Below are 57,491 nucleotides of genomic sequence, written 5' to 3'. Positions count from 1 at the left end.
AAACGTCTGAGCAATACTCCATTATTCATTCTGGAGCCCTGGCCGACACCACCCGGAGCTGAGGCTGTAGATTGCTCCACATTGTCGGCCGCAGAGTGGCATGTGGGTCGGTCTGGGTCTGCGTTTGTGTGCTTCATAAGGAAATGAAGTGACACTGTAGAGACAGTTTAATGGTCTTCTTTTCTTATGGTTGACATTTTTATTTTATTTCTTAGAAACACTTTTCAATGCTTTGAAATGGCGCACACACACACACACACACACACACACACACACAATCTTGTGTACTACACACACATGCACACACACACACACACACTGCCCCACATCCCGGTCCCGGTCCATTGACACACACACACACACACACACACACACACACACACACACACACACACACACAGTGAAACACAGTGTTTGGCCCATCAACGGTGATCCCCTGAAGTGAGACATAATCCTATTACTGTATTATCTGCTCCTGCAATAACCCAATTTACCCAGCCGCGGGGGCACTCAGTGAGCCATCCCGCGCTGCAGAATGTAATACCAGGTATGCATTCGGTAACCAGATTCCTTCAAGAGGGTATATTCAATTAAGGGGAAGATAATCTTACTCGCGCTGATTTGTGCGTTCATTTATTTCAATGTATGGAAGGAACCATTAATATACGGAAAGATCCAGTCTTTGATTTGAAGACTGTATCTGGAATATGGGCCAAGTTAATCTCTCTTGCGACCGCGGCTGATCTTACTGCACCGGTTGCCTAGCAGCCCGTCTCCGTATATCTGCTGTAGAATCGGCCATGCGGCATGAGCTCTGATAGCTGCTCCTCCTCGCTAGCTCCACTGCTTGCCGCTTGGCCCCGTTTCCTCCAGGTTTAGGGAGTTATCTTGCAGCCTGCCACCGCGGTGGACCTGTGCTGCGTCTCGGGCCGTGTTCACTGTCTGGAGGCTTCCTAATCCACTGGTGTGGATGAGCAGGGAGGGCTCAGACTGTACTGATGTCCCCGAGCAGACCTCGGTACATTTAGACGCCTCCCGACTCGCCCTGTGTTGCGTTCAACTTGTGTCCACAGGATTTGTCTTGTTTGTCGTTTCACTCATTTGATATAGGCTACTTTCAATTTATTTCAAGTTCCCTTTATATTTTCCATTTCCAAAATGTCCATATGTTAAGATTTTGTTTCCGTATAATAGACAACTAGTAGATCTCTATTGGTCCCTTGTTTTTGTTTCTCGTAGTCCTCCCACTCGGTTTTGCTGGGTTACCATGTCTTCGTTTGAAGGGTTAAGTGATTTCCTCAAACTTTAGGATATTGCCTGGCAAGTACTTGGAGGCTGTAGCTGTTGATACGCTACACGGATTACACCTGACTTGGTCTAAATTACGTTTCTGCCATTGTTAGCGTGTGGGTTAGTTTCAACCGAGTTTGTTTCCGAGCACAATTTAGGCATCCAGACTTGTTCGACCGAAACAGTTTTGAATTGATTTTCGACGTGCTGAGCAGTGCTGTTTGGGCTCCCACTGTGCTTACTGTACTGGGATCCAGAGTGCAGTAAAACAAATCAAACTCAATGAAGAGAAGAAAAGCAGGGCTTGCTTTTTTGTTCCATGTTGAGATGGTACACTTTTAAGAGAAATGCTGTTTTATTACTCACTGCTAAATAATTTCTTTCAGGCAAAATAAATCAAAAAGCAATTCCGGAGGGTTTAATTGATTATTAATATATTCTGTATTTCAAATAAATACTTAAGGTTATTATGAGTCTGTTTCAAACATTGTGAAATGATAATGTATCTGAATAAAGCTATTGAAAGAAATTTAACACTTTACAACAAGGTTACATTAATTAACCTTCAATTAACGTCAGTTAAGCATTAACTAACAGTGATCACTGTTAACTAATGTTTCTAGTAATCATTTACTAATGTTTGTTTGTTAACTGTGTTCATATTATAGTTTTTATTCATACATTATTTAATGTGGTTAGGGTTAACCCTAACCCCTAACACTATGCTCATGCTAATGCTATATAATAATGCTAATTACTGCATTAACTAATGTTAATTCATGGCTGATTAATGTACACGTATTGTTGTGTTTGTGTTACCAAAAAAGTATTCAACAAAAGTAAAGTATTTCCTTCAATTTTATATATATTGTTTACTTGGCAGCTGGGTAAAGCTGAGAGAAATGAAAGAGGTGAGTTGTGACTATACCGCATTTTCAGAATACTTTCATACACAAGTTCAAACATATGTTGGTGGGAGTGGGGCCATGAAAGGTTATTTTGGAAGCGGTAAACATTGCATTTGAATCTCTGCCGAAACACTTGTCTATCTCCGGAAAATAAACACAGACATTTCAGAAATGCAAAAATTCTTTGGCCATTTCACCCAAATGGAAATGGATTCTAAAGTTATTCTTAGTATTTTTTAGGACTTTTTCTCTGCATAATCTTTTGAGGTGCTCTGAATTACATTATAAAAAGCGGTCTGAGTAAACAATAAGATGTGGATAATCATTTTCAATCCTGTCATAACAGTACAGAGTCATGGCGACTTGTTTGACTCTCCCCCCTCCCCCATCTCCCCACATGGTCAGGGATCGAAATAGTTTTCTAAAGGCTGTGGTGGGCGTTTAAGCGGCAGATCCTCTTAACCCCCTTTCCCAGAAATGTTATTTGGGTCAGGTTCGTCTAGGTGTGACCGTCCGATTGGTCCCTCAGAGAGCAATTAGACCTCACTAAACGATGGGGAACGTCAGGAGCAGCCAGATGTCAAACAACGTCTTCTCCGTTCGTCAGCTAAACGCTCATTACCGTGGCTCCCGAGAGAGGGAGACAGAGAGGGAGAGGGAGAGGGAGAGAGAGGGAGGGAGAGAGAGAGAGAGACAGAGAGACAGAGAGGGAGAGGGAGAGAGGTAATGTGGAGAGAGAGAGAGTGTGGAGAGAGAGAGAGAGAGAGGGGGGGGGTGGGAAGGGAGAGTTGATGTGTGTATGTGTGTGTTTGGGGGGTTCTGTGTGACTGACTCTGACTCTGAATACTGGAGACTGCCTAATAACAATGCACTGTGCTGCTGTGTACCTTGTCAGGTGATGTGATGGGAAGAAGGTGGTGTATGTGTGTGTGTGCTCCTGTGTGTGTGTGTGTGTGTGTGTGTGTGTGTGTGTGTGTGTGTGTGTGTGTGTGTGTGTGTGTGTTCTCTTGTGTGGATGTGTGGATGTGCTCCTGTGTGTGTGTGTGCTCCTGTGTGTGTGTGTGTGTGTGTGTGTGTGCTCCTGTGTGTGTGTGTGTGTGTGTGTGTGTGTGTGTGTGTGTGTGTGTGTGTGTGTGTGTGTGTGTGTGTGCTCCCATGTGTGTGTGTGTGGTATGGAGATCTGTCTTGATGTGCTTGTCAGGTTCACGGTGTCTGGGCCTCATACATCCCATCTGTTTGTTTCATGTTAGCCGGGTGGCAGAGCTAGTTGGTCTGCAGTAAGGGTGTGAGTGTGAGTGTGAGTGTGTGTGTGTGTGTGTGTGTGTGTAATTGTGAGTAAGTTTGTTTGTGTGTGTGTGTGTGTGTATGCATGTGTGTGCGTTTGTGTGTTTACAAGCAAAGTTTCCTTATATATTTTAACAACATGGGAGAATGTGTTGTGATGAATCACAGACGATATGAACCACCTACAGTACATCCCATAGCTTGAATTCAAACAATAAACAAGTTGTTTCATTAGACGCAACATTTAAAAAAAATGTAAGTTAAGGAGACAGAGCCCCATCTATTTCCAAAACTAATTTTGAAAATCGGACGAAATAGAAGGAACCAACCAAAGTTGTTTATGATTTATTTTTTGTTTAATTTAAATAAAAAATATTGGTAAACAGCCAATAACTCGCTAGAAGAGATCAAGGAGCTCTTCGTTAGCCAGTGTGAAGACATTTCAGAACATCTTGTCCACCGTGGTTGTTCAACGTGGTATCAACAGCGTGCAGATGGACCACCTCAGACACAGATTTGTTAGGATGTTCCCACTAGGAAAGTGTGTACAGTCTATCGGAAATACGCTTCTCGCCTTTCAATATGTTCCCGTCTCTAGTCTCCGTTTCTCTGGTGTGAGAAAAACATAGTACTTCCGGGATCCGAGATTAATTAACAAGCAGATCAACAACTTCAACTAAATCAACAACTGTGTGATGCTGCAAACTGTGAAGAGACTCACGCTCTCTCTGAGGTTACCAGAGAGAGAAGGCTTTCTGTTTACGGTGTGTTCCAGTTCTGTGTGTGTGTGTGTGTGTGTGTGTGTGTGTGTGTTGTCTCTCTAAGAGACTCACTGTCTCTCTGTGGTTACCAGAGAGAGAAGGCTTTCTGTTTACGGCATGTTCCAGTTCTCTGTGTGTGTGTGTGTGTGTGTGTGTGTGTGTGTGTGTTGTCTTTCTAAGAGACTCACTGTCTCTCTGTGGTTACCAGAGAGAGAAGGCTTCCTGGTTAGGGCGTGTTCCAGTTCTCTCTGTGTGTTGTCTCTCTGTGGTTACCAGAGAGAGAAGGCTTCCTGGTTAGGGCGTGTTCCAGTTCTCTGTGTGTGTTGTCTCTCTGTGGTTACCAGAGAGAGAAGGCTTCCTGGTTAGGGCGTGTTCCAGTTCTCTCTGAGTGTTGTCTCTCTGTGGTTACCAGAGAGAGAAGGCTTCCTGGTTAGGGCGTGTTCCAGTTCTCTCTGTGTGTTGTCTCTCTGTGGTTACCAGAGAGAGAAGGCTTCCTGGTTAGGGCGTGTTCCAGTTCTCTCTGTGTGTTGTCTCTCTGTGGTTACCAGAGAGAGAAGGCTTCCTGGTTAGGGCGTGTTCCAGTTCTCTCTGTGTGTTGTCTCTCTGTGGTTACCAGAGAGAGAAGGCTTCCTGGTTAGGGCGTGTTCCAGTTCTCTCTGTGTGTTGTCTCTCTGTGGTTACCAGAGAGAGAAGGCTTCCTGGTTAGGGCGTGTTCCAGTTCTCTCTGTGTGTTGTCTCTCTGTGGTTACCAGAGAGAGAAGGCTTCCTGGTTAGGGCGTGTTCCAGTTCTCTGTGTGTGTTGTCTCTCTGTGGTTACCAGAGAGAGAAGGCTTCCTGGTTAGGGCGTGTTCCAGTTCTCTCTGTGTGTTGTCTCTCTGTGGTTACCAGAGAGAGAAGGCTTCCTGGTTAGGGCGTGTTCCAGTTCTCTCTGTGTGTTGTCTCTCTGTGGTTACCAGAGAGAGAAGGCTTCCTGGTTAGGGCGTGTTCCAGTTCTCTCTGTGTTAACACTCCAGAACATCTATGGCTATCAGCCATGGAGAGTTGGTGAGTGAACCACCTGACTCGGAGCGTGACATCCACCCACCCCTGAGCGGCACAGAAAGCCGGTGACATGAACGTTCTCACGTCATCGGAGGAAGGTAGAGGGGTTGTTATGGTTACAAGTCAAATTTAGCGCCGCTCGGAGCTCACGGGACAAAGACACGAGGAGTTTACTGTGTGAGGGGCATCGACTGAAGCGCACTGCAGCTCTTTGGTGTACTGACGCGACCGTTCAAGGGCAGAGCCAGCAGGTGTACACACACACAACGGTTCAGAACCAGAGCCAGAAGGTGTACATACACAACCAGTGTGTGTTCAGAATCACAGGGAAAGTCTGGGTTCACGTCGAGTCTTCGAGGCTCCAGTATTAAATATTTGATTGCAGGAGTGCCCAGGCGCATGTTGGGAATAAACATGCATAAACAGACAACCCACCAAATGTAGGAGTTGCAGCAATATATATGTACCATATAATAATATAAGAATTTAATAATGATCATAAATAATAAACTAAATGATAAACTTCATAAGCAACTGATTTTTTATTGATATGCAATGAATTATACACTTCATGTATTTGCAACAGCCACACACACGTTCGCGCCCCTACACACACACATGTCGAGTATGTGTGTGTGTGTGTGTGTGTGTGTGTGTGTTTGCGTGTGTGTGTATGCCTGTGTGTGTCTGTGTGTTCGTGTGTGTGTGTGTGTGTGTGTGTGTGTGTGTGTGTGTGTGTCTACGTGTTTGTCTCCAGCAGTGAGGCAGAGTTCTACTTCCTGTCTGCCTGTGCATTTTTCGTCCGTCCTTCCTTGTCCCTCCTCTGTGGGGGCGATGGCCTTGGTGTCCCCCAAAGGGGGGGAGGTCCGGTCCCCCAGGCTCTGGGCCCGGTACAGAGACTGTAACGCCACGTTTTTCACGACTTTGCATGGAGCGCTCTCGAAATGCATTGTGGGTCTGTCCGTTCTGTCGGCTCCGTTGCCTGCGTCAAAAAGTTGAGAAATGTTCAACTTTTCAGGCAGCGACGGATCCGCCGGCCAATCACGTTATGCAAATATACGCAAATGCACTGTCCAATGAAATTGTAATACAACCCGGGAAAACACATGGATATGTCAAAAAGCCCCCATCCGTCAACGGACGGAGGTAGTGTGAAGGCAGCGTAACCAGGAGCAGCTCCATGGTTCAACGAAAAGCTGCTCCCACTTCCACAGGGTTCCTGTTGCTCCTGCGCACATCGGAAGCAACTGGGTCTGTATCGTTTTTTTGGGGCGTATAGCCAGTGGCGGATTTAGCAAATTGGGGGCCCAAGGCGAAGATATGTATGGGGCCCACCTCATCCGATCTTTAAAAGAGAACGTAGAAAAAAAAATGTACAGACTGAATGGTGGATAGCAGGGGCGGAGTGGCCGTCGGGACGATCTGGAGTTTTCCCGGTCGGCCGGTCGGCCACTGAGGTCAGGTGGACCAGCCCACATTTAATGTGAGCTGCCGCGAGACGTGTGTAAGCCGGGCCTATGGTGGTGGCCCGGTGGTGGGCTGGGCTGGGCTGGTCAGAATTCTCCCGGTGGCTTTTAGTGCCCCACTCCGCCCCTGGTGGATAGGCAGGTAAAGCTAATCCACGCGGAAGTAAAGGTTGGAGATGAGGAAAAAAATCTTCCCCTTTAAACCCTGCATACACTTCATTTTTTACACATAAAATGAAGATGGAAAGCAGAGAACACACAAAGTGTAGCAGTACACAAACTAATAGTCACGATGGAACCCAACAGAGAATAAGGTTTCAGATAACACCTGTCTTTGCCAAAATGCCAGCACTGTTTATTCTTTTTTTTTTTAAAGATAAAATCAATATCAGTATAACAGTCATATAGGCCTACTTAGCAAAACATCACAAACAGCCATATACTTAGCAAACATTGCCAAGAGGAATAATTTACTTATGTGTGAGGTTGCAATTGGCATTGCACTTGAGATTGAACATTTCAAACAAACCTATATATATATATATATATATATATATATATATATATATATATACATATATATATAAAGAGAGAAAGAGAGAGAGAGAGAGAGAGAGAGAGAGAAAAAAAAAAAAGATAGATTGTTCTCCACATCACACGCTTCTGACACAGAGTCTTACTTATTGACGTCTTCTCACAGGTCTTCACCTAGCGCCACTTCACAGCTAGCTTCTGCTGCTGTAGCGGCATGTTCAACGCTTTGGACATTGTTGTTCCTGTCTGTATCCCCCACAATAGCCGTAAAAAAGTGTGTCATCTTTGGCAGTGTTGCCAAATACTTATCGACGTCTTTTCGCTCTTTTCTTTTATTTCCTAACCCTTTTCCTAACCCTTTATTTTATTTTTTCGCGTTTAGACTTGTCTTGCTTCGTCTCTGTTTGTGTACTTAAAAAAAAATATATATATATTTTTTTGTGGTTGGTTGGGGGCCCACCTACTGGTTGGGGGCCTAAGGCAAACGCCTACAATCGCCTAATCGCCTACTACCTAATGGTAGGTCCGCCACTGCGTATAGCCTACGACGACACTCTCAAAGTGTGGCTCAGCGCAGCGTGTTCAGTCACTGGGAGTCGGCTCTGCAGCGGGAGGCTGTGACAACCCGAGTGAAGTGAGGGGAAAGGAAGGAGAGAGACGGGGAGAGAAGGGAGGCAACCTGGATCCCCTTCTTCTGCTGCAGTCAGAAACCCTGAGCGTCTCTCCCCCCCCCGGATGTCTCAGTCGCGACGCGTCTGCCGCTGCCGCCCCTCGCAGGTGGGGCCTCTGAGCAGGGCTGACGGTCTGTCATCTACTGAGGAGGAGCCTCAGACACTTCAGTTTCAGGAGCTTTAAAAGAGAGAGAAGGAAAAACATACCAGCTCTGGGAAAGTAATAGGGCGGGTATAATGTATTCAGGCATTCGGCTGACTTTGCCAGTGCCGTGCATACATTCTCTCTGGGTTGGAGAGAACGTGTGCAGATTGTGGGTGCAGTACAGTCTTCAAACGGGGTTCCATGCTGGTCTTCTGCGATTAATGAAATAGATGAATGTTTGCTTCTGTGTGGCTGAAGGGACACTGCCTACATGCTTGTTTCGCTATATGGTCTAATCCACTTCGACTTCACCACACAGATAAGAAGTTCTCTTATTCAGTTTACATTCTTTCATTTTTCCAAGCTCTGTGTGTGTGTGTGTGTGTGTGTGTGTGTGTGTGTGTGTGTGTGTGTGTGTGTGTGTGCGTGTATGTGTGTGTGTGTGTGTGTGTGTGTGTGTGTGTGTGTGTGTGTGCGTGTATGTGTGCGTGTGCGTGCGGGTGTACGTATGCGTGCGTGTGTGTGTAGGATTGTGTGTGTGTGTTGCGTAACTCTAAAACCAGCGAGTTAACACAAGGAGTAATGCGGCGGAGACAGTGCGCTTATCTCACAGTATTAGAGAGAGGGAGTCTAGAAATGATTTGCTCTTTTTTAGAAAATAGATGGCTTGGTATGATTGCGAATCTGGCTTACTAATCCGTCATTTAAAAAAAAGCTACGTGTAGGGTTGTGTTTCATCATTCCCCCGACCCTGGAGATGTTCCGACTTTGTGATGCAAATCGCTTTGCGCCGAACCCTCCCGTCGATGGCGACGCTCTAATGACCGTGGTGTGCGCGTCTTACCGCACACTCTCATCTCCGTCTCCATCACGCGCTACATCTTCAAGCACCCAATGCACGCAGTCTGTTTATAGCTGGCTGATAAAAACAGTGGAGAGAGTTTATCCACCCCTCCCTATCTGGGTCTCCTTACTCCCATCTGCAAAGCGCTCGGTTCTTACTGAGGATTTAACCATAAAAAGTCTTGTTTCACCAGTGTCATCATTTTTGGACTACGACTTTTACCCATTTTTGCGTGGTGACTCACTTGCTTAACTTTTCTGAAGTAATAATTGGTACAATGCGTGATTGTAAAATGTGTCTCTTTGTACTGCATTACCATAACCTTTTGAGCCTTTGAGCAGTGCCAATTCTAGCGTGCACACACACACACACACACACACACACACACACACACACAACTCACACTCATGCTGACACTCACACACACACTCATGCTGACACTAGCACACACACTCTCCCACTCACACACACACTAACACACACACAAACACTCACACACACTCATGCTGATACACACACACACACACACACACACATACACACACACCCACTCACACAATCAATGCTGAACAATTGGAGGCCTATTCAGTTTCCTATATATTTTCATTAGAGTTGATATACTTTGTGTAAGTGGCAGTAATTATCCTGCCATGACACGGCCCCACCGAAATGCCATGTTTATTGAAGAGCCATTAGTCACGCTACGCTGCACGGTTTGGCACGCAGAGCACTGCTGTATAATCACAGGCTGAATAGCAGTACATCTGTGACACCCCCCCCCCCCCCCCGCCCACCACCACCTCCACCACCACTGTCCTCGCCTTCTCAATATGATCAATAGCAGTTAGGTTCCCCGTTGCATTTACCAATTCAGCTCCTAGCGCGGGGGTCAGGCCTTATTATAAGCTCCACAACACTCCTTTATTCTCATTAATCTGCCCGTAATCTCACAGACCCTCAGCAACGCGGCCTAATGAGTGAGCCTGACCCGGCGGCGCCTCGCTCGCTGCTCGTGAAGTGGTGATGGACCGAACCGTGTGACATTCTGGGTCGAACGCGGCGGCCTTATCGAGGGGGATTTAAGTGGGTTTAGAATTATGATAATTAACGTGGATGCTCACATTATTTACACCACCACAACAAGCTATACCTGAGGCAGTGACCCGCCTCTGTGCGTATTAACGACAGCCCGAGCTGTTTGTAAATAACTTTCTAGAGAAAAGGATGGGAGGTGAAAACCTGTTGGTTTTACAAGTTCACTTTGGGCAGGTTTTTCTTTTTTTTGTCTCCCCGTTGTCTCCCCCATCACTCTGTCTCCCCCATCACTCTGTCTCCCCCATCATGCTGTCTCACCCATCACTCTGTCTCCCCCATCATGCTGTCTCACTCATCACGCTGTCTCCCCCATCACGCTGTCTCCCCCATCACGCTGTCTCGCCCATCACGCTGTCTCGCCCATCACGCTGTCTCCCCCATCACGCTGTCTCCCCCATCACGCTGTCTCCCCCATCAGGCTGTCTCACCTCCCCCTGTAAGCCAGGGACCCCTCCTGTTAACTTTGGTCAGTGACCATCAGTGATTGATTACGTTTGCTTCACCTCCAGGATTTGGGTCAGCTGCCAATCGCAGCATTGACTGCCCAGCGACCAGGCCCAAATATAGCCTCCTCTTGAAGGGGTACTGTCCATGGTGCTGACCCATATATGGATGACATATGGACTCTCCCCATACCATGGGGATCATTACACACACACACACACATCTTCTAATCAAACAAGATGGACACTGATGGAATGCGCCCAATCAGGATGGAAGCTTTAGAACAAACGACGTAAGGTGTATAAATCTGACGTGATATACCGTGCCAATGGTTTCACTTCATTCGCACAGAGTATTTATAGCACAGAGTCACAGGTAAGATACAGTTACAGATACTGTATCTGCATCACAGTGAGCTTGTAACCATCTTTCATCACGTTTGATGAGGTGTAAATTGGCTCCCCACACACACACACACACACACACCCGCCCCCACCCCCCCCGCCAAGCTGCTATTGAATCACGTATTTATAGTAGCGCCCGCTTCTCCCTTGACGTCACTTTAGTTTTTTCTGTCTTTCCAAGCATAAAAATGTCCAAACTATTCAGCACCATCCACCGTACACAATTAATCTTCTCACATCAGTCCTGGTTAATTATGTAGCTGTCCTCGGCGGTAAATAAAGCAACACAAAACGAAACACAAAAACACAAAACAAATCAGCACATAAAAGTGAAGCTCTCCTCGGGAGAGAGGAGCTCCTGGCCCGTCCCACGCCCTCATTAGACTAACAAGCGCCGCTTCCTTCTCCTACTATTCTTTCTTCTCAGTTTAATTGTGGTTTGTTTTAACATGGAAGGAAGTGACCTTCAATGCAGAGCCGACATATTTGTGTGTAATTAGACTATGGAGAAGGTCTCTGAAGTGCAGATTAATGCGCGGGTGCCTGGGCACTAATTGGAGAAATCACTGTGTGTTTTATTTTGGTACTCCCCAGCTAAAGGAATGAAAGCCCTGAGACAGAATCAACAGTGGACTGGGAGTATGTCTGCACGAATTGTCTGCAAACTTGTGTATGACATTTGCTTGTCAGTGAGTGTGTGGTTGTGTGTGTGTGTGTGTGTGTGTGTGTGTGTGTGTGTGTGTGTGTGTGTGTGTGTGTGTGTGTGTGTGTGTGTGTGTGTTTGTTTGTTGTTTGTGTGTTGCATCAGATGTTTTGAGTTAACATTTTCTATTGCAAACCTTTTTCAATTGAGAAAGCCATCGTCTCTGCCAATATACATACCAGGTTTAAAGTATGCACAAATCACGAATCACAAACCTGCACCTCTAAACATTTCTGGGGAAAGTTACTTCAAAAGACACACCATGATGCAAAATAATTTAATGAATGAAGGTAATTTCTTTGCATTATTATTGCTCAAATGCAAGCCACAAATGTTAATTAAAATCCAATCAAATAAACATAACTTCCACTCCCACCTCCCAGTAAACATATATTTTTATGCAGTGACTTAAACAGCTCTGTGGCTTTGAACCAATAATGACATAAAATGTTTCCCTCTCCTCCTACAGCAACATTCATTGCACAGCGTTCAGAAAAACTTCTCCCAGTTACTCATTCCTACCACTTGATGAGTGGAGGACCATGCATCAAGTGACATCCTAGGGAAGGGCCTAGGATGTCCCACACAAAATGGAACGCAGCCCAAAAACACTCCCACATATCGAACTCCGGAAAACCTTCCTCTTCAGTTACTCCATCACCAGGAGAAGACACAAGCGAGCCCATGTGGGACTGACTCTGATGAGGTTATGAATTTGTCAAGGATGGCACAGAATTGTTTGTTGTTACAAAAATCCATAAGAGAGAAGGTCACGACTGGCAGCAGAAACAGAACGAGGATGTTTAGGGGGGGTGTTTGGCTCAACGACAGATCCGTCCAGAGCGACGGACATGGTCTGTGGGGCAAGGGACAGCTCCCTGCTGGGGAACACGCAGCCAAGTAATTGAAATGATTTACAAGTAAAACTGGATGGCTTAACATCTTTTTTTTTTTTTTTTTTTCATATAGTCGTTGATAAATCCAGATGAAATATGTGCTGTCCGGTAAGCCAAATCCACTCCAATCATCAACATCTGCCCTGGGTTAAGGCTGCATGTACGTACCGCCGTGAACCGGCCCAGAGTGGCGGCTTTGATCAGGATTTGGCGGTGCCCTTGCCGTCCTGATCCCGTTTCCCCTCTACCATCTGCTTTACTTTCATTACACACTCTGGATGTTTTTAAAGTACATTTGGGAAATTCCCCGCTACTGTGAAACGTGGATCTCACCTCAACACAAAACACAGGCAGGACTGTTGAACTTGTTTGAAATGCATGCAGCCAGAGACGTTAACCTTTCAATGACTTCTCTATGCAATCTGCTTTGAAGCCCTACGGAAATGATCAGGCGAGCTCTTGCGCCGGGGAACTTATTCCTCAGTCAAACAACCGTAATCCGCCGCCGACGTAAACACAGTGTTAGCATGTCCGAAGGTCATGGTTCGCATTGGGAGCGGCAGTAGCTCAGGAGGTAGAGCGGGTTGGCTGGTAACCGCAAGGTTGCTGGTTCGATCCAGGGCTCTTCCTAGCTGAGTGTCGAGGTGTCCCTGAGCAAGACGCCTCACCCTAACTGCTCCTGACAAGCTGGCTGTCGCCGTGCGTGGTTGACTCCGCCGTCGGTGTGTGAATGTGTGCATGAATGGGTGAATGTCAGTCAACACTGTAAAGCTCTTTGGATAAGAGCGCTATATAAATGAGGACCATTTCCCATTGGAAGCTCCTTGGCGATTTGTTGTGAGCATGGTGTTTTTGTGCGGTCGCTCGCCCTCCACTGCACTCGTTTCATGTTCAAGCCTCCAAGTCTTGTCATGCATTTCGATTGAGTTAGTGTATTCATTATGCAGGATTGTTTGATTAAAGCTGAGCTCCCTCGCTGGAACAAGAACAATAAACACTTGTCCTTATCCTCTTATGGAACTCAGCCCGCAAATTGAAAATGTTCAATTTAGTTGTTGGGTTGCTCAAACCTCAAACAACTGTATGCAACTGGTATAACCATGATAGGCACTTGGTGAGGATTTATTTATAGACTGTTCTATTTACGGACAAATTATTGATAACAGAAAGTCCACAGAGAAATGGGTTTTCTCTGCACATATTTTCTGCAAACACATTTTCAGACAAATTGGGCAGACATACTTTGCTGGTGTGCTTGTGTGTGTCTGTGCTTGCGTGCATGGATGCTTGTGTGTGTGTGTGTGTGTGTGTGTGTGTGTGTGTGTGTGTGTGTGTGTGTGAGTGCCAGATATTTTTTATCTTGTCGAAAGGCTTTAACAGAAAAACACCCTGAAATAGTTAAGGTTTTACTTTAACCTTTCCATCGGGGCAAAGGTTAAGACAAAGGTTAAGTTAAATTTGGGCCACGTGACACAACTAAAATGTACAACAACAACGACTAGCAACGAATGCTCTACATATTACTGTTACTAGCTTCCTAAATGCTTTTGTTAAAATCCATGTATCAATTCTATAAATACGTAGCATGTGTGAACTTAACGTTTAACATTCATTTCTGCGCTACAGTTTCCTGGTATATTTTCCGACCTCCAGTTCTCTGATATTGATATGTCTTTTTTTGTGTAGCCTATTTTGTATTAACTTCAACACACACTCATCCATCACATACACTTGAAGTTATTGGGAAAATGAAGCCATTGTGAACAGCTGTCGGGTTGAGTTGTGGAGCCCACGGCGTCCAACGGGCTCTAACTGGCCTAATAGGTAGAGGGAGCAGGTTTGCAACCAGAAGACCTGTGCTTTCCCTTAGAACAAATCACAGACGGAACGGTGGCAGCATTGCCCTTCGATACTGCAGCACTGTTAAACCTAAGTTCGAGTTAACCTTGTGCCTGCATTGGGCCAAGCGAGCCCGTATTTTTAGTCAGCCTGCCTGGCTAAAGGAAGGTTATCCGATGAGTTCTCTCTTTGCTCTACGCGGTGACACTAATTCAATAGAGATGAGAGCGGCGCTGGGGCCGCGCATTAATCAGTCGCCTGGCGCCCGTTGCCTAGGTAGCAGCGCTAGCAGAGACAAGCCCCGCCTGTCCACTGCCTCCCTGGCGCAAGGTTATTCACGTCGCAGCGCGGGTCTCCATTGCCTTCTAAAGTCCATGTTTATCTTGTCTCCGGTCTCCCGAGCTCCTGGGCTGGCGGGCCGGGTGGCTGTGGCGGCGCGCCTCTCCCAGGGATATTAACAAGATGGAAACAAGCAGAGTCAACCCCCGGTGACACATCCGTCCCGCGCGCCGGCACCGCGGCAGATGGATGGGAATCGGCGCGTCATATTTGTGCCACCAGTGTGGCACCCATGGGGCGAGCCAGAGGACGGGCCGACTCCGTGTGAAGGATGGCCGTGACCGTCTCGTGGTGGAACAAGGACAATCAGCCCGCCTGCGCCAAACCTCAGAGGCCCTGTGGAGCTTTCTGTGTTTGCTGCATTACTGATGCATCGTGTGAATGGGTGGTTTACTATGAGGGGCCGTGTGGGACATTATTCAGAATGAGCATGCGCATACACATATGAAACCAAACTCATTCACATACTATACTGAAAACCTCGCACACATACAAGTGAAAAGCTTTTACATACACAACTGAAACACTCTCACATAAACAACTGAAAAATTATACGCTCACATACACAACTGAAAAGCTTGCGTAAAAACTAGTGGAACCTTTCACATAGACTACTGAAATGCTTTCACACATACTAGTAAAATGTGCTCATATACACAGCTGAAAAATTGCCTCTCACACACACATATAAAACCATTCACATACTATACTGAAAACCTCACACACATACAAGTGAAAAGCTTTTACATACACAACTGAAACACTCTCGCACAAACAACTGAAAAGCTCTCGTAACAACTAGTGGAACCTTTCACATAGACTACTGAAATGCTTTCACACGTACTAGTAAAATGTGCTCATATACACAACTGAAAAATTCTCTCTCTCATACACATATGAAACCATTCACAGACTATACTGAAAATCTCAGATATGTATGTGAAAGTGTTTCACTCACTCGTGTGTGAGGATTTCAGTGAAAACGGAAGGCGTTTCAGTTGAAACGGAAGGTGGTTGAAAAAATAAAGAATAGACACAGACATGCTACAGACACAGGCGCTACACTTGAATTAAGACCCCTAGATAATGCGATTCATAGTCGAGCTAAGCGTGCATGTACCCAGTCGAATTGGATTATGCGTTGAATTGCGTTCTGCGCATGCTCGAGATCTTTTCCCGGGGCCGTGAGCCGGAAGTAGAAAGAGACGATAGTCGTGTTGTTGTTGTTGTTGTTGTCGCCGCCGTCGGATAAGGGATAACGAGAAATGGCGATTTATTTAAAAAGGTGGCGCAGAAGATGGAGGAAGCCGGTGAATGTAGTTACCCCCGCCCCTATAAGAATTGTGTCTCGGCCGCGGGAGCGCGCATGGCATGCATTCATTAAAGGTGGAAGCACACGGACACTACGCTTCGATTTCACCCAAGGCTGAATTAAAAGTCCATGTTTTTCTAAATGTTGCTCATCAACGAGGTTGTAAAATAACTACGATCTTTATTCATTCATTGCGCCGCGGCCGAACTGACGGGGGTATTCTCTGATATTATGAATCTTACAGACTGCGTCGGGTTCTCCGACTCTCTGGTACTTCCACAACAAGTAAAGACTCCTAGTTGGGTTTATCTCACCCATGGGGAAAAGGAATTAGGGGGGAAATTAACTTTGGCTTTGACTCTCTGAAGTTCAGATTGAAACACGATATGGAGGAGAAAGCGATGTTTCAGCAGACAGCTGTCAGTTCACTTCGGGTCCATATCATTTCTCCGACGCTCCATTGTTCCGACCTCTCGGTCGTATGCGGACTCCTCCGCCGGCAGAGCAGCCGGAGGAGTCGGCATACGACCGAGAGGTCGAATGTGTTTGTTGTTGCTGGTGACGTAAAGAGGTCAACCGAATTAAGCTGTGCATGTATACGTACTGAGTGTAGCGCCTGTGTCTGTAGCATGTCTGTGTCTATTCTTTATTTTTTCAACCACCTTCTGTTTCAACTGAAACGCCTTCCGTTTTCACTGAAACGCCTTCCGTTTTCAATGAAATCCTCACACACATATGAGTGAAACACTTTCACATACATATCTGAGATTTTCAGTATAGTATGTGAATGGTTTTATATGTGTGTGTGAGAGGCAATTTTTCAGCTGTGTATATGAGCACATTTTACTAGTATGTGTGAAAGCATTTCAGTAGTCTATGTGAAAGGTTTCACTAGTTTTTATGCAAGCTTTTCAGTTGTGTATGTGAGCGTATATTTTTTCAGTTGTTTATGTGAGAGTGTTTCAGTTGTGTATGTAAAAGCTTTTCACTTGTATGTGTGCGAGGTTTTCAGTATAGTATGTGAATGAGTTTGGTTTCATATGTGTATGCGCATGCTTATTCTGAATAATGTCCCACACGGCCCCTCATAGTATGCAACACACACACACACATACGTGAACGTGCACGCACACACAAAGACGCAAGCAATCACACGCACAGATGCAAGCAATCACACACACACACACACACACACACACGCATACAAAGACACAAACACACCCATGCAAGCGCACATTTATACACACACACGCAAGCAATCACACACACACATACGTAAACGTGCACACACACACAAAGACGCAAGCAATCACACACACAGATGCAAGAAATCACACACGCACACACACACACACACACACACACACACATACAAAGACACAAACACACCCACACACAGATACACACACACACACACACACACACACACACACACACATACACACACACAAGCAATCACACATACACACGCACACACAAGCAATCACATACACACACACACACACACACACACACACACACACACACAAGTAATCACATACACCCACACACACACACACACACACACACACACTTTTGTAATGTTGCATTGCAAATGGTTCTGTAATCTTCTGTTAAGCACTTTAAGCACCGATTCTGTATGAAAGGTGGTGAATAAATACATTTTTCTTCATGCCAATCCGTCTTTCAAACAAAGAATAAGAAGGGCGAGGCGATTGACGACCTTCGAACGGCAGACGTCTTTATCATCCCAAGTCGACGTCATCAAAACACATTTGGTGAAAATGGGTTTTTTGCTCGCCCCGTTTGCTTATTGCTTCCGGTATTTATCAAAATTAGAATGCACAAACAGAACGCACATTTGATATGCAAAGGAGGCAAAACGGTGGTGCTTGACTACAAATTAGCCACTATCAGTGTGTAATTGCTAGAGTAGACCTCAAGCTCCTACACTTCACTGCAATTATCAATTGAAAAAAACACACAAAAGTCGATTTTTTTAACTGTGTACGCACATTTCAGTTTTCTAAGTGTGCGGTTTAAAAAGTTTAATGTCAACATAAAAAAGCATATGCATGTATCAAGCCTGAGACGCAAGGCCATTTGGCACAGATCTGTGTATCCTCATTTGATGGTTAATTTGTGTTGGTGGTCCTCATAAGGTGAGATGGATCTCAGACAGGACGATTATGTGTGTTTGTTGACAGTTCGCTCATCATAGAGGAACATGCTATATGTGAAGACTGAGACAAGAGAGAAGGGCGGTCTAATTCAACATCACATCCTGGATCATGCAATGTCTGGGTAGCACGTAAAAAAAGGTGTTAATGGATAGCATTAGCATCGGGTTTAGTGTTACGTTTGTCTCTTCCTTTGCTTCATAAGGGTTAGGGTTGGGTTAGTGGGGATGTGTTAGGGTTGTGTTAGGGTTAGGTCAGAGTTGGGTTAGTGGGGATGTGTTAGGGTTGTGTTAGGGTTAGGTTAGAGTTGGGTTAGTTAGGGTTAGGTTAGAGTTGGGTTAGTTAGGGTTAGGTTAGAGTTGGGTTAGGTTAGAGTTGGGTTAGTGAGGATGTTTTAGGGTTGTGTTAGGGTTAGGTTAGAGTTGGGTTAGTTAGGGTTAGGTTAGAGTTGGGTTAGTGGGGATGTGTTAGGGTTGTGTTAGGGTTAGGTTAGAGTTGGGTTAGTTAGGGTTAGGTTAGAGTTGGGTTAGTGGGGATGTGTTAGGGTTGTGTTAGGGTTAGGTTAGAGTTGGGTTAGTGGGGATGTGTTAGGGTTAGGTTAGAGTTGGGTTACTTAGGGTTAGGTTAGAGTTGGGTTAGTGGGGTTCGGTAGGGTTTGGTTACTCTAATGCGCTCTTATTTTAAAGTGTCTGAATGTCTACACATCTTTGAAAATATACAAAAATAAATTTAAAAAGCCTCAGATAATAACTTCTTGAGGTCTTCCAGTGAGGGAATAATTCAGATGTTCTGTGCAGTATAACGGTCTTCGACCACGGGTCAACGGGTCTCATCCGTATTGAAAGCCTTGACTGGTCCGTCACTTCCTCTCTCCCTCTTCTGTGGCTCGCTTTTGTCTGAACCGAGATGTGTGCCTTCATCGCCGTTGGGAGCGGGAGACACGGTAATTGCAACATGTCTGCAGCAGGAGTGCGCCTAATGAGGTCCGCTTTGCCTGCAACACACCTCCTACCGAGGCAATTTAACACGTTTACCCACTCTAAAGTTTACTTAACTCACTGCTTCCTCATCCAGCGTCCATCGGTGGTCACCTGCAGACAGAGGGCTGGGCACATGACGTACGACGGTGAAAACAACAGCTCTCTGTCCTCTTTGTTCTTCGTGTCGCGTGGCTTATGGTCGGAGAGACTGAGAACAACACATATTTTCAGCTAGCTTACTTGCACCCTAACTTAGTATCTACTTCTGAATGATTAATGTGTCTTTCTGGTAAAGAGCCAGTATCAGTGGGTATAAACTTCCCAAGTTCACATCAAAACAATATTGGACGGGAGTGACAACACGGATGCTTCGAGCATCCACCTCGTTATCACACGCTCGCCGCCTTGGAACAGAAACAATTAGCTTCCTGCGTCTCCAGATCATTCTGCCTGAGAGACACATGGGTTTGTTTATCCTCCCGGACTCTGTGCTACCCGGCTGGCCTACGCGTGTACTTGGTTTCCCCTCTGTGTGTGCCACCGTCTTTGAAAAGCATCCTTCCCTCCACTGTGAATCTGTGAGTCCAAAAGCCCCTAAGCAGGAGTAAAGTTCTGAGTTCAAAGCGTTGCCGTTTAAAGTGTATCACCACCACTTACAGCTGGCTTTGGAGATAAAACGTGTGGGATGCCAGGGAATTGGCTCTGCGCTCCGCAGCGGCATTGGCTTGTTTTCCCTCTGGTTGTCCCCGAGCCACGGACCGCTCTGTGACCCGCAACGGAGCGGAGACCTAGCCCCGCGGCCCTGGAGGTAGGTCACTCCGCTGGTTCAGCAGGTTGTTGAGGGTTCAATGACGGCGCAGGGCAGTGCGCTGACGGCAGAGTCCGACCTGACGGACCAGAGAGACCGCCTGCTTGGAGCCTGGCATTACATTGGACATCCAAAGCGTCTTAAAAACGGTTGATTGACATGTTCACACACCCAACGGTATAGAGTCAACCATGCAAGTCGACAGCCAGCTCGTCGGGAGGAGTCAGGGTGAGGTGCCTTGCTCAGGGACACCTCGACACTCAGCTAGGAGGAGCCGGGGATCGAACTAGCAACCTTCCGTTTAGAAGTCAACCCGCTCTGCCTTCTGTGCTGAGTCGACACCATGGCATTTGGCTGGACAGAGGAGTCTCCTGCCATCTGAAACGTCGTAGGCCTAGGCGTCTCTTTGGCTCAGCTGGCGTCGCTCGATTGAACTTGGTTGTGTTCATTTAGCCTACATATGCAAAGCAGGTCTTTCTCCCCTTCTCAATCAGACTTGTCATTCTGATCAGAGCACCCCATTCCCGCTAATATTAACACAATCAGTATTGGGTAGAATTATGAAGACTATTTTCAAATTAAATTAGACTCGCGTTAATTAAGAGCGCCAGCCAGCAGCGTAATTTAGCAACCATGACGCGGGTGGAAATCTTAGGAGCTTCATAATCATATTTCATAGCCCACAGTTCATTTCTTCTTCATTGCTAATTGTGAAGTCCTTTAAAACAAGGGCAGACTTTTCCTATTAAATCCAAAGCATAGGCCAACATGCAGCCAGGAAATGATTACTATTCTCAGTTGGGGGGGGGGTGGGGGTGGGGAACCTACTAAATTCATATTTTGTTGGTAGAGGTAAATAATAGATAAATAAAGAAGGTAAGGGACAAGACATGAAGGACAGACTGAAATTCTGGTGTGTGCCTCAAATTATTGAGGCTTGATGGGAGAAGTTTGCAACAGAAATGGTTTCTGTCCCCTTGTCAAACAAGGGCAATGGATTGTTGTTGTCATCCCACAATGCATTGCAATAATGAATTGTGTAGCGGCAGTATATTGTTCATATGGGGTCGTTTGAGTCGTACACTTCGGTCGCAGTGTACGCCAGGCCTATGTTTTTCTTTTCTTTATTATCCTTTTTTTTTTTTCTTTCTTTTTTTTTCCAATAAGCCCTAACAGACAAATATGCTCAGTCTCTTGCTCAAGTTGTTTTTTTTGCCATTTGGGTATACTCAAAGTAAATGGCGTTAAACTTCAGTCTCACACAACGACTTCATTGAAAGAGAGTTGCATCTCCCCCTACTGTTTATATTGTATGACTGCAGTAAACAGAACGTTTGTGCGTGGGGGCGCTTATGAGTGTGCTTGTGTGTGTAAGTGAGACGGATACAGACTTCAATGGACAGAGATAAACAATAATATTTTGTATTTCATCACTTTGAGTCAGGTAATGGAGTCCAGTTTTACTCTGTTATAATACCTCCTCTTCTTCATCAATGTGATTCAATATAGTCAATACTGCTTAATAGGTGCAAAGCTATGGCTCTAGTTATATTAGTTAGAATAACTAGTAATATAATTACTAGTAATTTTATACTAGTAATAATATAATATAATATAACCCTGACGAGCCTTCTCCTCACGGTTGGTCCTCAACAGTGGCGATTCTAGACCGGTTTTAATGGGGGGGCCGAGATGGGGCCGGCTTTTCTGTTAGAGGGGCACAAACAAAATTGTTGAGGGGGGGGGGGGGGGGATTTATTGCACTTGGTTGTAGAATCCTGATTTTGCTGAATAATATGTATTGACTGTTAATTGACTACTAGTATTACTTTTGGTGATTTAAATTCCATAACTAGTGTATGTTGACATTTGGCATATTTCTACTATATATTAATCCACTATATTAATCTACCAAATGACTCATTAAGTGCACAGACTTATTTAGGTCCAACATTGGGGAGATGACAGATCAACAGTGAAAGAATTGAAGAAAAATAATTGAATTGAATTTCAATTCAAGTGAACTGTCAGTAAATAAAAGTGTGTTCAAATATATTGATATTCATATATATATTCAACCAGTTTGAAAATGGTTGACCTCAAAACATTTTTCTTTGGGCTGTCTGCCAAAGCCGAAGGTAGAACTTTGAAACCGGGCATCTGGATTATTATCATTCTTTAGACATTGTCTACTTCTTGACCGTGACCGCTAGCGTTCAACCACACGTCACGTGTGTCTGCTGCCTGGCAGGCCCGCCTTCTGGCTGGGGAAGGACACCCTGAGGGTGTCTGCCAAACTGTTTGCGGAGAACCGCCGTCGGCTGTTGCCAGGGGCTGGGCGCCGCCCCCCCCCCCCCCCCCCCCCCACTCCGAGAGCGCTGGTCCTGCTGCAGGGGGGGGGGGGGAGCAGAAGCGGCGGTACTGCACCGACACGGACCAGCTCTTCAGGGACCACTGCGGGTTCTGCTGCTCTCGACGGAGGCCTTACCTCCTCCACCTCCAGCACTTTGCTGCCTCAGCGAGGTCTCTCCGTCGGGGGAATTGATCTCATAGTTCACGAGATGGAGGAAAGGAAGATGTAATTATTCTGAAATGGTTCTGGCCAAAAGGAGAACGTGTCAGTGGCCAGGCTGATGATCAGTTACACTTTCTGTCTATGTCTTCCTTTGTGTAAAAGCAGGGATGTGATATTGAGCTAGCAGCAAAATGTTGGATATATATATATGTCTTAATCAGCATCAGACAAAATATTCCATGAAATCAATTGTGATATTGATTGCGCATTGTGGAATCAAAGGCTGTGGAATCAGTGTACTTTAACACCTCTCCTTCTCGCTGTATGAGATGTTCCACTGGACATTTGGAGTCACTGAGGCTGATTGTTTTGCTGCTGTTGAGATGAAAACTGGAAAATCTGTCATCTTTGTCCCCAAACTGGCTGAGAGCTATGCCACATGGATGGGAGAGTAAACCATGGTTTTCATAATGTGAAGATGTTATCTTCAGCAGCCTTCATGCAGAATATCATGCACCAACTTTAAAACAATCAAAGAGTCATTTTTGTAATCTTTGGTGAATGTTACGAGTTAATATGGAAATGTTGTGTTGCTTCTGTTCCCACTGTATAACATATAGGGGAATGTGTTATTCAACCACCAACTAAATCTTCCCTATTGTCTAGTTTTTGTAAATGCTAGGACAGGAGTTGATCCAAGGCATAAAGTCTTTCCTTAATCCTTAAGCTAATCAGTCTTTATCTCTCTGTTGACAGGATCTATCCCAACTTCCCAACTTCAGAAAGAAATATGCTGTTGATGAAAGTCTATGTGATGTAAGTCTAGTGTGGTCATCACTTCTGCTCTGGTCCACTTGTGTTGGCTGACATTTTCCCAGGATCTGAACTTTAAAGTTAAGGTTAGCCAGCCATAAACTTGCTGTGTCTCTGTAGGGCTGTTTCTAAAGGTGAAATGCACCCATCCCTACCTTGGTTCCATAGTGTTGGTGTTGAATGTTATGGTGGTGTGGTCCAGACAAACGCTGAATCCATATGATAACTGCATTTGTGAGTGGGTTGGAAGGCCTCTTGCACTGTGATTAATTCTGTACTTTACTAGTTATCTCATTCATCTTTACTATCAAACATCTAAGAGGGGCAGCAACAGATACTTAAAAGCCTGGCGGTATTACTTTAATGACACATGACATAAAAGTCAATTTTATTTCTTTAAATGGCCATTAAAATAAATGGTTCTTGCAGTAATATACTCTTGATTTTATTTAATTAATGTTATGACATCTCGTTATTGCTTAAAGAGCTAGGTTCAGCCAATGGTTTCTGCATATTAAAGGCACACGCTGTTTCTTTTGTTTTAATTTTTTAGACATTTAGTTATAAATTGTATTTACATAAAACATGTTCACATAAGTAAGTATGTGAGTTATTGAGTTCAATGCAATGTTGCATGTTGCAAGTGCAATGTTTTCTGGTTAATGAATCAAGCATTAACCTTGGTGCCTTCTTGGAAATATATATTTTAAACCTAAGCTATACAGAGATAATGAAAGGGTGCACCATCAAAGGTCACGCAATGGATGCTATGAAGATGGGTAATACTCAATGGGTAATACTCAAGTAAGTGAGATAACACTGCCTTGTACCAGAGCCCAACCGACTGCATTTTAGTGGCCGACGCCGATACTGATATTAGGGAGTAAAAAACTGCCGATATCAATATATCGACCGATAGTAGGCCGAGCTACTAACCGTCACACGGAACACAAATCTGTTAGTGTCCAGAGTGTTTACATGGATGTGCTCATATAAAGTTTTCATATCGCTGCACATCGGTAAACATCACACAGATACTGATATATCTGTGCAGAGCGAATATTGGCCGATGAAATCTTACATTTACATTTACATTTAGGGCATATAGCAGACGCTTTTATCCAAAGCGACTTACAATAAGTACATTTGTCCTAAGAAGTTAAACAATATATAGCCGTCGGTACAGTAAAGACGTTCATAGAACCAAGTGCAAGTACTAACAATCGCCAGGCTAACCCCATTCCCCGTATTCAGCAGTGATAGTTAGCTACTGCAGATGAAGGTCACATATATCAACCAATATATCGGTCGGGCTCCACTAAATACTGCATCCTGAACTTTCCAGATCACAGACGCTCTGACCAGCATTGATCCAGCCATCCTGCTCACGTTGGTATGTGACCTTCATTCTTACCTGACCTTCTGGGGGAACATTGACCTTGGGAAATGGTTTAGAGGCTCTCAGTTTGAAGGCAATAACGGCCGTGACACATGGCAGCAATTATTCATTCAAATGATTAGTCATTAATGTAATCATGCTTTGACAGCTTCTGTGAGACTTTTACTATGCATACAGATTGCCGGTGATTACCCTAATTTTGGAACAAATTTGATTAGACTAATGGTTGCTGGGCTTTGTGAGTCCACATAAATGGCAGGATAATGGTTTTATCCTTGCCAATGGCTGGAATTATTTCCTTAGATTTGTGTGCTTACATATTTTCCACATAAAACAACATACGCTCCAGAAGCTGTCACACATGTACGTATGGTGGTGCTAACTGTGTCACCTTTTCTCCGCCAGCTTTGAAGTAAACAACACCATACTGCATCCAGTCATCGTGGAATGGTGAGTCAGCATTTTTACAAACATGGTTGTTTTTCAATTGCCCATTCGTTGTTACATGAGGAAATATATAGAGCCACCATGGCCATTATTGTCTGTCACTTTTATTATATCCTACAATTAATTATATTATCAATCTTTTTATTTGTACTTAAGGGTGTCAAGTCCGATTTGACCAATTCACAATTTCCCAAGCTTCCCTAAGGGGAATTTGTGTGTGTGTATGTGCATGTGGGTGTGTGTGTGTGTGTGTGTGTTCGTGCTTGGGCCTGTGTGCAGTGAAGAGCAGTGTGTGTTGTCCTAGCCCCCACCACCTCTCAGACAGAGCTGTAATGGGCTCCGTGCCAGCCTGTCTGTCCCCAGCATTAGGCTCTGGGCTCTCCAGATCAATTGACATTTTCTGAAATAGGGAGGAATGCTTCTCAGGCACACCCGCTGGCCAGAATCACTTGATAGAACTCTCCCTGCTCATCTCCAATGGCGTTCTTTAATGGACATTGTGTGTTGTCTAGATCAAGCTGGCTTACATTGGCAACCCTGCTGGTTACCAGAGCACGGGTTCTGGTTTGTAATGCTCTGTGTCTTTAATGTGTGATCACAAAGAAAACAGAGGTGACACACTTGCCTCTGTAACAGCTGTGAGGAATGGGAAAAATGTCTGCGAAAGTGCTGTGTTGTTATCATGGGCAAATAATGTCCGTCAGGTTCAGGTTGTCTTCAGGTTTCCATACCAAACACTATCAAACATAATCAATAGAGAAATTGACTTGGTTTGCAGATGGGGATGTTGTTAACATAGACACATAACATATCTACTTCAAATGTCATGCCACCAGGTGTGGGTGTGATTAGCTGGTACAAGCCGTTTGGCACAGGGAAGGAATGATTTTCATATCGACATCACAAGTGGGCGTGTCCACCCAGATATATGAAGGATGGATGAGCAACGTTTGCTACAGCCCACTGGGTAGGCTGGTAGACTGATCTATCCAGCGTACTATCTAGGTGGACACGCCCACTTGTGATGTCACTATGAAAATCATTCCTTCCCTGTGCCAAATGGCTTGTACCAGCTAATCACACCCACACCTGGTGGCATGACATGAGCCCTTTAAGTATTCTATCAGCCATCATTCCTCCACCTGAAGGAGCTGGGTGGAGCTGGGTGGATGTTTTGTGACAGCCAGCCGATAAGGGTACAATTACCTTACTGTCAAGAAATACAAAACATAGCGATTCCCTGTTTACACCAGCACTGCAAGACAAGCGCCGTGGAACACATTCAGTCACAGAGCGAAGAAAAAAAAGTACTACAGTACTACAAAAACTGTAGTACGATGACGGCACGTACAGACGCAGCGGCCCGTCTCTGTCCCGATAGCGTGGCGTTTTCTTCTTTTTCTAACTTTTCTTTTGACTTTTCTTCGTGTTTTCCCATGGATAAACACAAGCCGAAATACTATATCTATTTTATTTCATTTGTCCAAATTTTATTTGATCCTTTATACTTAATGCACCGAATTGAATTTGGGTTCTTCTATTTGTCTTGTACATTTGTTGTAATTGACAATAAAGCTGACTTTTGACTTTGACTTGACTAGATAAAGGTTCTCTCGTCCGATCCAGAAAGGATGGTTCTGTCTCGGGAAGACGTTGAACGCGAGAGAAAGATAATAGTTCTGAACACACATTGTTTCGTTCTGCTATCGTCGACATCGTACCGTATCAGAAATGCTCATCTGAATTCCACCACAGTCCACTCTCGGGAAAGAGTTCATGATATTTAGCAGGCAAGAAGCGGGGAAATAGCGATGGATTTAAACTCGGGAACACAGGGCTTAGGACACCAGAGACTTGAATCAACGGGTGATTCAGGTTCCCTGTTTCACTTTGACAGAGAGAACATTCTATCCCCCTGATTCTAGATCTGTGGGATAAAAGTGCATGAGCCCTACAAAGCAGAGGTCTGTTACCCAGACACACATTGTGAGAATCCATGAAGGCAGAAAGCAGATGGTATTCTTTCACTTGAATACACCCCAGCATAATAATTTGATTGTGTGTGTGTGTGTGTGTGTGTGTCTTTGTGCGTGTATGTCTTTGTGGGGGTTTGTGTGTGTCTGTGTGTGTGTGTCTTTGTGTGTGTGTGGCTTTGTGCGTGTGTGGTTTTGTGCGTGTGTGTGCTTCTGCGATGGTGTCTTTGTGCGTGTGCCTGTGTTTTTACGGCAAAATACACATCATAGCTAACAAGCTACAAAGAAATATTCACCAGCTTTCTTCATGCTTCATTTTCTTTAAAATTCCATTGTTGTCACTGCTCCCATCTTTCACCACAGTCTCCCATTTGGAACGTATTCATTCTCTGGTTTCTGGGCCATGTGTTGACGGTCTATAGTTCATGGATCCCTGATATCTGGAGTGCTGATGCGGCCTCATGCACAGATCAGATACTGAGAGAGTGCACCTTCTTATCAGTAAGAATGGGTGACAGGCTCACAGAGAAACCACAAGATCGTGGGCCTTATCTCCTCAAGGTGTATCATTGAATAACCCAGGATTGCGTTATAACTCAATTCATTGGGTTTCCTGAATAATTAAAAACCATGTGTCCTACCTTGAAGTGATCACAATATTAGTAAAAGAAAATTCATTGGTAATAATTGGTTTTAAAATTATTTTTAAACTGTCTTTTGGGTTTTGGGTTATATCTACACGGTTGAATGCTCTTATTGTCAGCAGCTACATCAATGTAATGTAAAAACCAAACCATCATGGCTCTCAGCCTAGACTGTGGTTCACCAGGTGCATGAACGCATGCGGCCAGCTGATCTGTGATTGTTTCTGCAGCCGCGTGACCAAGACTGACATGGAGCTGGACATGGACATGGAGATCACATGCTACACCAACAGGATCTCCAGTGAAGCCCACAAAAAGGTGGGATCCCGTTTAGGGTTGGAGCCTATACCTTCCATTCAATGTTAGACAGTATACTGTGGCGAGAAGCACAGGAAGGATGAGACAGGAGGCCATGTTTAGCAGTTGACTGCAGTTCCACGCCCCATACACTGCACAACAACGGAACTGCCTTTATTAACGCCAGCAATTATTACACGAAAACACACATACCCATTCAACGACCGTAACACTTTCAATAACGGTGGCGACAACAATGCACACAACATGACAACAGAAAAACACACAACTACACACCAACAACGAACAACCCCACCCCATTAACCCCACTTAACCTAACAACTACAAGGTAACCCAGGAGGGCACCGAGAAGGTCCAAACCTCCAGGATAGTTGAACCCACAGGATCCCTTGCACATCCGGAACCACGGCCACACGCGTGGTCGCTACAAAATCCACACACATTCATATTCATAAAATCATGCAGTGTGGTATTTTGTCCCCAGCATAGGGTTTTACCTTGTCAATCTAATGATTCGTCTGTACAGGTCACACTAGAGGACTGGTGTGACCTGACAACAACTAGCATGTATTGCTTCTTCCTCTTTAGTGAGTCTGGAGTTTCTGAGGATTCCGGTTTCATTTAGTAAAGGTCATCACTTTTCAGTGCAATCCAGTCGCTCTGAAGCAGAAATGTCACTGTGCCCTGAATGCAGTATGTTGTGTCTGCATAAGTATTTTTAGTATGGAGTATTTTTAATGCATAATTCAGTCCAATGCTTGATATTCAGTGACTGCCCTGGGCACTCCCAGGGATATTTAATAAGGGATATTTTTTAGTTGATTTCACATTCAAAACACCTTTAAAGAGCATCACATTAGCGCTGCTTTGGGAAGTTTTAATTGCGAGTTAAAACCAATCGCTTCGAGCCATGACGTTCACAACTTTAACAACATGCATATAATTATTCAACCTAAATAAAACTCTTAGCCCATACTTGTTTTATTCTTTGTAGATTATGAAAAACGTGAAACTCGGTCAGAAAGAGTACGAAAAGGAGAGGTGAGTAGCCACAGAAACGAAAACCAACATTTTTTTCATTCGACTTTTATTGAATTACATCAAATCAATGAACAAATATTGGGTTTGTTGTCCACACGTTTGTGCTTTACATTCTGCACTGACTTCTATTGTATATTACTGCATAATAATCATGATAAAACAGATTTCTTTCAATAAAAACATAGATTTCCGAGTGACCCAGGGGTGACATTTCTCCTTCTTCTTTGAGACAGACTACAATGTAAGTACTAGTCCGTAGAAAGTTGATAGACAACAGACCAACGAAAGGATCCACTGTTAACAGATTCAAACTCCCTCTTTGAAAGAGAAGAACCCGGTTCACAACGATAGCTTCTCGCTTCACCGACACGCAGCACGTAAACTGCAATCTGGCCCACTGGCCCCAACTGTAGCACCCGAGAGAGATGAGAGAAAGAAGCAAACATCCCCGCACACAGCGCTGTGGCCGTAAGAATCACCGTCGTCCCTGGGCCACTCAAAAAATTATGTATTTCAAAGAACATCATCAGCCACATGAAATAGCAGTGAACCCAACAGCTCAGATGTACGGAGCCCGGGAGCTGACATGGGAGTCATTATTTTATAAAGTGCGCTTGCCTTTTATAACTTGCACATGTGCTTCAGTAAATCGCACGTGTGTTTTAAGTAAATCGCACACACGCTTGTCGCACGTGCGTTTTTTAAGTAAATTGATACATTTATCAACAGTTTCCATTTCCTCTCCCACCCAGAGCCTGTTGAGGGCTCTGTGGTGTTTGTGAAAGATGACCAGGAAGTGCCTGCTCAGCACGGTGGTCTGCTGGGCTTCCTGTGCGCTGAGGAGAGCCACACAGAGAACAGTTTGATGTGCTTTACCGTGGATGATCAGGGCACCAACGCTAAACGCTTTCTTGAAAAGCACACGGCCAAAGGAAGGGCATTGCTTTGCCAATTATCCTCTGCAATTTCTTTACACTTATTTTTCCTTGAAACCAGACACTACTATTATCGTGTGTGTGTGTGTGTGTGTGTGTGTGTGTGTGTGTGTGCATGGGCATAAATATAGAACAAATATCTATTTTTGTGTAGTGCTCGGTTAGCCAATCTAGACGGTAGGACCTACTCAATGATTGGCAAACAAAGTAGACAGTCGACAACAAGAGCTTGAAGCGGCTTGGCTGCTGAACTACACATCCAGTTGTTTTGTGTGTCTGTTGTGTTGGATTTCGTTGCAATCTTTTCCAGCACTACTGCTACACCAAAGGAGGGATGCGTCACTCATCGTACATGTGCATCTGTGGAATGTAGGACATTTTAAAATGCTGCTCTAGTGCCCTTAAGCAAGGGGACTCAGTTGTGTCCTATAGTGTTCGACTGAGGTTGTATCCAAGCAGCAATGAGGGATGGGTTAGAATAATTTAAACCATCCAGGATGGAGACATGTGGTGCATAGAATCCAACGGTTCCCTGACTCAAGTAGAAATCAAACCTCCACATTGACACGGACAAACTAGGATTTAGTTAACCTTAAAATGCTTGCTAAATTATTTTCTAAGAAACATTTCTCTAGAAACATTTCTAAGAGATCAAAAATGTTGAGACATTGCAGCATGATGTTGAATAAGAACCATATAGCTAGTAGCGGTTTGATGATGGGTGAAGAACAGCTTGTGAATGAAAGAGGTCAGAAGAGAACCAATAGGCAACAGATCTTCAGCAGTCTGTGTCTTCTGAAGATATAGGGATGCTTCTTAGCTCTTCATTTGTCCATTTGACAAGCACTATGAGACTTGACCAAGACTTTAATCCATGCAGATTAGTATTTTTCTGGATATTTTTGTTGACAGAAAGAAAAGCTTAATTACACGTCTGACTATTTTATAAAATAAAGTTTTCGATGTGTTCGATGTACCTCGTAAACAAGGGGGCCTTTAACACATCCAGGTGTGAGGTGGGGTGACATGCACCTGCTGGCGCATCAAACTCACCTGAACGAGCTGCTGAAGCTGGGCATCGTCAAGGGCAACGTGGAGGACATGATGGGGGTCCGCCTGGGAGCCGTCTTCATGCCCCACGGCCTGGGCCACCTGCTGGGCTGCGACGTGCATGATGTCGGGGGGTACCCGGAGGTCAGTGTCTATGAATATGGAGATGCATATCATAATGCTAATGCTAGCAATGGCACTTTGTCAAGATACTTAAAGACAATTAATAGATAAAAGATGAGTAAAAGTCAGTTAACATTTTTATGTTAAATGGTAGTGATTATCAAAGCACATGAAAACACTATTTGAAGCATTAATAAAGCATATATTAAGTTTGCTAAACATAAAAATCTAAGCATATGTTTATTTATGAATGTGTATATTTAGCCGTGTTTATTATGTGCATGTTTAAGTTCTGGGGAGGGAATTTATTTATTTTTAAATGGAAAGGTTGATATATATTGATATTTGAAAGTTTCATATTAATTCATCCTATTGCAGTAAGGTTGACCACCAGACCTTTTGCATTCAAATTTACTGTAAGAGGGGACAAAGGAAAACATGAACATGAATGATTTGTATAAACATGGTAGTGGGAGTCCTGTCTGAAAAGGTAAGAGGCAAGCAAAAATATAGTGTGGAAGGTACTGCACAACAGCTGCATTTAGCTCAAACCCAATGACTCATGTCATTCATTTCTTGGATCTTATATTGTGAAATATATTGCCTCATTGTAACAAAAAAACACTTTTTATAAGCCACGCTGAATGGATCTACCAGTGCTGAACATTTTACTTAGGTCTCATAAGGTTATATTCAAATTCTTAATGCTTACTTTTGTTTTGTTATACATATTTGTATTTTTAGGGAATAGGTGATAATAAAAATAAAAAACTTGGAATGGAAAATCACCCCACCCTCTTGAGGCTGAAAATCAGCGGTGTGTTTTGCATGACAATATATGATTGTATTTTTGTATTCTCTAATATTACAAAGAAATCCACATGCTTCTCAGCCTCAAGTAGTGGGTGGTGTTTCTCCATCGGTCGGATCCCACCGGTGCCTGAAGCTTCTTGTGTTCTGATTGTATTGCCAGTGTACACGCCTGTTGTAACCTAGCAGCATCAGGACCCCTCAGCGGCTCCAGAGTGTTCAGAGACGTCTTCCAAATTCAATCAAGTCTGTGTTGTGATTCACTTTGCATTTTTGTTGTATGTATGCGGTAAACGATAAATAAATCAAATGCAGACATCAGATTACTTATTCATAAACTATGCATAATATTTCCATTAAAAGAGGATAGCATGTATGGTTGGCTTTGAAGTGTTTCTCGGTAAGTATCACATGCAGGATGCAGTACTGCATTGGAAGCTGCTCATGCCTCTTGTATAAATGCTGAATTCTAATTTATTTTGACCTTTTGGCCCGGTTAAAGGTCAATGTATTTTTTCATTCATTAATCAATAACTAGGTCGCCTCATGTATAAAATATTTCAGTTCACGCCTTTGATCAAATGTCATAATCCCTCACTGGAATTGAGTTTGAATCGAGCGGCCAATCCAGAGACCGATAAGTGACGGCTTGTTGTTGATGTTGTTGATGTTGTTGTTGTTGTTGTTGTTGTTGTTGTTGTTGTTGATGTTGTGGTCCAGGCGCGCATCGAGGACGTGGTGTCGACATCCCTCAGCCAATTGGTCAGCAGCGAGGAGATCTAAATGACATGGAATTCTGGTGCCGGCCTTCCAGAAGTAACGTTCCGGAGTGTGGATATGGCGCTATTTTTAGTCTTTAAAGAGTGCATCATATTTTTCACAGGTCACAGATTATCACAGATTGTCATTACCACTTGATTGCATCAAATTACATATTTTGTAATTTTACAACATATTGATTAAAATAGTCAGAGAATTACTTAGGCACAAATGAGCCAAGCCAAATAATTAGCTGTCTTTTGCTATCTTTTCGTGGCTCTAAAAATACAACAGTATAATGCAGCATAAAATCGAATTAGCAGCCCACAATCAAGTGAGTTGCAATACTTCCTTGTTCCTCTAGGTGGGCTGCTTTCCTCACTAAAGGCAACGATCTCATTCCAACAGAAAACATAGAAACAAGATATGGATTAAATCAGTTATAATTGGTAGTTCAAGACAATTAAAACATATTGAAGAATGTTTATATACTATAGTGTAGGCTATGTCGACATTTGGCATATTTCAATCCCATCAATCCCCTTCCTATTACTGTTCCAACGTCTCATTAGCACCACTTTATTATATATTTGTTGCCACAAGTGGAAGATGGGGGAACATTTTTTTTTTAACTCATTAATAAATAAATTAATGTTGTCTTTTTTATTACTGAACTTTGACTTTTCTTTCTTGACACGGAGATGTATTTGGACCGTCTGCCTCCATCGTCCGTTGAAACCTGGAATACCAGCAGTCCTTTCTAACGCTGTGATTGGTGGAGAAGCTGTATTCATGTAGCCAATGGAGCGGTCTGGTCAGTCACTGCCTTATTGGTTGAACCACAGGTCAGCTGACGTCTTCGCAACAAAACCACCTGACGTCCCTGTCACGTGACATTCACGACTCGAGCATCATGGCCGCCAGACCTGAGTGAGTTGATTTGTTTTCAGTTATCATGGGACCACGTAAACTCGCTGTCATCACTTTGTGTTTATAAATATATATAATTTAATTCATCAGTACATCCTAGCAGATGTGAGCTTTTAGCAATATGTCAACGGAAATAGTAAGCCTGAGCTCTCAAATCTTACGTTTAATATAATTGATGATACAAAAAGACACTGCACTTGGTTATAGAATCCAGATTTTGCTCGAGAATATTTATTGACAATTGACTCTTATGGACTACGTGTGTGTGTGTGTGTGTGTGTGTTTGTGTGTGTGAGAGAGAGATTGTGTTTGTGTGTGTGTGTAATATGTAGTCTTTCTAAATAGGAGAGTAGTTCATGCACATACACATATACACAAACTTCCTAAGTGAACGCCACAAGTTGATACCAATAAAAGATAACCTAACCTGATTGAGCAACATTGAGTAAAATGTAAGCCTACATTTTGAAAGTCTCTCAGTCGGGGGAATTGATCTCATAATTCTCGCCATGTATGGAGGAATGGAAGATTGAATTTTGATTGTATTCATGGGACAAATTGGACAAACTGTCAAACAGAAAATATTTTTTGACAGAGAATGTCAAAAAGATTTTAATTTTGTCTGTGTGCTAACTGCAAAACGTAGACAGATATTAGCCTTTTTCATTTTTCTATAACTTGTGTATATAGACATTTGGCATATTTCACTTCCATTACTTTACTTTACTCTATCAAATAACTTTTGGATTAAATGAGAACTGCCTTTTTATTGTGCCTACTTTGCTTTAAGAGATGCACCTTTGCACCCAGGTCATCTTATCCTCATAGGGATTAGGTTTTATTACACAAATCTCTCATTCTGTGCCGACGTCTGTATTGTAGATCACACAGTCAATAGAAAAAAAAAAGTCTGCCAAAGCTAAACGTAGAACTTTGAAACCAGGCATCTGGATTATTATCCATTTTTAGAAATGATTTTCTTCTCACACTTGACCCTGACCGCTACCACTCTACCAAACATCACATGTGGTCCACCTGTGTCTGCTGCCTGGCAGGCCCACCTTCTGGCTGGGGAAGGACACCCTGAGGGTGTCTGCCAAACTGTTTGCGGAGAACCGCCGTCGGCTGTGCCAGGGGCTGGGCACCGCCGCAGCGCCCCCTGGCGCGCTGGTCCTGCTGCAGGGCGGGGAGCAGAAGCAGCGGTACTGCACCGACGTCGACGAGCTCTTCAGACAGGTGGGACACACCAGGTTCTGCCGCTCAAGAGACTTCCCGTCTGGGGAGACCTCCACCTCCAGCGCTTTGCTGCCTCAGCGAGGTCTCTCCATCGGGGGAATCGATCTCATAGTCCTCGCCGTCTAGGAGTAATGGAAGATTGAATTATTATTTATATTCATGGGACACATTGATTTTCTTTTTCGACGGAGAACGTCAAAAAGATTTTCATTTTGTCTGTGTGTGCTGACTGTAAAACGTGTAAATGTTACCACGCGGCTTTCTGAGAAACATCGGCCTGAGATTCTGGTGCAAGGATCTAAAAGAATCGTCTTTCTTTCACTCGGTGGAACAGACAGGATGAGTTCCATCCAGTCCGGCCATAGTATCAGTGTACTTTAACACCTCTCCTTCCCTCTGTAGGAGTCTTTCTTCCACTGGACGTTTGGAGTCACCGAGGCTGATTGTTTTGGTGCTGTTGAGCTCAAAACGGGAAAATCCCTCCTCTTTGTCCCCAAACTGCCTGAGAGTTATGCCACCTGGATGGGAGAGTAAGCCTTGATTTGATATGTTGGGCCTTTTAATGTGAAGCTGCTATCTTCAGCAGACTAGCTTGCTTTTGGTCTGTTTTAAAAGTTATGTTATTTAACCACCAACCACATGTTCCCTATTGTCAAGCTTGTCTAGGACAGGTGTTGATCCAAGGCATAATGTCTTTCCTTAACTAACTAGTCTCTATCTCTCTGTTGACAGGATATTTTCCAAGGAGCACTTCAGAGAGAAATATGCTGTTGATGAGGTCCACTACACCTGTGATGTAAGTCTAGTGTGGTCATCACTTCTGCTCTGGCCCACTTGTGTTGGCTGACATTTTCCCAGGATCTGAACTTTAAAGTTAAGGTTAGCTATAAACTTGCTGTGTCTCTGTAGGGCTGTTTCTAAAGGTGAAATCCACCCATCCCCTTCAGTTCCATAGCTGGTGTTGGTGTTGAATGTTATGGTGGTGTGGTCCAAATGTAGTGGTTCCACACAAACGCTGAATCCATATGATAACTGATAACATTTGTGAGTGGGTTGGAAGGCCTCTTCAGGCCAGTACAGAATATCTGCACTGGGATTAGTTCTGTACTTTAGTGATCTGGGGCCTCATTTATAAAACTCTGCGTAAAACCCTCCCTAAAACATTGCGTATGCCCAAACCTCAGAATGTGCGTACGCACAAAAATATTCTGATTTATAAAACCATGCGGCGCACACCTGTACACACTCTTCTCGTTATAAATACCAACTTGCGTTGAATTTGGCGTGTGTGCACGAGCGCCATGCTCCTCCCAAGTTCGTCCCATAATAGTCCTTATAAGGTCAATGCTAATTAATCAATGAATATTCCTAGTATATAAGGAGCCTTTGCTGACCTATCATTACACGGGAACACACGCATGCATTACACACGCTCGCGTCTCATACCCCTAGCTAAATTCTCAAGCAATTCCAAAGCTGCCATATTTTAGCCCGTTAGAATACAGAGGCCAACAGGAGCATTATTTATTGGCCTTGTGCCAATATGATAATTAATTACTATGTCATATTGGCTAATTTAATGTAGGCCTACATATATATGTATCAGGAAAATGAATACAACTTAAATAAAAGTTGGTCTGGCCGAGGATTGTGATTTGAATGGGTTGTAGTGTGTTGAACATAATATTGCCTTAATTCATATTTCATAATGGGTGCTTTTTATAAAATGAATAAATAAATCTGAAGTCATAGTATGTGGTGCGCAATGTGCGTTGGGTATCGGGAGGCATAGACATCTTATATCAGATGTCTATGTCGGGAGTAGCGTGTTCTTCTTCTTTTGGTGTTATTGGCAGATTGCAAACCGATATGGTGCATTACCCCCACCAACTTTCTGTTGTCGTCTCCGGAGATCACTGTTTGAAAAATTTTGCGGGACCTTTACTCCAGGGTGAAAGGATGGGTAGAACTGCCCACTCTTTTCCGCAAGGAATTTTATCTATAAATCACGACGTTGGCGGTGAAAGATGCGTACGCACATTTCATCCCTGTTTCCGCAACATTTTCGTGCGCAGAGACCTTTATAAATGAGGCCCCTGATCTTTATCTACTGTAATTGAACTACAGGTATCTTTGTTTTTTATTATCAACTAAGAGGCAACAACAGCAACATACTCTTAAAAGCCTGGCAGTATTACTTTAATGACACATGACATAAAAGTCAACTTTATTTCTTTAAAGGTAGTCATTAAAATAAATGGTTATTGTGGTAATATACTCCTTGGAGCTCTGGTTGATTTTATTTATTTAATGTTATGACATCTGATTATTGCTTTAAGAGCTAGGTCCAGCCAATTTTTTATGGATATTAAAGGCACACACTGTTTCTTTTGTTTAAATGTTTCCTTGCTGATGTCCATGACCTACTGTTTTATTAATTTATCTTAAAAAACCTAACACTAAAATAATGACTGTCAATGTCATTTGACTTTTAGTTATACATGTTATTCACGTAACATGTTTAAATAAGTGAAGTACTTGAGTTATTGAGTTGTGCAATGTTTTCTGGTTAATGAATCAAGCATTAACCTTGGTGCCTTGTTGGAAATATATATTTTAAACTTAAGGCTGTACAAAGATAATGAAAGGGTGAACAAAGGTCCCGACATGGATGCTATGAAGACAGGTAATGAGTTGGATAACACTTCTAAATGCTGCATCCTGAACTTTCCAGATCACAGACGTTCTGACCAGCATGAATCCAGCCGTCCTGCTCACGTTGGTATGTGACCTTCATTCTTATCTGGCCTTCTGGGGGATCATGGGGGACGGTGGGAAATGGTTGTAAAGCTCTCAGTTTGAAGGCAATAACGGCTGCCACACATTGGGAGAATTGTGCTCAAATGTCTGCCATTTGTCTATGTCTCTCTGTGGTGTTTCTGTGCTTCTGCCTAGCGGATGTTAATTAAGAGACAATGAGCAAGTCTCACTAAAGAGATGTTTCACTAAAATCACCTCTTTGGTTGTGTTTTGTTCTCTCCCGCCAGCGAGGCCTGAATACCGATAGTGGAAGCATCTGCCGCGAAGCCTCATTTGATGGAATTAGCGGGTATGCTCTATTGGCACCAATTATTCATTAATGTGATCGTGCTTTGTTCAGGGGGCTTCTGGGAGACTTTTACTATGCCTACAGATTGCCGGTGATTACCTTAATTTTGGAACAAATTTGATTAGACAGTTTTGCCTTAATGGTTTTGCCTGGATTCGTGAGTCCACATAAATGGAGCAGTTTTATCCTTGCCAATGGCTGGAATTATTTCCTTAGATTTGTGTGCTTATATATTTTCCACATAAAACAACATACGCTCCAGAAGCTGTCACACATGTACGTATGGTGGTGCTAACTGTGTCACCTTTTCTCCGCCAGCTTTGAAGTAAACAACACCATACTGCATCCAGTCATCGTGGAATGGTGAGTCAGCATTTTTTTTAAGCACGATTGTTTTTCAATTGCCCATTCATTGTTATATGAGGACATACAGTACATAGAGCCACCATGGCCACTTTTATTATATTTTCCAATTAATTGTATTGTGTGTAATTGTTCACTCTATTTATATGTATTTAAGGGTGCCAAGTCACATTCTACCAATTCAGAATTTCCCATGCTTCCCTAAGGGCAGTTTGTGTGTGCGTGTTGGTGTGTGTGTGTGTGTGTGTGTGTGTGTGTTCGTGCTTGGGCCTGTGTGCAGTGAAGAGCAGTGTGTGTTGTCCTAGCCCCCACCACCTCTCAGACAGAGCTGTAATGGGCTCCGTGCCAGCCTGTCTGTCCCCAGCATTAGGCTCTGGGCTCTCCAGGTCAATTGACATTTTCTGAAATAGGGAGGAATGCTTCTCAGGCACACCCGCTGGCCAGAATCACTTGATAGAACTCTCCCTGCTCATCTCCAACAGAGGTCTTTAATGGGCATTGTGTGTTGTCTAGATCAACACCAACATTGCACGAAAAGCAACCTGGAACATGTTCGATCACTGAGCTTAGAAAACCCCAAACAGTTGCACAATTACCTCCGAATACCATACCGGAAAAATCAGTCGGAAAGGGAACGTCGTCGTCGATCTCTTCCGATCTAGAAAGGATCTAGTTCTGTCTCGGGAAGCGGTCGAATGCGAGAGAAAGTTCACAGTTCTGAACACGCATTGTGGTGTTCTGCTGTTGTCGACATTGTACCATATCATGTGTGTACTTGGGAGGTTTCGAAACTAACAAGGGCTGCAGGCCAGTGGTATGAACAAAGCTAATGGGAAATTGATCTTCTATAATTCTGAAAGACATTGATAGACATTCATACAGTGGAATGGGAGTCTGAAAACGGACAGAACTGGTCAAACATTGACCACAGCACAGACGTCTTGCAGTCACACATTTCATCAGCCAGGGAAATCCCTCCCTGTTCAGGTTTCACTGCCCTTTTAAACAGAACCCTTTTAAACAGATAAAGGAAGTGGTCACCCCTACGCAGACTCAAACATTTTTTTGTCAGCCTGTCCAAAACGCTCATCTCAATTCCACACGTAGTCCACTCGGGTGAAAGGGTTGATGATATTTCACAGGCAAGAAGCGAGGGAATACCAATGGCTTCAAACTGAGGAGCAGAAGTCTTTGAAAACAATAGAAATTATGGTTTTCAAAGGTGATTCTGGTTCACTTTGACGGAGGAACAGTCAATCCCACTGATAGGTTCCTGGATATCTGAAGTGCTGATGGGGTCTCATAAATGAACTCTCAGATCAGATACTGAGAGAGTGCACCTTCTTATCAGTAAGAATGGCTGACAGGCTCACAGAGAGTCCACATGATTATGGGTCTTATCTCCTCAAAGTTCATTATCATTGAATAGGTCACGTTATAGTAAATTCATTGGGTTTTCTAATGGCATTCCAATGGCAAATACTTAAAAACCACCATCCTACCTTGAATATTTTTTCATATTTTTTATTGCTAATGGTTTTTAAAATCCTTTCAAACAGTCACATCAATATAATACATCTCTAACAGCGAAAATCAACCAAAAATAAAAATCTATATCTTTTGTTAATATATTGTAAAAAGCTTTCTTATCTGATGATTTTATCTGAATCTTGCAGGTTTTGGGTTATATCTTCATTGTTGAATGCACTTATTGTCGGTCGCTTTTGACAAAAGCATCCGCTAAATAACCCAAACCAGCATTGCTCTCAGCCTTGACTGTGGTTCACCTGTTGCAGCTGATCTGTGGTTGTTTCTGCAGCCGTGTGACCAAGACTGACATGGAGCTGGAGATCATGCGCTACACCAACAGGATCTCCAGTGAAGCTCACAAAATGGTGGGATCCCATGTCACTGTGCCCTGAATGCAGTATGTTGTGTCTGCATAAGTACTTTTAGCATGGAGTATTTTTAATGCATAATTCAGTCCAATGCTTGATATTCAGTGACTGCCCGGGGCATTCCCTGGGCGTAATAATGGATATTTATTAGTTGATTGCACATTCAAAACACCTTTAAAGAGCGTCACATTAGCGCTGCATTGGGAAGTTTTAATTGCGACCTAACTAAACGCTTCTGGCCATGGCGTTCACGACTTTAACAACATGCATTTAATTTCTCAACCTAACCAAAGCTCTCATGCTCATGCTTGTTTTTTTCTTTATAGGTTATGAAAAATGTGAAACCCGGTCAGAAAGAGTACGAAATGGAGAGGTGAGTAGCCATTGAAATTAACATATTTTTTCATTTGATGTTTTATTGCATTACATCAAATCAACAATGTTTGTCATTTACATTCTGCACTGACTTCTATTACGCATTACTGCACGATGATCATGTAAAAAACCTCACAGTTAATCCTGCACACAAAATCATACTACTATGATACAGTATATACAAAATCGTAACAGAAGTAGCAGACAAGTGTGAGTGTGATTCCTCTGGACTCAACTCCGTAAGAAAACTTAATTTATAATTTTTAATATTTAAACTAAATTAAAAATGTTGTTTTTTTTGTAACATAGCTGATCTATACAAACTTTATCAAGAATCAAGATTAAAAGACTGACATATAATCATAATCAAGACCATGAACGTCGAAGCAGGAAGGGCATTCGTCAGGCATTTTATTTGTAGTTTTTCCATGACAGAATCTAACTATTTATATTCTGTAATTCTGTACTTAATTCTAATGTTACCCTCTCCCACCACCGGGCCCTGGGAGAGCCTGTTGAGGGCTCTGTGGTGTTTGTGAAAGACAACCAGGAAGTGCCTGCTCAGCACGGCGGGCTGCTTGGCTTCCTGTGCGCTGTGGAGAGCCACAGAGAAATGTTTTTGCAAAGCAAATGGTCAAAGGAAGGGCAGCAATTACCCTCTTTGTGCAAATTATCCTCTGCCGTTTCTTTACATTTATCTTTCCCTTTAAACCTGACACTACTATTATCGTGTGTGTGTGTGTGTGTGTGTGTGTGTGTGTGTGTGTGTGTGTGTGTGTGTGTGTGTGTGTGTGTGTGTGTGTGTGTGTGTGTGTGTGTGTGTGTGTGTGTGTGTGTGTGTGTGTGTGCTCGCATAAATACAGAACAAATTTATTTGGTTGTGTTCGGTTAGCCAATCTAAACGGTAGGACCTACTCAATGATAGGAAAACAAAGTGGACAGTCGACATGCTCAAAAACACATCCAGGACCTGACATGTTGATTTGTGTGTCTGTTGTGTTTGATTTCGTTGCAGTCTCTTCCAACACTACTGCTACACCAAAGGAGGGATGCGTCACTCATCGTACACCTGCATCTGTGGAACGTAGGACATTTTAAAATGCTGCTCTAGTGCCCTTAAGCAAGGGGACTCAGTTGTGTCCTAGTGTTCGACTGAGGTTGTATCCAAGCATGTTTAGTATGTGTTTTATTGTCCTTTGAACTCCCTCCCCAGGGACCACAGATGCAAATTAGCTATTCAGCTAACTCTGGTATAGAACCAGTTCTGTACATGGGCCCTGTCAACTAAACCAATAAACTAAACTAAGCAGCAAACAGCAATAAGTCCACGTATTGCAACAACTGGTTAACATGAATGCCAAATAACCATATACTATAAACTAGGGCACCTGCCATGTCTCTACAACTCTTCAACTACAGCAGGTGACCCTGGCTTGGATCCAGATCATTTGGTTTCAGTACAGCATGGAGAAAACCCAACCCTTCCAACCTTTCAATATTAATTAAAATGTTAGATTTGATTAGTTCACGTTTCAACTTGCCTGTTTTAAGTTGGCATGCTTAACATCAGTCTATGATGAAAAATTAATTCTAGTTAATCCTATATTATTTAATTGTATCCACAGGGGGAACAACTCCTCTGTCCTGCACTACGGCCACGCCGCGGCTCCCAATGACAAGACCATCCAGGATGGAGACATGTGGTGCGTAGAACGGTTCCGCTACTCAAGTGGAACCTTAACTGATGATGCTCTTTCTAAGAACTTACCAAGAAATCTAAAGTTTCATCTTAATGATATCGATCTTCATGATGATGTACGAGCGGGGTAATGAGACACTCTGTTTTTTTATCGACAGTCTGTTTGACATGGGCGGAGAGTACTACTGCTACGCCTCTGACATCACATGCTCCTTCCCAGCCAATGGGAAGTTCACCAAAGACCAGAGGGATATCTATGAGGCGGTGCTCAAGGCTTCCCGCGCTGTCCTGGCAGCCATTAAACCAGGTAACACACGCGTGCCGTGATTGGCTGTCAGGATCATCCCTGACGCAGCTCGCCAATCATGTAGCTGAACGCCAAAGGGTTCAGTGGTGGTTTGACTGATCATAAGAAAGGAAGGTTCCAGCATATCAGAAACAACCTTCTCGGATACTGTCTCTGGTGTTTACAGAGGGTGAAAAACGTTTAAGAACCATATAGCTAGTAGCAGTTTGATGATGGCTGAAAAACAGCTTGTGAATGAAAGAGGTCAGAAGAGAACCAATAGGCAACATATCTTCATCAGTCTGTGTCTAAATATAATAAACATAAATCTAGACATCCTAGCTTAAATACTATTCGATAAAACAATCTGACCATTTTATAAAATAAAGTTTTGAAGTGTTCGATGCACCTCATAAACAAGGTGGCCTTTGTCACATCCAGGTGTGAAGTGGGCTGACATGCACCTGCTGGCGGACCAAACTCACCTGGAGGAGCTGCTGAAGCTGGGCATCGTCAAGGGCAACGTGGAGGACATGATGGGGGTCCGCCTGGGAGCCGTCTTCATGCCCCACGGCCTGGGCCACCTGCTGGGCTGCGACGTGCATGATGTCGGGGGGTACCCGGAGGTCAGTGTCTATGAATATGGAGATGCATATCATAATGCTGATGCTAGCAATGGCGCTTTGTCAAGATACTTAAAGACAATTAATAGATAAAAGATGAGTAAAAGTCAGTTCACGTATATATTTTTTTAAATTGTAGTGATTTAAAAAAATATATCACTAAGCACGTGAAAACACAATTTTAAACGTTAATAAAGCCTACCATTATGCAAGCATATCTGTATTAATGTATGTGTTTGTATATGCGTGTGTTTATTATGTGTATGTTTATGGTCCGGGGAGTGAATTCATATACTTGGAAATGGGAACGTTTCCTTGAGATAAGCACAAGGAGTTGCAGTTAGGTTGGTCACCAGACCTGTTTGCATTTATTAGCTTCTTGTTCTTTGTGTTCTGATTGTGTTTGGTTTGTTTGTGTGTGTGCAGGGCGTGGACCGGCCAGAGCAGCCCGGTCTGAAGAGCCTGAGGATGGGCCGTCTGGTGCAGGAGAGGATGGTCCTCACGGTGGAGCCAGGCATCTACTTCATCAACCACCTGCTGGACCAGGCTCTGGCCGACCCGGCCCAGAGCTGCTTCATCAACAGCCAAGTGCTGGCTCGCTTCCGTGGCTTCGGAGGGGTGAGTGATGGGGAGGTCGCTGGTGATCAGGGATCGTGCTCAGACCGTGGTCTCATGATCAGTTATGGTTCCACGTCGACCCAATGCGATGACCACGCAGACGCTTCAACGCAGTCGTGAATCTGTTTTGGTTCTACGTCGGGTTTTTGTGAGCGGACCAATCACAGCCCTTGCTGCTGCTGCGTCGCTTCGACGCAAGGTTGACATTTTTGGGAGGCGCACGTCAAGCCCTTGCGGTGGACGTTGCGTCGAACCATAACTAAGCCTTTAGCTGCACCAGAGTGATGTCATGCATGATGACTGACGCCATACATGGGCAGTGCAGTTCTAAAGCCTTCCATATGCAATCAGGTCTGTGTTGCTGTGTTACTTTGCATTTTTCAGTATGAATGCAGTAAACGATTGATAAGAATTTTTTTTTAAAAGAAAAGCACTGTATTTTACGATTTGGTCGCAATAGCCACCATCAGATTATTTATACATAAACTATGCATAATTTGGCCATTAAAAGAGGATTGCATGTATGGTTGGCTTTGAAGTGTATCACATGCATGATGCAGTACTGCATTGGAAGCTGCTCATACCTGCTCATACGTTTGACCTTTTTGCCCGGTTAAAGGTCAATGTATTTATTTATTCATTCATTAATCAATAACTAAGTCGCCTCATGTATAAAATATTTCAGTTTCACGCTTTTGATCAAATGTCATGATCCCTCGCTGGAATTTAGTTTGAATGGAGCGGCCAATCCGTGTGTGACTGCTTGTTGTTGTTGATGTTGTTGTCGATGTCGATGTTGTGATCCAGGTGCGCATCGAGGACGACATCGCCGTGACCGCGGACGGTGTGGAGCTCCTGACGTGCGTGCCGCGTGGCGTGGACGAGATCGAGGCCTTCATGGCGGACTCCGGGAAGTCCCTCAGCCCATTGGTCAGCAGCGACCAGATCTGAATGACATCACTCGGAAATCACGGAAGGAACGTTCCGTAATGTGTGGAGGGAATCACTTCAAAAGGGAAATGGCGCTATTTTTCTGATCCATCGTACATCATATAACGTCATATAACCTACAATAAATTCGGATTACCCATTTCAATCACATTCATGCTCATCAGCTTATTAAAACAATGCACAGTTTTTAGACTTTGTTTTTTATGTCACCATTTGTCATCAAAGCCTGCTTGCGTCAAACTACATGCATCTGAGAAACATATTTTGTAATTCTCCAACATATTGATTAAAATAATCAACTATTTACATTGCTATATTATGCATCTGAATTGAATAAACTCTTCTATTGATATGTTTCTGCTGGATATTATTTCATGGTAGGGAATAGATTTGGTGCAAATGAGCTAAACCAAATAATTTGATACCATTTTACGTCTATAAAAATACAACAGCATAATGTAGCATAAAATCGAATTAGCAGCCCACTATCAAATGAGTTGCAATACTTCCTTGATCCTCTAGATGGGCTGCTTTCCCCACTAAAGGCAACGAACTCATTCCAACAGAAAACGAATTCCATGGGACGTGATAGACACAGGATATGGATGAAATCAGGCATCATGATTGGTAATTGACAATGAAACGATATTGAAGAACATCATTTGTGGTAGTCAGCCTTTGTTTTTGTTGAATCAGCCCACAGAAGTTACATTCGATTTAGGAAGATTATTATTAACATGGCGTGGACAACAGGGCGGCAGCCATGTTTTTCAAAATTCACCATTCACCATTTTAAACCACACACTTATTTATTTACAGTACAGTACTTCAGAGGTACATGTTTGACACTTAAAATAATAAAAGGTATACGCAGATTGTTAGCTACTGCTTAGAAAATATGAACATTAGAGCTGTGATAACTTCCTATTAGCACCACTTAATTATAAATGAGTAGCCACACGTGGAAGGTAGTTATCGTTATTAAAGTATTATTTCTAATTTTTCGTTTTTTCTTAACTGAACTTCCAATTTTCTCTCTCGATGTAGAGCTGTAAAGGTTATAGGATGTGTTGCTGGATTTGAGTTGTGTTTTAATGTTTAGATGAGGTGCTCAGCAGGAGGGAGTGGGAAAAGTGTTGCTAAGTGAATAGGAGTGCAGCTTTGCCATGGTTACGACCTACAGCAAAGAGTGCTGAGCGAAGAATGAAGGAGTTAATCTAAACAAACATTAGGGTGGTTGTGCAATTAAAAACTGGATTACTTAATTTGGTGTCAGAAGTTTAAAAAAAAACTTAAAAAACGTGCTTTTACCGCACTCACTGTCCGTCGACTGGCATTAGCGCATGAGGCTAGCTGTTTGAGCTAGCCTCACATTATGATGGATGAGGCCAAAGACAAAGATGATGAGAGATACAGCGTAAGTGATTCTGCGATGAGGCTAGCGGCTAAATTAATGTACATTATTTCACACAAAATAATATAAAGTAATATAAAATATAAATATGTCTATGCAACTGTGATAAATGTTGGTTCTTCCTCTCATCTAGAGATAAGGGAAATGTCAATGCAAGGCAGTGGAGGATGTGAAAATAAGCCATAAAACAGGAGTGAATTATTGTACCATAATGTGTTCAATACATTGCCTACATTGACTATAATGGTTTCTAATGTCTTCGGCGAACGTTTTTATTGCCATGCCGCTTCCGTGACGGTTCTGGTGGAAATTGCCCTTCACTCAACATTCCGAAAATATCTATCATGTTGGATAACCCAGATTTTGCGATCGGGTGCGCTTGGAGTTCATGAGATTATATATTAGAAGAACACTACGGCAGACAGGATAATCTTGGCCGATTTTCGTTCAGATTCGGCTGCCATGGGAACGCCACCCCGATTGTCGTAAGGGGCAAATCGGGCCGGATATCGGGACATTTCTCTTGTAGTGTGGGGTGAGCTTAAGATGTATTCCCCCTAATGTCCAGCCAGATATTACAAGCCAGTTATTTACAAGCTGGTACTGCCACCATGTGGTTAGTGCTAAACATGCTAGAAGTGTTATTTTCCAGCGCAAAGATGAACGTAATCTATTATTTTTTGCTAACAAACATATTTTACTTTTGCTTAACTAGCTTCTTTTTGCGAAGAGTTTAAAAAAACACATTCACACAAAAAAGCACATTCATGACTAAATGGCCATGAAAAAGGCAATTTCCTCTCTTCTATATTTAAAGAGAAAATCGCATGCCACCACCTATGGTAAGCAACTATCAGTCTATGATACGGAGTACAGATGTACCGAACTCGGTGTTTGCTATCTGCTGAGACCGAGCAGGAACATGAACTGTTAAAACTTAAGAAATGTAATTAAAATATATTTTGCCACAGCTGTTGAGCTATATAGCTATTGAACATGTTTTAACATGTTCAAAAATACAATTATTATGTTGCAGCTGCTAAGCTTCTAAACTAGAACATGTTTTTCTTTCTTTTCTTTCTCTACTAGATCTTTTTTCTGGACAGTTCTTTGGCCTCTTCAAGGTTCTGAGCGAGGAAAACAAGCATGTCAATGTGCTCCTCAGTCAACCTAATACATCTAGGACTGCAGATAGTGCCTGATGTGCTGACCACTGGTTCTGAAGCGAAGCTTGAGGCTGGAATGCATAGGTACTGTCTGGCAAAATGTGCAAGACTTGGCAGAGTGGCTGCATCGTTCTTCCACCAGGTGAGTGGGTCTTCACAAGCACTTATCTCTTTCATTCGTTTGTACATCAAGAATTCTCTTGCAATTTGGTCAACCAGGGATGTGGAATGACCCATCCTCCTCCCTCTTTTCAAACGTGTCGGTGGACAGCAGGCTTTTCAAGTCTGTTTTTCTCTTTTTTTCCTTGATCTTCCAGTTGCTGCTGCTCTGCTGATGGTGAGGGGGAAATATGGGTAATGATGATGCTCCGTATCTAAGCTTGGATTCGAGATGTGACGCAGCCGGGAATAGTGTTCCGAAATTAGTCAAGACACATGGATAAAGATAGCCACGTTTGAGGAAGATCGGAGCAAAAAAAGTTTTTTCCTCTGATCTTCCTCAAACTTCCTTAACAGCATCTCTCCACGTCTCATTTCGAAACAGTACTGAAACAGCCTGCCCCGGCGTCATATCTTGATCCTCAGCTGAGATACGGAGCATCATCTGCTCATACTGCCGAGTCAGTATGAGCAGATGCTCTGATCTGCCAAGTTTGAGGAAGATCATCATGCAGTACATTTAATGGTCCAGTCGGTGGCAGTATATGCTTATTCCAAAGTCATTTTATGCACCTATTCATTTTTAATTATATCTTCTGATGTCTTTTGACCTACCCAATTTAATCACTTGCTGGTGTGCTAACTGTATAATTATAGTATCCTTTAGTGCTCTGATTCATACAGTATATACAAGTACATGTCTATTATCTTATTCCAAAGTCTTTCTAAGCCCCTATTCTAGGTGTGTTTTTTTTTCTGATGACCGCTGAACTACCCATTTGAATAACTTATGTTTGGGCCAGAGCCACTATAATTTCATCATTTCATCATTTGATATGGCCTTTAGGCCCTCTTTCATATAAAAGAGACCTAGTTTACTCCTAAGATTCACAATAAACGGTTTCTTTCTGGGATCCATTTTGTGCAGTACATTTATTGGCCAGTCGGCGGAAGTGTAAGCAGAATATTTGGTAATTTCCTGTTGGGAATGACCTGCTTCATATAAAATACACCTTAGTTCTCTTATCTTATCCCAAACTTATTCTAAGCCCCTATTCTTGGTGGTTTTTTTTTCCCTTTTCCCTGAGAAGGGAAGACGATATTATATATTGGTTGTCACTTTGCTTGAAGTTGCTGAATTTCTGCTAGATAGCGTACACAAGCAACATGTCAACCAAATTATTATCCCACCATGTGTTTCCAACCACTGCTTCTCAACTCACATCACACTTAAAACACATTATCTGTAATGTGTTGGCTTTGTGTCTATATCTCGCTGTCACTCAAAAAGTGAGTGGGCACTATGTGGAGATGGTAGTTCGTATCTCAGCTGAGGATCAAGATACGACGCGGGGCCGTACTGCTTCGAAACGAGACGTAAAGAGCTGCTGCAGTGCAAGTTCAGATCAGAGGAGGATCAGAGGGAAAAGGTTTTTTTGCTCAAAAAATAGCGACGGGGGTCCGTCTCCACCCAGCGAGAGAGTTGTGGAGCTGTGGGGAGCTGCAGCAGACCTTCACTAGCCTCACCTCTCCCTCCAGCCTGCGCACTTGGGCGTGCACGGGGAAACAGCAGGACCAGCTGGCCCGGGAGGAGGGAGGAGACGAGAGACAGGCAGCTGAAGGTGTCATACCGCGAGGAAAAGCCCTCACCCTCGTATGACCTTTCGAGTTGTAGCTTATCATTATTTATCTATTCTTTGTCTTGCTAAGTAAGATGCTTTTATCCAAAGCATCTCACAAGAGCATACTGTCTTAGTTTGAAGTGCCACAGTGGGAATTACACTACCGACCCTCAGTTGTTAATGCCGTGCTCTGTCAATTGAGCTACATGTGCCTTTTATCTTAGCAATCGTGGGATGTACAAGTTACTTGTTCGTTTCATCAAAATGTGTCAAATATAATGACATCTCCATCAGGAAGTGCTTGCTTTCCCTGGAAAGGACAGCGCGGTCGCACAATTGCCTAGAGGTCACAGCGGAGGGTTTGTCACACAGCACGTTCTTGTCAACCTTGAGGAAGAGCCTCTCCATGCCCCTGTGCTCTGTCTGGGACACGCCCAGTACATCACGTCTGAGGTAGAGACACACTCGCACAGAGGGTCCTGTTCGGCTCTCAAACAGAACAGCTAACTTAATTACGTTACATTACATTACATTATGTGTGGCTCTGCAGCCGGTCACTCGCATGCTGGTTAAACCACCGATATCTGGTTTGACAGCTAGTCACTCGAGTGCTGGTTATATCACCTGTATCTGGGTCAGCAGCAAGTCACTCGAATGCTGGTTGACCCAGCGATATCTGGGTCGGCAGCCGATGTCTGGGTCGGCAGCGAGTCACCCGCGTGCTGGTTAACCCACCTGTATCTGGGTTGGCAGCTAGTCACGCTGGTTAACCCACCTGTATCTGGTTCGGCAGCTAGTTCCTCATAGCAGCCCCGAAGCCTTTAGCGTACTGAACAGGGTCCTGGTTCAGCTCTCAAATGAAACAAGTAATATCATTATGCATTTATCACTGGCTATGCAGCTCACGTGCTGGTTAACCCCCCCTGATACCTGGGTCAGCAGCCATTCACTCCTCAGCCTTAACCCTCTGAAGTGGCTTGTTGGAAGATTCCTGCGCATGCTTCAGGCTCCTTGCGGTGATCACCGTTATCTCTAGATGAGAGGAAGAACCAACCAAACCAACATTTTTCACAGTTGCACTGTGTCAAAGGGCTCTGGTGGCTCTGTTGAGGAAAAGAAGAATCCCGATTGGGGCAGCATGGACTATTTTGAGTGTGTGTTTGTGTGGTCGCCTGGAGGGGGAGTCCTGGCTACGCTGAAGTCATGGCTGATCTTTCAAGATCCACAGAGCAGTTGCACTGTGTCAAAGAGCTCTGGCAGCTCTGTTGATGAAGACAAGAATCCCGATTGTGGCAGCATGCACTATATAAGTCGTGGCTGATCTTTCAACAGCCACAGAGCCCCCATCGGGTTGCCACGGGTAACCAGTCAGTGGGGTACCAGTGGAACATGGGGTGCAGTGGTTATCCGGCGGTGGGGTACCCTCGGAACATGGGTTGCCTTGGTTAGCCGGTCGGTGGGGTACCAGCGGAACGTGGTTTGAGGGCTTAAGTGTTGTGCGCTGAGCTTCTGGGCGACCGATGACCTTGGAGAGGCTGAATGGTCAGAGATTGTAAAGTACCAAAATATTGATCCTCCGTGCCAGTGGCACTTCGGCAAGATGCTTCCAGCATTTATATGCTGGGAAGGTACCACAGGTCCCGTTTCCTCACCTCAAGAGTGAGGTTATGTAACACACACACACACACACACACACACACACACACACACACACACACACACACACACACACACACACAGTGCACAATCTTCAGTCCATACTGATTAGTTTCACCATGTTCATGAACACCCTGTAGAGTTGTTGCTGATACAACAACCTTGTGTCTCAGGTCCATGCTAAAACAGATGGTGCTATTTATCGTGATAATAATTTTCCCAACAAGTCTCAACAAGGCTCTTACACATTATGGAGAAGTGCACGCCTTAATGTGCTGCCGTCTCACCCGGTACGGGTCAAGCCTTGCAGTCAGCACCTGCTTTGTTTTCCATGGAGAGAGGGATTGATTAGCACATGATAGCTTGACAGCATGACAGAGGTCAATGATTAAACCGGAGTCCCATGGGTTTACTGGGATAAACGGTGGTAAACACTGGCCTTTGGAAGCAAGCTTTAGCAAGAAACTCCCCGGTAGAGCCGTGGGCTGCAAGCTGAACCACAATGACTATGGATGTGTAGATTATTTTTGCCCTGGAGCTGAATATTATCTATTTGTTCAGAGGGATGTTTATGTAAAATCCTTGCTATGTGCAACCAGTAGAGGGCACTGTCTTGTAGGCAGAGTTCGTTCTAGACACCCTGCTCTCTGGACTAGGTTGTATCCTTCTCAGGCATGGTGCTGGGGTTCGTACTGTACCATCAGGGGGAATGACGGAAACACTTAAATCAGAATCAGGCTATATTGAATGATTCTGAAGCAAGACAAAGAGAAAACAATGGGTTTGGGGTATAGTTATAAATCAGTAATTGTTTTTAAATAATTGTAGGCTATAACTTATAAATTATATAGTTACTTTTTCCTTTGACTAAGAAATAACTGTCAAAATGAAGATAAAAACGTTACGTTTTTATGCGACAGAACGTGCTGTACATGTGCTTCTAACATGAAATACATGTTAGCAGAATAACGTAATTTAAAAAAAAGTTACATTTTATCAATGATTCTGCGCCGGCTGCTTATCTTTTGTGTTTCATTTCCAAATGAATTCTGGGAGCTGTGTGCCGTTGTCATAACGACAAGGTACCAGCTGGGCAATTTGTATGCAAATGTGACTAGGCTTGGGCTGATACCACTGTCTATACCATAGGTCCCGTCTACCAAGGGAATGCCAATTTCCACGGGTACTCGGGCACTACTAAATAAAGTGCTGCGTTCTTCCTAGGCATATGAGGTGGCATCGGCAGAGGTGTCGGAGAAAAAGGCGATTAAGAAGTGTGAGAGTGAGTTAGTGGCCGGGTGGCGGCAGCCGGGGCAGGTCCAGCCGAGCGTTGGATTGGTGTGAGGAGACGGATTGGGATGGGGTTACCTGCGCATCAGCTGACTGGCTGGAAGCGGAGGCTCAGCTGTTCAGTTCAGAGAGCGCTGTTTTGAAACGGGGGGGGGGGGGGGGGGGGGGGGGGCTCACGCAGGCTCGTTCAGCAGCCATGGCGACCGGGACTGACTCCACTTCCTTCCCGTACCGTCAGCTCCACCCTGGCCGTCAGCCTGCTAGACAGGGCGGCCCGCTCGCCGGCACCTCGTCCTTCCCGTCGCCGTGCCAACAAGGTCGCTGGAAGGACGAGCCCCTTATCTGTGATCAGAGTCTGACATCTGAGGCAGAGCTGGGGAGGCTGCGGAGAGGAGCCAGCGCCTGATCCCGGATACGGAGGCCGTGTTGCCCCGCTGTCCGGAGGAGACGGTAATGGACAGTAATGACGGACTCCAGAGTGCTGATGAGCAGAGTGGTCGTGGAGCTTGGCATGCGGAAGGAAGTTGGCATGGCCGGGATACGTGACCTCCACTCCCATTACTCCACATTGTCTTTTATTTGATTACCCATGCATGCTCCGTCTCCTTGGCCGTGTCACATGATCGATGGAGGTCGATTTGTACCGAGACAGAGTATTGTGTGTGACGGTGGACGATCACAGTGGAGACTTTTGTTTTTTACGTCCCGTCGTTATGATTCATATTCATATTTCATTGATTCATAAGAAACGCGTCAGGACTTGAACCGGGAATTGTGTATGCTTTACAACCATTACATGGCAGAAAGGCAGAATGTATTGACCCATAAAGAGGTCTTAAGAAGGAAAATACGTAAGAAGGAACACTGATAGGCAACCCCATCCTATTTGGATCAATGTTAGAATAGGGATCTCCACAACACTGCCACTCACAAACGTGTGTGTGTGCGTGCTACAATCCATTATGGGGCTAGGCTCTTGCAATGCCGCGGGCACTCCATCAGTCTTCGCCATGTCTCAAGGTCACAGGAAGAGTGGCGTTCCAGTCGGAATCCAGTCGGTTAGAGCCCTGCTCGGTAGGTCACCTCGAGAACGAGGGTGGGGAGTTGATGCGTCATTTTTTACACAAAGCACAGCATGTACTGGTGACAGGTGTGCACTGGGCAAAGGGCTCCTTATTGTTTGTGGTGGAGTGCGATAGAGGGGAGGAGAGAGCAGAGAGCAGTGGGCCAGAGATGTGAGCGACTCAGCCCAATGCCGACCAGCCTGCCCAGAGTCTTGGCTGCAGCATGCACACACAGGAGCCCTACATCCGGGTGGTGGTGGTGTAGTGGACGGTGGTGGTGGTGGTGTTGGTGGAGGTAGTGGTGGTGTGGATGGTGGTGGTGTGGGAGGTAGTGGTGGTGGTGTTGGTGCAGGTGATGGTGGTCGTAGTGGTGGTGTGTTGGTGCGGGCAGTGGTGGCATGGGTGGCAGTGTGGGTGGAGATCACACAAAATGGAGGGCTTGGCAGGAGGTTGGGTATGGCAGGCGTCACCCACCCGGCCGTTAGTATCTGTGTGGCCGCCCTTGTCCGTGTCCCTTCTCCTCTGGTGTCCATGTTGTGTTTCTCAGTCAAAGCCACATCAGCCAGAGTGGTGTGAGAGCTGCCAGCCTGGGTCCATGTGCAGGGACACTGAGATGGTGAGCTCCTGAAACGCTGCCAGCCTCAGAGAGAGAAGCTCCTCTTTGTGTCCGGTTAGGGGGGAGGCCGTACGTTGGACAATGGTGGATGCTCAGGGTTATTATTTCCTTTTACCACAATAGTAAATATCGTACGTTGCTAGCCTTTAGCAATATGATCCGTGATGGTGCATGCTACTCCCGGACCCAAAAAGTGAGGCAAACTTCCAACATAATAAATATATTTAATGGTTGACATATAAAATGTAACGTAATAAAGATAGATTGTGCTTGCTATTTTAAGTGGTGGTGAAATAGGGGTTTCTCTGACCGGCGAAATGAGGCATGATGTTAAGCGCTGTCTCTCTGGGAGTGGCTGTTTATTTCTGTCTGACTGCTAATCAAAGTGGCAGATAATCAGTCCGTTGTCGTTCCGCTGACAAAACTGTCCCCATTAGCAGCGGCCTAAATCAAGCGGTATGGGCTCTCTCTCTCTCTCTCTCTCTCTCTCTCTCTCTCTCTCTCTCTCTCTCTCTCTCTCTCTCTCTCTCTCTCTCTCTCTCTCTCTCTCTCTCTCGCTCTCTCTCTGGGCGATCCACAGACACATGTTCCTCACCCCGTCTTTCGCCTGAGGTCACTTGACGAGGCCCCGCTGTGGCCTCTCTCTCTCCGCACACAAACACCACCGCTCAAACGCGTTGCCACAGCAGCAGCAGTTCCTCGATAAGACAAAACACAAAGGACACACAAAGTGTGTTGCGCGACCACAATGGCGCTGCTCCAGTATCAGGCGGGCGACGAGTGATCGTGCGAGGCGATACACGGCCCCCCTCACGGGGCCCCCTGCTGGGCCGAGAGTGCCGGCGTGGCGGTGGGATCCAGGCTGATAGCGGCCTCCGTCCTTCAGACGATAAAGCCCATTTGGCTTTTAGTCCAGGAATGTCCATTACCAGGGGAGACGCACCGGGCCTCTCACCCCTGTGATCCGCTCTCCGGCCAGACTGCGAGAGCCACTGTGGCTGATGACCGCATTGCACGTGACGTGGATGTAGATGAAGTGTGTGTGTGTGTGTGTGTGGTTGTGTGTGTGGTTGTGGTTGTGTGTGCGTGCGTGTGTGTGTGTGTGTGTGTGTGTGTGTGTGTGGTTGTAGTTGTGGATGTGTGTGTCTGCGTGTGCACGTGTGTGTGTGGTTGTAGTTGTTGTGTGTGTTTGCGTGTGTGTGTTTGTGTGTGTGTGCACGTGTGTGCATGTGTGTGTGTGGTTGTGTAAGGAGAGGTGGGGGCGGTCGGCGGGTTGTCGGATGCTGCTTTGATTAGACTTTCTCTTTGATAAATAAGGTGTGATCGGAATAGGAATGGGCTGCTTTAATTGTCACGCGGCTGTTGATTTGACCCGCGTGGCGGTGAGGGGGGGGGGGGGGTGTCAGAGGGCACCACGGAGTCAGGTACATAGCCGGGCCGCTGACCCCGGCAGCCAGCTGGTTCCAGTCTGTGGTGACCACTCAGCCATGCATGTGCTGCTTCTATTAGCACCTCAACCGCATCTGCGTGTTCTGGTCCACAGGGAGAGGTTCTGAATCCTCTCTCACTCCTGAATACCACCAGCGTTTTGTGTTAGAAAGACAGAAACGTACTCCGCCGAATGACATGGTATTTATAGTGTTAACCTTTATTCATGCTCGTATGCTGATTATATGTATAAATATCAAAAAGAGCTGTTTCGAAGCGCACACATTTCATTACTTGAGACGGCTCTGGCTGAAGGTGTCCGTGTCGGTGATTGACAGCCACATGACGTCCGTCACAGATGTCAGTCACATGACCTCAGGGTTCGCCGTGTGATGTTAAAACCGCTGACGATGGCCACTGTCACCCGTTTGCACACACGTTTGCTTTTCAATTGACCACCCCCCCGCCCTTCTCCATTGCCCGGTCTTGGCGAGTTCTCTGTGGGGGGGGGGGTGTGGGGTGTGGGGTGCGATGCCGTTCAGCAGCCTACACACTCCAGTGCGTCGCCCCGTTTAATCGGCTGATAGATGGGCCTCGTGCTATTTTTATCAGCCATCATGCGGTGAACCACTGCCGGGGAAGAGACGTGTGTGTGTGTACATAAGTGTCTGTGTGTGTGTGTGTGTGTTTGCACGCTCAAACACATCTTTCTGTCTGTGTGTGTTCATGTGATTGTGCATGATTGTGTGCGTGTGTGTGTGTGTGTGTGTGTGGGTGGGTGTCTGATTGTAATTTATTCGTGTTCATGATTGTGTGTGTGGGTGTGTGATTGTTGTCGTTGTGTGTTGGTAGATGTATGTTTGTCGGTTTCTGATTGTAATGTGTGTGTGTGTGTGTGTGAGAGAGTTTTTGTATCTGATTGTGCATGATTGCGTGTGTGTGTGTGTGTGTGTGTGTGCATGTGGGCGTGTGACTGCGTGTGCGTGTGTGTGTGGGTGTGTGTGTGTGTGTGTCATGGCTGGGCCTGACAGGAGTGCTGTGGGGCCCACAGGGAGCCCTGTGCTCCAGCACACCTGCACATCAAACCATGTGACCCAAATGTAGCGCCTCCCTTTTCCGGTGCCATAAGGAGAATGAACACACACACACACACACACACACACACACACACACACACACACACACACACACACACACTGACCAAACACCGTGAATAACACACACATACATACACACTGACTCAACACTGTGTATGTGAATAACACACACATACATACACACTGATTCAACAGTGTGAATAATCACACACACACACACACACGCACACACTGACTTAACACTTTGCATAGCACACACACACACACACTGCCTAAACACTGTGCATAATGTAGACACACACACACACCCTGAACACAGTGAATAACACACACACACACTGCGCACACCTCACCATACTGTTCAAACACACTTTACTCCTGATGACTTTTACTAGTTTGATTTCTCTCCCAGATTTCTCCCCATCGGAATTGCCTTTTATTAAATTTGGCTGTTTTCTCATGAAAGTAATACACTACTCCATTAGAAAGACAATGATTGCATTGTCAGGATGCCTTACCCACACACACACACAACACCCACACACACACATACCATGCATGCTTATCGACCGAGGCATTTGATATAGCTTCAAAAGACGCTGTTGTTCCGCCCACGTTCCCACGTAGTACTCGATAAAACTGTGAAAATGAAATATTAGTGTGATGTTCTGCTGATCCCAGGTTAGAGTGACTCATCTCACTGCTCATAACATAATCGTCTTCGGATGGAGCAGCATGACAGACACACTCCGAGCCCTAATCTGACTCATCTCGGACCACCGCGAGTCCACGACACAGTGGTGGTGAGAGACGGCACCTGCAGTGCTGCGAATACATCAACGTCAGAACTCAAGGATACGTCTCCGAACCCCTCAATCTACCCGCTCCCCAGGCCCTTGGTTCCGCTTAACCAGTACATTATAGGCCTGTCCACGGTCGCAGTGAATTAGAGCTGCACAGGTTGGTGGTGTGGGGGGTGGGGGGGAGCGAGAGTCATCAATGGAGCGGAAAAGTGAGAGAAAAGACCGGGGGAGGCAGAGAGAGAGAGGCAGTGAAGAAGTGTGAGAAAGTGCGGGGTTCTGACTTGATGAAAAGGCCTGTGCCCGCGAACAACAGCCGA

At 44.5% G+C, this 57,491-nt stretch overlaps 2 protein-coding genes across 2 annotated transcripts; both read left to right on the top strand.

The window, feature by feature from the left end:
• Positions 1 to 22,842: 22,842 nt before the first annotated feature.
• LOC311356092 (xaa-Pro dipeptidase-like) lies at positions 22,843 to 32,795 on the top strand (the record flags this gene model as incomplete). The annotated part of the gene is made up of 7 exons (XM_084475869.1): positions 22,843 to 22,910; positions 25,077 to 25,121; positions 27,966 to 28,053; positions 29,048 to 29,094; positions 30,330 to 30,391; positions 31,039 to 31,223; positions 32,733 to 32,795. The coding sequence occupies 7 exons, from the start codon at positions 22,843 to 22,845 to the stop codon at positions 32,793 to 32,795; spliced, it is 558 nt and encodes a 185-aa protein (XP_084331995.1).
• Positions 32,796 to 33,642: 847 nt separating this feature from the next.
• LOC311356354 (xaa-Pro dipeptidase-like) lies at positions 33,643 to 45,189 on the top strand. The gene is made up of 15 exons (XM_084476120.1): positions 33,643 to 33,701; positions 34,757 to 34,937; positions 35,340 to 35,467; positions 35,670 to 35,733; positions 37,672 to 37,719; positions 37,985 to 38,046; positions 38,365 to 38,409; positions 40,229 to 40,304; positions 40,634 to 40,680; positions 41,698 to 41,766; positions 42,308 to 42,385; positions 42,540 to 42,688; positions 43,109 to 43,293; positions 43,717 to 43,908; positions 44,716 to 45,189. The coding sequence occupies exons 1-15, from the start codon at positions 33,685 to 33,687 to the stop codon at positions 44,857 to 44,859; spliced, it is 1,485 nt and encodes a 494-aa protein (XP_084332246.1). The 5' UTR covers positions 33,643 to 33,684; the 3' UTR covers positions 44,860 to 45,189.
• Positions 45,190 to 57,491: the final 12,302 nt, after the last annotated feature.

This window comes from Micromesistius poutassou (assembly GCF_964030765.1).
Source record: "Micromesistius poutassou genome assembly, chromosome: 12".
In the NCBI taxonomy this organism is placed as follows: domain Eukaryota; kingdom Metazoa; phylum Chordata; class Actinopteri; order Gadiformes; family Gadidae; genus Micromesistius; species Micromesistius poutassou.
This window is presented reverse-complemented; position numbering and strand designations above follow the sequence as displayed.

Excerpts from the sequence above, each read along its gene's own strand:
- LOC311356354 (XM_084476120.1), top strand. Across the intron at positions 38,410-40,228 it reads CATCCAGTCATCGTGGAATG|CCGTGTGACCAAGACTGACA; the intron begins GTGAGTCAGCAT and ends TTGTTTCTGCAG. Across the intron at positions 43,909-44,715 it reads GCTTCCGTGGCTTCGGAGGG|GTGCGCATCGAGGACGACAT; the intron begins GTGAGTGATGGG and ends GTTGTGATCCAG.